Consider the following 72,089-nt stretch of genomic DNA (forward strand, 5'->3'; position numbering starts at 1 on the left):
GTAATCTGTTGAGTCGTAACAGTTTCAATAGTGTAGCTCTAAAATCAAGTGTCATAATCCCAAAAGAGTAGACCTTAAACGTGATGAAGATGAACTGATGGAATTCATATTGTTGCAACGCTCTTTGTTATCATGCAGTGGAACGTCCTCCAATATTTTACATATTGACGTGCAAGTTTGATATCTCACTTGTGACGTCACTAATGACACCATATTTATGGATGTCGTGGCGTTTTTAATTTTTGTAGCCTAACGATTAAAATGTTTATTATTTCATCAGATCAAATTAATATGCAGCAACATATTATAAGCTATGCGTCAAGAAACATGCATTTGCTCTTTCGTTGATATATATTGCCCTCCCAACCATACTCACTTCCCTTTAAAGTGGCATAATATCTCCCCTACAGAATTCGTGAATATTTCTCGATACAAATCAGATAACTTACTGAATTATGTATACTTGTAGAACAGTATTCTACGTCCGACTTACTAATAAAAGTGTGTTCTAGCTGTTGACAAGTTAAGTTGTTAAGAATATCTTACCACTCGCCCACTATATTTTAAATGTTGTTTGAACTTTAAAAATAGCATGAAAAATAATTCATCAGTTTTGACTGCAATAATTGTCAATTTTTAATTTTATTCTACTGTATGAAATTCTTTTTACTTTGAAATTCCTTTAATGTGTTAATCAGAGAATTTGACAACTGTTTAGTTCTTAAATGAGTAAAAATGATTTACCATATGAATGTATTTCAGCATGGTGGCTTCTATTCTACGTTTGTTTGTTTTTCTTCTGTGAGTGTGTGTGTGTGTTGTTTTTTTTGTTGTTGTTGTTACAAGAACGTTGACGTATGGCTAAAGCTGAAATGGGCAACTAGTCGGTAAAGAGTACTATCCAGATACATGGTCAGAATTTCAACATTGTTGAATATAAACTTTCATTCTTTATCAATCGGTTTTATGTTAAATTATCTAAACAGCTAATTTATATACTTTATCAACAACTCCAACAATATCAGGAAAATACAGATTTACATGAATTTCTGTTCAAAAACATTTTGTAAAGGCGATTAGATTAACAAAGGAGCATTATTAAATAAATCACTTTTGATTTCTTTAATTCACATCTTAAGATTCTTTCAAAAACAATTAAAAGATGTCAAAGGATAAGTGCAGATTGGTTGCACATCATACAGATCAAAGATCGTCTACTGGATAGTATTCCCGACGAAGGCCATGTGATTATGGATAAATACTTTTGCTTATTTAAGGACAAAGGTAGCGCATTCCTGTTTACAATTTATCCATCGTTTGGTCAAAAATCTTACATAGCTGTATATGGTCTATTTTGATTTTCAGTTTAATTCGTTTCAATACTTAAGACAACTAACTTTTTCTTGAAGGAAATATATGTGTTTTTTAAAAATACATGAACCATAATATACCAAATAAACAGTTGTTTTAACTGCACGTGTTATTGTTTTTTTTTTTAAATATGTCGTCTTAAAGGCACCTATCTTGGAAAATAATTTCGCAAAGCATATTCTTTACTTTTTATACTTATGAGAACTGTTTGTGGTCTTGTTACACCTCAAAATGGTTGCAACGCAAATTCGGCCGGGTTTTGGTACCGACAAAATGCGTTGCAAGGGTACATATGATGTGTTAATGGTTCATGGAATGGAACGTATTTTGGTATTTTTTCTACATCAGGGGCTGTGCTCATTTTACAGTACCGCACAAAAGAGAGAGACAAAAGGAGGGAATGTCTCCTATTAAAATGGTGGGGAAGTAGGTTCGGAGTTCCCCTCCCAAAATATAGTTTTCGTATAAAAACAACCAAAATACAGATTCCTGAGCGTGTGAAAGGGGTCTCAAACGACGCTTCCTATGCAATAACATTGTATGTCTTTGAAACACAACGTATTTTGGGGTCCATTCCGTACAACGCATGGTAATAGTGGGTTCTGTGTGTTTAGATGGGTAAGAAATATATCATTTACTCAGAAATGAAGCTTCCTCCGCAATAACGTATACCTTTTCTCGTGAATCTTCTAAATTTTAATCTCAAACATTCTATACTTATTTACGGGCGTTTGTGATATCATACCTGTCTCAGGGTCATGCGAACGAGGCATCAAATAATTGTGGTGCACAGTTGTGCCTAGTTCCCTCTAATATCTCTCGATGTATGTCAAAGTAAGAGTTGCATTGACCTCTCTCTCGTGTGTTCAAATTGTCCTGCTTGACTGAATCTATGGCCGTTATATTCTCAAGGTCAAAAGTTCAAGGTCGGATGAGCGGCTAAGTTCAATCATGACTCTCTGAAATAATATTTCCATTCGTCACAAGATATTTTTTTGTAAATCATGAGATAATCATTAATACCGCTTTGTGTTAGATGTGTATATATCCAACGCATTTTGGTTCTACATTTTGTAAACTACCAAATTTCGTTGAATGTAACTTGGTAGTGACTACCAAGATGCGTTGCTACCATTTTGAGGTGCAACAGTGGTCTTTTGTGTAATTTGTCATGACTATTTTTTGAATCAGTATTGATGCCGGAATGTATAGAACATTCGTTTCCTATAATTGCTTTACAGAAAATTGCAACGAGTGCTGTATAACATATATTTCTGTCAAATATCAGTACAATCCTATTTAGTACTTTAATATGACTTAAAATAGACAAAAGAATGGACAAAAGGATGGACAACTCCAAAACATTGTTTTTTTTTTTCGCGTACAATGGATATAGCTAAGAATCGTATATATGTATAGGTTTTCAGTCCTTTGGAAACCTTGACTAAGGTGCCTTATACTCAAGATATAGGGATCTTCCTCAAGTAGTACTTACCCAATATATGAAGTTTGACTTCATGACTTACATTCTGGACGTCAGTTTCAGTCTCCAGGTAACAGTGGCTTCGCCTTTCACTTACTGAACCTGAGATCGATAGTGTTCTTCTTCATGTGGTACTTAGTCATCCTGTAGCTGTTATTATGACGGGAACAAAAAATATCAGAAGTTAAAGGTGATTAATCAGATTTTGATTAGTAACGGGTTTGTTTTAAACTTAACTTCTGATCATTATCACTTAATTGTGTTAACTAATCGTTTATTACAAGCTAGATTTTCAGTGGAGGTATTTCTAAAATTTGATTTTCTTATCCTGATTGCCCAACCAAGAAGGAGTTATTTTAGCATAAGTATAAATTTGATAAACTCCTTCTGTGTTAAATGGTGTCGTCGTGAGAACGCTGATCCCAATGCATTAACGTCTTGGAAACGAAATATTTTTAACATTGTTGATTCTCGAATAAAATTTTATCAAACTAATGTACACCTATTTCCACCAAAACCCAAGTTTACTTTAAGACATTTGAAAAAGGAAATCCAAGAATTTCATTCTAAGTATGTCTTAGTTCCAGCAGACAAGGCGGCCAATAATATTATCATCATTTGACGGCTGCATTATATTAATGTTTTACAAAACGAACTAAATAGCACTAAAACTTATACATTGAGTCCTTCTGTTGAAAACAAATTGGTTACTGATCACATCACTGAAGTTTCTAATTTAAAAGTTCGTATAGACGATCAACAAATTAAACTACCGACCATGTACTGGATTCCTAAATTGCATAAACAACCATATAAAGCTCGCTTTATCGCTAATTCAAGCTCTTGTACAACTACAAATATTTCAAAACCATTAACATCATGTCTAACTGCTGTGAAAGCCCACGTGGAAAGATACTGCGATAAAGTATACGAAAACTCTGGTAAACGCTTATTTTGGTCGATTAAAAATTCTGGCGAAATCCTGGATAAGTTGAAAATTAATAATTACAAGGTATCTGCAGTCAGTACATACGACTTTTCTACTTTGTATACCACTTTACCACATAACTTAATAAAGGACAAATTAACTGCCCTAATTCAAAAGACTTTTGCCAGAGAGAATGCTACATTTATCGCTTGCAATTTTGATAAAGCTTTTTTTACTAGCAATATTATTAAACATTATACTATGTGGACCTGTGACGAAGTTTGTAAAGCCCTTTCCTTTTTATTGAACAACATTTACACCAGGTTTGGGAATGCAGTTTTTAGACAAGTTGTTGGTATTCCCATGGGAACAAATTGTGCACCCCTTGTCGCAGATTTGTTTTTATATTGTTATGAAAGAGACTTTATGTTGAGCCTTTCTCCAGATACGCAAGCAGATATTATAACTGCATTTAATAATACATCACGCTATCTGGATGATATTCTTAATATGGATAATCCGTTTTTTGGTCATTTGGTGGGTACTATTTATCCTAGGGAGCTTCAGTTAATTAAAACTAACAATTCGGATACTGATGCTTCATTTTTAGATTTACATCTCTCTATTTATGACAATATTATACATACCGAAATTTATGACAAGAGGGATGATTTTAATTTTAGTATTGTAAATTTTCCCCATTTGGATGGGGATGTACCTCAGGCTACATCTTATGGGGTATATATTTCTCAATTAATTCGGTTTGCCAGAGCGTGTAGTCATGTCAAGCATTTCAATGAACATAATCAATATATTACAAGTAAACTTCTTCAGCAACGCTACCGTTATTACAAATTGCGTAAATATTTTACTAAATTTTATTATCGTAATTCTGATTTAGTTTTAAAATTCAATAGTAATTTAAAGACACTTCTGCGAGAAGGTATTTCTAAACCCGTTTTTTATGGGGATGTGGTTTACAAACTTCGTAAGATCTTGGGTCATGGTAATTTCCCAAATGTATTTGAAAAGATTATCAAACGTTTTATTAAAAGAGGTTACGACCCAACTGTTTTGAGACATACCGCATGTTTAGTGTTCAACCCGTTTACAGTTGGACACTACGCTTCCCTCTTTGATTGCGTCTGACGGAAGAGGTGGAGGACTCTATGATGAGCAGTTTTTAAATCCTACCAGGACTGAGCTGTTTTGATATTTGTCTTCTGGCCTGTTTCGTCGGGCCCTTAAGGGTGTTTCCCTTGTTGCTCTGTCTTCCGAAAAGGCATTGAGTACATACGTTTTTGGTTCTTAAGGTTTGTTTTTTATAGATTTATACACGAGCATTTTTGTGTTTTACATGCCATGCCTTTTTGTTTCCATTACGTGTGTTAGAGATTCACCTGGAGGGGATTACTTTTATTTACACTGTCCCGTGTCTTTGGAACATGGTGGGGGTAAGAGTGAGGTTGGGTGCGCACCATAAACCGGTTTAAGCTCCCCAGTGGTGTTTTTGCCACTGACCGTTCCAAGGCGGTGCCCCACTGTGTTCCTTTGTTTGTTCGTTTTGTCCTTGTGTGTTGACTTTGTGTGCGCGCGTGTATGTATGCTTATTGTTCGTCTTGTCCTTATGTGTTGGCTTTAAGTGTGTGTGTGTGTGTGTTGTTCGATTTGTCCTGATGTGTAAGCTTTGAGTGTGTGAGTGGTGCACGCGTTTGCGTGCTGGGGGGGGGGGGGGGGGTTCGTTTTGAGGAGGCTGCGCTTTTGGTGCGTGGCACTCCCTGTTTGATATTTTTCTTTGTTTTTTTGCCTAAGAAATTATATAAATATATGACCAATTGTATTGTATTTGTTAAATGTTTGTATAAGTAGTTATATATTTAGCTGAAATTCGTTAGAAACGCAAGTCTGAATAACTATTATTACCTCCCTTAGCCTCTCTTGGTTGCACAGCCAATATTTATTTGAAATAAATAAATTCAAAGCTACATACAGTCTTAAAGCCTGCACTTTGGTTCAAATTGCTGAAATATCCCGATATCTATAAAATGCAAAGAAAGCTAAAATGGATTTTCAATTCTCCGGTTGTAGTTCCGCGATCAACACTGGTAACTCGAGTGGACGTGGACCGGAAACTAGAACCAGAATTAAACAGCTTGAACTAAAATATATATTAAGCAGCTTAAAAATAACACTGATGTTGTCACTAAATAACAATTCGCCAGGTCACCCTCCTATCGGAAGAATTTTTCCCGGCCACAATAAATTGCAAACATTTATAACCCAAAAAGTTCTGAATGAATGCTGTATTGATTTGGTTTTTCCGCTATTATAACTCGCACCCCCACCTAATGCGGAATGGAATTAACTCGAATAAGCATACATAAGTATCCACAATATTGCTATATTCGGAAAAGGTTTAACTTTAATAAATCTAGTCCGCCGCTCTTGTTGGACCGGAAGTGTCTGGAGGTCAATCGTTGATTGCATTAGACCTTTTAAGCGTAAAGTGAAAACAGTGTTCCTTACAACTATATTAGTTTACGACCAGACAAAATACGACAATTAGACAGAGATCAGTTGTTGTTTTAACTGTATGTTTTGATAAACAATAGATATAGACCAATGTGAATAAAACTGGGAAAATTGTCAACAATTGATTTGATATTGCAATTTCTACAAGGATATGTCCGTTCAAAATAGCCTTGAACAATTATGTCTGAGTCTGTGCCGATCAGCCGGCGGTTTTGCGGGACCGAAAAAATGATCTTGGAAGTATATTCTATGGAACGCCGGGACTGTCTGATGCGATCAGCTAACATACATTATTAACTAAAAGCTGTGTAATTTGGTCCATTTGCTATACTGTCTAGTCTACTGATCATATTATCTTGTCAAATAGACATGCCGTTATGTTTACATACAGTATTAACTTGTTTAAAGCTGTGTTATTTTGTCCGTTTGCTATACTGTCTTGTCTACTGGCCATATCATCTTGTCAAACGGACATGTCATTATGTTTACATACAGTATTACCTTGTTTAAAGCTGTGTTATTTTGTCCGTTTGCTATTCTGTCTTGTCTTCTAGTTGGCATGCATAGAGGCGCCTATATGGCCGCCTGAATGTCACCCCGGTAACAAAAGAAAATAGCTTTGTTCGCCTACCGTACTGAATAAAATATAAGAAAAGATACGTTTTTAGTTCAATAGAATACTAAAGCCCACGTCACACAAAACTAGTTCTCAAAACGTCCCAATCCGTCCTAAAAAAATCGTAAAATGGGCTGCGATCTGACTTGAACATTTGTACTTTGACCTGATAATATCCGTAATGCGATCGTAGTTAGTTCATAATGTTCTCGATACGTCCATCGCGTCTTTATCCCGTCTGAAGTACATTCATAGTAAGTTCAATTTGGAAAAAAAATTGCCCGTTCACCTCATGTGGACACCGATTGTAAGAAGTCCAAGCCCGTCTGTAGTCAAATAAAAGCAATTCGTAACAAGTCCTACTTCGTTCCCAGTACGTCGAAATATGTTCTAACTAGTTTGTTGAATAAAAGGACAGTTGTAAGTGTACGTACATCTTGAAATTACTACTTTAACGTTTGGTGTAATATAATCTGTACCGAACATATTTTTTTAGGTAAAAAATCTATTATAAATCATTTATGCCCAGACTGGGATTCGAGCCATAAGATGCCATTCACTTAATTTTTGAACATGTAAAACTACAACTGTCACATGAGTGACGAATAATATCCCCACAATACGGCATTGTTACAGTAGTATGGCAAAGTTTAAGTTGGAAGGAACAATAACTACGCAAAACATTGGTGGCTTGTAACCAAATAGAGAAAAGTGGAAACTTCACAGGTCGCTCAACACGACAAAAACGAAAATATTGTAGGCTCGGTTTGATTGAGCCTGTTCATGGACGGTAGTGGAAATGCATGCTATCGTCCACGCCCTCTAGCCCCGGGTTGAGCAGAACTCAACATTTACACATGCTAAAAGTACAAAAAGCAATTTAGAGACATCCGCAGATGTAATCAAACTGCGGTGAAGTCGAACTTGACCTGCATTTTATGATGTTACACCTGTGTACCAAAATTATTTCAATCTGTCTAACCTTTATTGAGTTATTGTCCGGAAATCATGAAAACCAACGGACCGACAGACCGACCGACCGACCGCCAAGCTCACTAATATATTCCCCAATCCCAAACTTCGTTTATTGGAGTATAGCTATACTACCCGGGGCTAGAGGGCGTGGACGGTAGCATGCATTTCCACTACCGTCCATGAACAGGCTCAATCAAACCGAACCTGCAACATTTTTGTTTTATCCGTGTTGAGCGACCTGTGAAGTTTCCATTTTTCTCTATTTTATACAACATGGATTTACCTTGCTATACTTACGATTTATTCTCCTTTTTTCGGCTCAAGTCCAAGATACTCTCACCAACAGTAACAGATATAGTTCCCGACCCCATAGATGAAGATGTTAGCTCTCTTTCTGGACCGATGAAAAGTCAGATGTCTGACAGTCAACAACAACCAAGCCTGAGCACCACAACACCTTCCACCACCACCTAAAGGCCCTCCTCACATAAACCAAGTGACTTCTTCAGCTCAGCTATCAGTAGCAAGATGGACCAATTTATGGAAATGCAGAATCGTCTCATACAACAGATGGTCAGACCGAACACAGACCGAATGAAGGTGGCCTTTATTGATTACGTAAGGGAGTCTGTCTATGAAATCCATCCAACATTGTGGGAAGAGATGCACAGAGACAACATGAAGACTGTGCTGATGTATAAAGATAGAGATAGTGAGGTGAAAAAGAGCCAACAGCGTACACCTACATCTGAATCTTTTAGGTCCTCAGCTGGTTGGCAGCAATCTCCTTACATGTGGCCATCCAATGTGCAGAACCAAGGGAGTGTTTGGGCACCACAGAGCCTGCCTGGACACAGCAACAGCTCCCTTAGCACCAGCAATTCTCCCAGCAACAGCAACAGCCGCCACAAAACTTCTTTCAGCCACAGCAGCAGATATGTCAGAGGCGACCACAGGGCAAGCAACAAGACTCGCCTCTACGCAATGCCAATCATTTCACGTCTATGGCCTCCAAACCTGTCTCAAACCAGTCGCCAAACACCAGCTTCCCCTCTGGGTTTAGCTCTTTACTGTATGAGCCCTCACTAGACCAACAGCAAGGTCAGCTGCAGGATGTTGAACAGATGGATCCCCAGCAGCCGTAAAAAGACTGACGGAAGAGTGACTAATAATATACTTTGTTTTGATAATTCTTGGTTGATACTGCACAAGACATTTGAAATATTTTAGTCTCTCTAGTAGTTTTATTACTTGTGTTGCTATTGTTAAAATGATGATAACGCATATGGTGACATTCTTTACGATTGTCTGATAATTCGTTTGATAACTATAATGCTACTTTGATATTTGTTTTCACTTTTATGAGCTGAAGTACAGCATGAAAGTAAATATCTTATGATATGAGATGCATGCTGTTATGTGATGTCTCAGTAGAAAGTATACTGAATGCTTCATGGATTTACTTAAAATAAAGTGCTATATTGGAGTATGACATACAAAAAACATTGTAAAATAAATATAGTTAGTTTAAGCATATCTATTTTTCCTATATTGTGAAATACGTTTTTGCACCTTATATTAATCACGCCCGATGACTGCTTTCTGGGTTCAAACCATTACTTGCGTTGATTTATGGAATGTGAGAAGTCACTAAAATCTCTCCCTTAGTGATATTCAAACTAGCAACCTTCAACAGAAACATTTGTCATTTCGTCGCCATACTTCTCTCGTTTTTTCGCAACATTTTAGTATTTGTCATGTTATACGATCTGTTGATTATCCATTTATTTATCTTACACATTTCCATTTTCCCATGTAAATGGCCGTATGGGTGGCTACATTATTTGTGGCTTTTCCTGTTTGACTTTCCCATTTTTGAGGGGTTGTTTTTGTAATAATACGATCTCGCTTTGTTTAATTTAAATATCACTACAGCGTTGTTTGTGCCATGTGGCGGCCATTAAACGTCTTCCGGTTCCTTCAATCAGAGCTGTTATATTTTGATCTCTTCAAAGCGTTCAGCACAACATTTATGTTGTGTTAGTGTAATGTTTAATCTTTTAACTTGAACATTTCGGCTTGGAGAGTTCCAATACTCCCTATTTAAATGCTTTAGGTATTGTTTAATCACCCTTTGGATATGGTGCTTGCTTTTTAGTTTGTGTTTTGACAGTTTCTGTGATATGCAGGCTCAATAACCTTAGATCCGCCCTCTAAAGTTTGTTTTGTTCTGCTTATTGTTTTCTCGTTTAGGGCAAAAAAACAAAGACAAATATCAAACAGGGAATGCCACGTACCAATAACGCAGCCTCCCCAAAACGAAACCCACAGCACGTAGACGTGCACACCACAAACACACACACACATACACATACACGCGCACACATACAAAGCCAACACATGAGGACAAAACGAACAAACTAAGGAACACAGTGGGGCACCGCCTTGGAACGGTCAGTGGCAAAAACACCACTGGGGAGCTTAAACCGGTTTATGGTGCGCACCCAACCTCACTCTTACCCCCACCATGTTCCAAAGACACGGGGCAGTGTAAATAAAAGTAATCCCCTCCAGGCGAATCTCTAACACACGTAATGGAAACAAAAAGGTATGGCATGTAAAACACAAAAATGCTCGTGTATAAATATATAAAAAGCAAACCTTTAGAACCAAAAAAGTATGTACTCAATGCCTTTTCAGAAGACAGAGCAACAAGAGAAACGCCCTTAAGGGCCCGACGAAACAGGCCAGAAGACAGATATCAAAACAGTTCAGTCCTGGTAGGATTTAAAAACTGCTTATCATAGAGTCCTCCCCCTCTTCCGTCAGACACAATCAAAGAGGGAAGCGTAGTGTCCAACTGTAAGCGGGTTGAACACTAAACATGCGGTTTGTCTCAAAACAGTTGGGTCGTAACCTCTTTTAATAAAACGTTTTATAATTTTACCAAAATACATTTGGATAATTACCATGACCCATGATCTTACGAAGTTTGTAAACCACATCCCCATAAAAAACGGGTATAGAAATACCTTATCGCAGAAGTGTCTTTAAATTACTATTGAATTTTAAAACTAAATCAGAATTACGAAAGCCATTATTGCGAAATCATTTTTGTTGAATTTAAAAAACAAAAACAAATATCAAACAGGGAATGCCACGTACCAAAATCGCAGTGTTGAATTTAAAGCCGCGCTATAATTTATCCTTAACGTACATAAATAGTTATCCAAATTCACTTTTTGACCGAAATGTATTTATATTTTACATCACAGTTTTTCGACAGTTAATTAAAGGTTGCCTTGAAAGATAAACAACTTTTATTTTTATTTAGCTGAGACTATCAAGCGTGAAGCGGGATAACGGTTAAAACTCTGCAGCGGCGTTTCGCCACTGACCATTCCAAGGGGGAGTAACACAGTGCTAAATCATGTGTTTCTTTGGTTTTGATTGTCTAATTGTTTCTTCTTCTTCTTCTTGTCGTTCGCGACTACACTGTCAGACCAGTTGCCTCGATGAAACTTGTGGTTTGCCGCAGATCCTCAATGCCTCCATACAGTTTCTGGTGGATTGAGGTATCTATCGGAAAAGTCGCAGTTCGCTCCTGGTCATGCCTTTTACATCTCTGAAGTATATGCTCCGCAGTCTGATCTTCTTCACCACATGGACAAGCTGGCGATGATGTCAGTCTGTATTTCTTGTACATGTGAGCATTGAGCTTGTTGTGCCCTGAGCGGAGCCTGACCATCATCACTTGTTCAGACTGATCAAGGAGATGAAAAGCATCTTCCTCCATCCTTGGTCTCGTAAGTGCCTTGATGATGGTGACTTTCTCCTTGTAACTCACAGGTTCTGTTGGTTGTTCTGACTGAGCTCCTAGCTTAGCCAGTTTGTCTGCCCCTTCATTGCCTGCAAGTCCACAATGGGATGGAATCCACTGAAGTGCTACTTTGCAGGTTATACTCAGGCTCTGCATTCTCCTGGCTAGCTGCGGAGCTTTATTGTTGATCAGAGCTTTCATCACAGACAGCGCCATTCCAAGGGGAGCAAGAAAGGACTATAAGCCCTACTAGAGTGATGAGTTGGAGAATCTACAGGCAAAGTTATCAGAAGCCAGGGAGGAAGCAGAAAACAATCCCTCACAAGAAAGTAACCTCTCTCTACAGCAAGCAAAGGTCAAATTCCTCAGGCACAAACGGGAAGCACAGAGGAAGAGCTGGAGAAACAAAACAGCCTCGCTTAACCTAGAGTCCCCTGCAGTTCTGCCTGAGGCCGCAAGGTGCTCAGTTACCGTGTGGCGCCAACTCGGAGGCACTGCAAAAGGGCTTGTCTGCAGAGAGGCTATGTACTGGCAGGGAAGACTTACGCGCTCGGCTCCTTTTTCACCAGGAGGCTAGCCAGCGGTTGAGGCTGAAAGCGGAAGGTGACAAGCACACAACACACAACACACCACATTTGACGCATCAGCAGACCAATTGCCACACGTCTAATTGTTTTACTTTGTCTATGTATGTTTTGTGAATAACAACCATTTGCACATCCGTACATACGTCTTCGGAGATTCATTCTTGACATTCTTAGACGTTGCTATTCCTATTAGATGTTTATCATTGGTTTTAGCGCTTTTAAAGCATTTTTGTATATTTGCACATTTTAGTAAAATAAAGTTAGAAACTGCACTGAGTCCCTTTTTTCTTATTTTGATCTGATAACCTATTGTTAACGATAATATCTTCTAATGATACTTAACAAATAACAATCTAGTCTTTCAAGTGAATGTAGTTCTACGATATATCTTGTAAAGAGCAATTCAAACGAAATAAATTTCAATTAATATTCATGCTACCCTGCAATGTAGAAGTAACTACGCGTTGTTCTTCTTAAGGATTTACTTAACTATAATACTGATTTATAAAGTAATTAGTTGAACTCTTGATGATTTAGTTGGTAATATATAACATTCGTTGAGGAGACAATAAACAGTAAATCTTAGATGCACTACAAAACGTTCCTAAAATGCCGTTGATGTAAGGGTAGGAGTCCATTTATCACTGACATAGATTGTTTACACCGTAAAAACAAAGAGTTCATTGATCCCATTCTTTAAATACCATTTATCAAGACCCACGACCAAACGGGAATCCACATTGTTTGACTAAGAGCGATTAATTTCAACTAGGATTAAAGTATACAAAATGTAAATACAAACATTCTTGCTCTATCAAATACGAGTGATCGCTTGGAGGTTGATTCACATCAATTTTTTGTTTTGTTGTTTGATTTTGAGAGTATGTCATTTTCAGTATTCCAGTGGTGCTGTTATAACATTCATTCATTTTGTGTCTATACTATTACTGATTTTGTTACATAATCAATTCTTATCATATTGATAGATTTATTTAACGGCATCTTAAGGATTTCCATTGTGATCATATGATATGGCATTCAATGGATTTTTTAAGAAATGAAACGATCGAAAAATATCATTAAATGAATTAAACTTACCACGAAATAGAATGTTTTATCATTTTTTTGTCATTATCAAAAATATCTTATGTCTGAAATACGTTAACTTCTGTGATCTCAGTAAATCATTTAAAGATATCAAAATATGTATGTCCTAAATTCTATTTATTGTTAACCCATAGAAGATATTCAAGTTTTTCAGGAATATGGTTTTTATTTTCATCTGACGCTAAGAAAATATTATTTGTTGATTATTTATGATGATCTAGAATTTTTTGTTTATTGTGTTCACAAATGTTTTGTTTGATTTCAGTTAGAACGAGCGGCAACGAAACACTACCCTATAAACGAAACATATTACATTTACACCATCAGCGAAGATAGTAAATATAAAAGTAGATTTGTTCGAGTTGGATTCAATTCACAGGTCACGATAATTTTAACATTTCTTGTGGTTATACTTTTTAGCGTTTAAATCGAAATTGGAACGGTCTATATAATAATTTTCAGAATTATTATTAAATAGTTATAAAATATGATTTATTCCGGATAGTCGGGAATATAAAAATAGAAATTCCGGAGAATCTTATAGATTGAGATATCAGGATTCCGGGAAAATCAGAAATACTAGTATTACAGTAAAAACATGTGTTGTTTGTTATTGTCGTAATAATAACAGATATGAATAGATCTATTTACTCCTCAAGTATCGGGAATAATGTTATACAACTGTCTACACCTGACATTCGGAAGCATGTTTAGAATAAACAAGAGATATAAGGTCTGTTACGTGATTTAATATACTATGAATAAAACAAAAACAGACAAAGTGCTGGCAAATGTTTAAGAATGCACTTAGTCACAGTAAATCCATGCTCAGGTTGGCATTTAGTAAAGTACATTTCCACTACCGTCCATGAACAGACTCAATCAAACCGAGCCTGCAACATTTTCGTTTTTGCCGTGTTGAGCGACCTGTGGAGTTTCCACTTTTTCTGTTTTACTATTTATCCGTACTCAAAATATCACTAAAATCCGTGTAGATAACAGCAGCAATGTTTTTTTAATTTCTTGTATGAAAAACCGACTCAGCACATGTTGTCAAAACAGCCATGAAATTGGGATTGTAGAGGAATGTATCAACATTTATGTATCGTCCGAGCGAAAGCTGACAAGTAGCAAAATGAAACAGATGAAATATAAGGCATGGGTAGCATAAGTGGGTCTACGGATAAATTTTGCTTTTTATATAAATTGTGAAGTTTTATGTTTATACGTTTTACTAGGACTGAACTGTTTTGATTTCTGTCTCCTGTGCTGTTTCGTCGTACGCTTAAGGGTGTTTCTCTTGATGCTCTGTCTTCTGCAAACGCATGGAGTACATACGTTTTTGGTTCTTAAGGTTTGCTTTTTATATAATTATACAGCAGCATTTTTGTGTTTTACATGCAATGTCTTTTTGTTTCCATTGTGTGTTAGAGATTCACCGTTTTTTATGCCACTGACCGTTCCGAGGCGGTGCCCAACTGTGTTCATTTATATGTTCAATTTGTCCTCGTGTTTTGCTTTGTATGCGAGTGTGCGTGTGTGTTGGTAGTGTTCACATCTGCGTGCTGTGAATTTCGTTTTTTTGAGGCTGCGTTTTTGGAACATGACATTCCCTGTTTGATATTTATCCTTGCTTTTTAAGTATTGATGTGTATATGTTTTCACAATATAACAAGAAAGATAATTACGAATTAGCAAGATTCGTAAATTATAAACGGAGTTGACTCCCATTCGGATAACTGTAACGCGGTGTGTCTCGCGTAAAGTTTCTGTGGAGAATATTAGTTCAAAGTTAGTTTATTATTATTATTATTTAGCTAAAGTCCACTTACTAGTATTTGAGGGAGTAAGCAAAATCCAGATTCTGTTTCTTCTTTTATTCAGTTTTCAATAACAATATATGGATGTCCACATAACAACAATAATTTCTAAAAATACAACCAAATTAATTAAAACTTTGTAGTTATCTAGTCGGATATCGCGACTTGAAACACAGAAGTATATGTCCTTCTTATTTCGTAGGTAAAATTGTTCTGATCTACTGTTATCATTGACTTTGATGAAGTTCATGACAACAATAAAATTAACCAATGATATTGCAGGAAACCTACATGTTCCTTAGCAACAAATCTCGCATACTGCGATATCTAGTGAGATTTCACGTGATTTCACGTGACCAGTGACCTCTGTCCTTGCGTGTCAATAGATTATTATCTTACTAAACAGATATTAAGATTATGTAATAAAATGCAATAAGATTATCAACAGACATATAAAAGCAATTTGTTTGACACTGCAAGATTTTATCAATGTTTAGTAAGAAATAAAACATTTTTATAATGACAAAATTTGTAATTTTTTCTTGGTCTTTTCAGATATCCGAATTGCCAAATTCACAAGATTCGAGTTTTTACATATTTAACTGTTTTTAAACATTTTAAAACAAAATACTTGAAAGTTTTAAACACTAATGTTACCGCATGACATAACGCACATTATAGGAAATTCTGAAGATTTTTCTAATATTGAATGCGATAATTATTTATCACAGTAGGTACTAAAATCTATAAAGGATTTTACATATTTTTTCAGTGTCTACATCTAACAAGTTACTTTTTTGTATTAGGAATCATGAAACTTGTTTCCAAAATATTCATACAAGTTTTCATTTTGACTAGATTCATTGAGTTCTTTCTGTCCTAATTAGGCAAATAATGCATGATTCGTAAGAAACATAGAGAACTAAAAATAAAATAAGAGACAATTGCGCTGTTTCGTGAGTCGGGACGGTATAAGTCGGATTCAGTTAGGTTTTCAGTTTTCATTAAGAATATGACTACCATCTCAATTATTTACAAATTGCACTTTATTACATTATCAGCTCCTGTTTGGTAGGCTAGGATGGCCATAAATCCGTTCAAGTAAGTGTTTGGCAGGATATGTCTTTGATACAATAAGGTTCTTCGGAGGAAATGCTTATATGTTTTCTACCTATTCAAAGAGAACGAAGAAACATAATTCCGCCACTTTGTTAATAGATGTACACTAAAGAAACACGTACAAAAATCCGACAGGAAAAGCCACATTCAATGAATGCAGTTGCCCTTAGTGCATTCAACATGGAAATAGAGGTACGCGAAACAGTATACACGTTCACAGCGGCTGAGTAGATGTACACATTAACATTAACAACGAAAGCAATAATAACAACAAAGAAATAACAAACAGACAAAAAAAACATAAACGAAGAAGTATCACAGTACGACTCAGCCTTGGAATGGTCAGCGGCAAAAAAAAAAAAAAGTATGAAAAAACTTTCAATGTATGTCCATTACTTTCTAAAAGAAAATGATTAAATTTTACTTCCGTCGTTACCCATTACCGATATAACCTCATGCCAATCATTTTGTTTGGTGGGTACCGGGTACAGATTCCTATGATGGCAACATTTTCTTAAACTATATGAACCACGATGACATTTACGTATCCTATATATTACCTACATAAATTGATTGTTTCTGTGAAATTCAATTCTATTCAAAATGAACATTGCGGCATTGATAAATACACATATGATGCATGTGAACGTTTGTACCACAGACAGTGCATGTAAATATATACTGTGTTGCAAAAGCACATGTTTACTGTATTTTTGTAGTATAAAACTCTGAAATATAAAATTTACTTTTATGTGCATGTACTCGATTCGTAAATTAACCATGTCAATTCAAATCAATGAAACTACCTAAAGAACATATGGGTCGAAATAAAGAAGTAATATTTGACCAAAAGATAAACTATTTGGTTCGATATTTTAAAAACGTTCCCTTGCTATAAAATATGTGCATAACGTTTCCAATAACCTATTAGCGTACTTGCAATTACTCGCAAATTGCAATTGCAGCGTTTGACAGTTAAATTCATTTATTAGCTACGAAGTAACAATTGGTGCAATTTTTCATTTCCACCTCTGCGTCCTTTGGGCAGTAAAAGACATTTACGTGGCCAATTTGCAATATATAGTTTCTAAAATGTTACAATATTTGGCAACCTACATGACACAGTTATTTGTTTATATTTGAATTTTGGAAATCTGCAGTGTCTGTCGCAACATAATAAATATATGATTTTGTACATCTAGAACCATGTATAAAACATAGACAAGTTAGAATATGCACAGCACGAAGGTTTACTAAGTCCCAAGATAATAAATGGCTAGTATAAAAAAGATGCAAATGGTGATCTTTAATATTTTTCAGGCCACAGGCCGGTATTTATTTCATCTTTACGTCCTGTAAAGACCTGGGGTGAAGGTCATTTAACAGCTGATTAAACTGTACATTTTGATTGGTTAATGAAAACTTCTACAGGTTTTCGAATGGAATAGATAAGGAGCGTGCATGTCCTCTGAGCTGTATTGTTAGACAGTACAATCCGTTGCAAGACTCTGTGGAAATAGCTTGCGTCATGAACATGAATCCCCTCGGTAGTGAAACAATTCTGACACTCTGATACGAAGTTATCTGCCGTAAACGATTTTCTCCAGTCAACTCGTCCCCATTGTGGTCATTTCGTATCCCTTGGCGATTTCTAATTGGTCATTTCGTCCCCCACCTTTCGGCCCCTCCTTTTTAGTCTTAAGATTATATTAGTATAATTATGATGTAAAATATGTGTTCTGTAAAATACGCTCTACATAAATAACACGGAAAGTTTAATTTAAAAACTACATTTTGTTTTGCTTTATAAATACCCGATCGACTGTAAAAGTGCAGAGTATATGTTTCGCAGCTTAAAGTGTGCATTGACTAATGCGGTCACGCATCTTTTTTGAAGATACTTCTTGTTTAAAATATAGAGAAATGTAACAAACTGTTAAATTCCTGTTTGTTTCTCTTTGACATCTGTCACAGCAACAATGACTACAGCTGTAGTATTTTTTGTATCAGTTCAATCTATATCTATATATTTCTTTTATTTAATAATATACCAATATTAAGAAACGTGTTAACTCAGTTGAACATTATATGGTTATTTATCTCGCCTCCTACAAGTTTCTTGCATTGCTATTGGTTAATAGACGTCACGTGCAGACAGGATATATTCCATATTCTCGAAAATCCATATCAGGCTCGAGCTACGATCTCGCCTGCTATGGATTTCCTTGACAGCGTATATCCCGTATCCTGTCATCAACAAGCAGTGTAACTAATAATATTTGAGAATGTAGCTCATTAAAAACTTTCTAAAATGTTTCACCTCTAAACGTTGAAATATTTGAGTGGAATATTGTCAGACATTTTATCCTTTTAGCGTGTAATTTTCCGGGACATAAAAACGAATTGTATGTCTTTAAAGAAAATTATGTTTATATCCATTTCAGATTGTAGAATTGCAGAAAAAGACTGCTTTAATATTTATAAAACTAGCATACAATTTCTTCTTTTCCCAAGAGTCGAGCAGATATGGTGCACATCTGAATGAGGATAATGTCTACAGCCACTTCTCTACATTATCATTTCAGACAATAATTATTCTTCTTTTATATAAATATATGTTGGTATTTTGCCTTAATAACCGTTCGTTTTCAAAGATATATCTAAAGTATAAACTATGAGTAATTTCCAAGTTCATACTTAATCATTTTTTCAGGTCTTGAAGTGTTGGAACAGGAAAATTATTTATATGTATAAATATGTTCAAGTTATAATGGATGTTATTCCGGTCCAACACACTCATAGCTAAATGAAAATGCTCATTTGAAAACCTGAATATATATTTTAAGTAAATATCTAGTTTGAAACAATGGGATGGAACCATTTAGAAAAGAAAATTCAGTAATTTCCGTTAATATTTTTATCAGGATTGATTTGAACAGAAATGATAGAGAAAAAAATGAACTCACTACATGCACAATGCAAGTGAAACAGCCAACATTTTATTACTCAGAGTTTGAATTATATGTTTGCTCAAATATGGATAAACTACATTGCCCTGAACAATGAAAGTATTTTAAAAAAATCATATGTTGCTACATTTAAGGTTAATTTAAAACAAAATGCAAAATCTCAAATTAATCTGACATGTAGTTATTTTCGAGACCATCATCCCTGTTTCAATCATCATGTTTAAAATTAATTTAAAAAATATGTTAATGTGAGTTTGTACATACAGACTATAGTATTACAATGACTTAACAAAAACAAAAATGCACCGTGCTAAATACGAATAAAGAGTTGTCATAAACCAGTTTTTTTGTTATTGCGGCTCCATTTTGGTTTAAATACAGGAAAGGAGGATACTTATACAGTAGGAAAGAAAGCCAAGTTCATATAACGCAGGCCCTTTGTACAATAAGGTCTTCTGACAGTCTTGTATGAATTTTGCCGTTTTCTGAAGTATATTAAAAGCCAGCAAAGAACAATATAGTTGGTATCATTTTCATAACTCATGCTTCACTCATCTGAAATTACATATACTGATCAGCTAACTTGGAAAACCCATTCTACTCGATCATCGAAGGACGAACGATCCGACTTCGCGTTGGACGCTTCGCATTTCTCTTTGAATGTAACTGACTGAACATATTAAAGACTCTATGATTGGTAGTTCTTAAAGTCACTAGGACTGATATGGTTCGATACTTCTTTTCTGGCAAGTTTCGTCGATGGAAACTTCTGCAAAAACATTGAGGGCATGCGTATATGATTCATTAGGTTTGCTTTTCCGAGGCGGATCACCACAGTGTTCAATCATTTGTGTGTTTGTTTGAATTATTTAAATGTTTTACTTTATGCAAATAAAAAGCATTTGCACATTCATACAAAAACTTTCTTTCGGTGATACTTGAAACGTGACTATTCCTATTGAAATTAATCCTCGTTTTAGCGCTTTTATAGTATTTCAAGTACATCTTCTCCAACTCTGAAACTGCTATGCTTAAAACGTTTTGTTTACAAATTACTATTTATCCGCCAAAACAAACTTTCAAGACTATATATAATGAAATTGTAATAATGACAACATTAAACTATTGCTAGAGATATTGTAATTACAGCAAAAGCTAAGAAAACATTTTTAAACAAAATTAATAAATGATTCAAAATACACTTATTTTTTAAAACACAACATTTTATTACGTAGAAGTGAGAAACTGCACCGAGTCCCTCTTTAAGATCTATAAATAAATTTCACTTAAACGTTATGCTACCAGGCAATATAAATGTAATTATGCGTTGTTTTTCTGAAGGAATACTGATTTATGAAATAATTATTTGAACTCTGCGTAATCTTGTTGGTACAATATTACATTCTTTGAGGAGACAATAAACAGTAAACCTTAGATGCACTTCAAAACGTCTCTAAAATGTCATAGATTAAAGAATAAGAGTCCACTAATCACTTGATAGCCTACAACGTAAATTATACAGTTTTTCGATCACATTGTTTAAATACCATTTTTGTCATGACCGACGACCAACCAGATATCCGACATTATTGTGTAAGAGTACTAAATTTCAATTAGATCTAAAGTTATACAAAATGTATATACATTCTTGTTACAAAATGCCTTATGTATACAATACGATTAGCCGAGTATTGTTGATTAACTCCATAATTTGTTTTGATTTCTGTTGGTAATATATCGTTTTCAATTGTATTCTAGTCAGTTCAATAACGGTTATCTAAGTGGGCGTCATTCTATTATTTATTCAATATTTTGCGATATCTACAATATCATTAATTTAATTATATTCTAAATTCATTTTGATATATCAATAAATTCGGTAATATCTTTGAACGCAGTTAAGTTTATAATAATTTTAGATTTCATTCAATGAATTTTCTGATGTTATCAAATGATTTAAAGATATCATTAAAATAATTAAACATTTCACACAATAGAGTGTTGAGTAAAGCTTAATATGATTAAATTTGATATATTTTGATATCATCATGTTCAATTAATAGATAGCATATGACTGAAATACGTTATTTTTCTTAATTATTAATGATTTATTTAAAATCATTTAAAGATACCTCAATATGAGTGTGATTCTATAATACACAGACCGGTGTAATTTAGTTCTTTTTCATCTTACCCTGTGTGTTTGCATGATACTGAGGGTTAAATACCGATGAAAATTGTATTTACTTTCGTCAAATGTTATCCTTAACAAAGCAATACCGGGGTCTCCCTATAAATAAACAAAATAAAGGTATTTACAGTAATAATTTTACCACGGTACAGGACAAACAATATTCAACAGTTGTAAAAACAGTAAACAGCAATGAAACTCCGTTTGTTTTCTGTTAGCGAATAAATCATCTACATACTTTCATCGGTGTTCCTTGTGAATTTATTACAGATAATTACATTCATTAACTCGAAAGGACGCCACTTTTAAACCAATTTAGTCTCTCTGTGATTTTTAATGGTTTATGGTCTGTCTCTCCAAGTATACTATTCAAATATGCATTAAAGCGATATTACGTTGTCTTGTACCATTTTTGTGTAATTACTCACACAGAGGTAGGAATAATATATCATACTGTTGCACTACGAGACACCTTATCAGGTCTGAGTGAATCCATCTTTTGTCAAATATCTCCAGCATATTAAAAGTATCCTACAATAACAGACAGATTTATATTTTACCGATATATTTCGACTAAAATACAATAAACGTACCTGAAAAAATACGTATTTCTAATATCTTGACTAAGTTATCAAGTACAACAAGTATTAGAGCTAACACCAGCATGCTGTTAGAAGTAATGCAAATGTAAGTACAGATGTGTTTGATATATGATGTGTTTTTGTAAATTAATTACACATTATATATTAAGTGGTACTTATGCAAGTAGCTTCGAAGTTTAGTCAATAAGCAATGGTATTTCCAACTCGCGGATCCGAAACTCGATCTAAACTCAATTTGTATGCCCTTTTGAACGTTTGTCAAGGTGGCGCATATACATTAATATGAAGAGCTTGTAATAAAAATAATATTTGATACGGAATACTGCCAATGTATTAATCACAAACTTTTCTTAGTTTGCCTTTAACTGTTATAGATTTTGATCACATAATAGGCGGTTTTCTATTATTGTTTAGTGTAAATATGTCATTGCTGTATTTTACATTTTCAACATAAAAGATACAATAGTTTAGTTTATATACAAAGAACATTGCTAAAGCTTGTTTTTCAAACAAAGTGATGTATCCCATCCCCTTTTGGAGACAGTTTAAATAAAAAATTCTGGAATTAAAAATTAAGAAAATGGAATTGTAAATTATTCATGGAGAACGATCTTCACTATTCGGAAAGAAAACTATTATATACTGGAAATTCATATAAAAAAGTAATAATAATAGCTCTACTACAGTCGAGCTAAATTCCTGTGAATAATACAAAATGTGTATATTTTTAATAGAGTTTTGTTCTTCTAACACTACTATTAATACCGAAACTTTAGCCTTTGTTATCATCATTTTAGTCATTGACAAATAGTATTTTAAAACACATCTTCAGTTGTTCAGAAGAGGATTTTTGTATAATGGCGCTTACAAGAAACTGTTCTTAAAGAGATTGCATAAAAGAACACTTCATAATTTCTAACCGAAATAAGTTTCACTTCAAAGTCATCTTATCGTAGTCTCTTTTCTATTGCTGGCAAGTGTAAAGTATCATTGACTTATGATATGTAGTAAATTTTGTTGACAAAAATGGCCAAGAATAGAATGGGCATAATTTCATCAAAATGAAAGCAAAAGTTATTGATAACGTCATTCAATGAGTAGTATCGTAGAAAAGAAAAGAATGTGTGTATTTTCATTCAGTGGTGTTAAGCAATAGCTGAGATATGAGCTTGCTGAGAATCTATGTACGTGTTTGTGGTTTCGGAGTCGGTAGTATAGCAGTGGACTAAATATGGACACACAAACAAAGCCAAATGATATTCCTTCAATTTTCGAAGAGGATAATTAAGTTCTCTTTATGTTGATGATGTGTATAAAGTTTTCATTTGAATGGGATGGAAACTGTAGACCCGAGTCGAGTATACAAAGAACAGATATACTAGTACAGACACACGGCGATCTGACCAGAGGGACAGAGTGAGACAAAGTCCCTAAAACAGAGAGAGAGAGAGAAATCCTTTCAGATGCAGGCCTGTCCGGCTAACTTAGCCTAGCTCTTTACGCATAGACAGTCCTATTCTTTAACGTGTCCGGTGTATAGCACCCGAAGCCGTCTTTCCTGGGTAGAACCAGTACTGGCCTCTTAGTGGGAGACACTAAAGAGCATCTCAGAAACAAAAATAGGCCTGGACCGGGATTTGAACCCCAGACCTCTGGACTGAGAGTCAAGCGTGTAACCACTGGGCACCGGGCCACCTATACAAACGTAGCCCGCTCCTTAGCTCTGTAGAGAGAGCGCAGATCTGCGAGTCAATGAGCCATGAGTTGGATCCTCGGGCGAGGCAATATTTTCCACGAAGATTTGATAAAAGACACTCTGTCTGAAATTATTTCGTCCTCCACCTCTGATTCATGTTGAGATGTTTGAGCTACTTTCGGAGAACAAGGGTTAATACAAGTACAGAATCCAGGAAAAACTGGTAAGTTAACTGCCATACTGTTGGGAATTTTACTATAAACCAAAGGCAACTTTCTATTATTTTCAAAACATCCAGCTTTTAAAAAGCATTTAAATGCTTTTCACTCCCTATTGTTGTTTACAGATGACTGATTTAGTCTTTATAAGATCATCCGTGATAAAACTACGTTATTTAATACAGGTATGGAACGCCATTTCTGAGAGCTGTCTTACGTTAGATGAATACGAAGTATCTTTCTTATTTAGCGTACTATCTTCTCAAGATCCTGTTATGTCTTGTTAATTACTGTGTTATCATGTTGACTTGCAATGTTATCATGTGTAAAGTGTGTACTATTTTGTCAGATGGATGTATCATTTTGTTAAACGACCATCTTATTATCTTAAAGCAACATGCTATCATGTCCAGCGAACATACTGTCTTGTAAGAGTGACGCAAAATAAACGACCATCCTATTTTCTCAAAGTAACTTAACTTAACTATCTTGTCAGAGAGACATACTATTTTGTCAAAGGACCATCCTATTTTCTCAAATTAACATGCTTTCATGTCGAGTGTATATAGTATCTTGTCAGAGTGACGTATAATTTTGTTAAATGATCATCGTATTTTCTCAAGTCCGCCCGCTTAGCTCAATAGGGAGAGCGCCGATCTACGGATCGCAGGGACGTGAATTCGATCCCCAGGCGGGGCGTATGTTCTCCATGACGATTTGATAACAGACATTGTGTCTGAAATCATTCGTCCTCCACCTCTGATTCATGTAGGGAAGTTGGCAATTACTTACGGAGAACAGGTAAATACTGGTACAGAATCCAGGAGCACTGGTTAGGTTAACTGCCCGCCGTTACAGAACTGAAATACTGTTGAAAAACGGCGTTATACTCAAAACCAACTAATATTTTCTCAAAGTAACATACTGTCTTGTCAGAGTGACGTATTATTATGTCAAACAGTGACTTACTATTTTATTAAACGACCATTCTATTTTTTCCTAAAAAATACATGCTATCATTACCATCCTATTCATTAGCTATGAAGAAAATATTTTAAATTATCGTGAATTTATACAGTCACCTACTAAGAAATAGAAATTTTGATCTGGTATATATAAATGAAAATTGTGCAATTCATGCCAAACGTCTTAATACTGTCGCCCGTATTAACAATTATGCAAAGAGAACGTACATGACACGGTTACTAATCACATTGATCATGTGACTGATAAACAGATCTATGATAAAAGGCATTCGCTATAATAAACGTTCATACGGGAATCAGGCATATAGTTAGACAGTCGAAATCATGGTAAAATATTTCTGTCATTTATTATGTGCTAGTATAATATATTTATCATGATTGCAAAAGTTTCATTGGGTATCTAGGTTAACAGAGTAAAGCAAACTCAAATTCTTTAAACAATTAAGATATGTGTTCACGAAAAAGAGATTATTTCTATTATCTTTTATATATATATATATGCGTAAATTCATGTCCATGGAATAAATTTTAGGTAGAGGGAATATAGTTTTGAACAGAGGCACGTTTTTAAATACGATACTTTGAAAATTACTGTTAGTATTAACTTCCACTGATGTTTTTCAAACATCTGTTTATTCGTTGTTAAATAAAACCCATTTCTTATGGTGTCAAATTAATAGCAGTAAAAACATAAATCAGTGGTGTACCAATATAATATTATATTAGTAATTCTTTAAAAAAGGCTTTTATCTGATATTATATGGAATTGTTTGACACTTTAAAAATACATGTACAGTTCTGACTTAAGTATTGGTTAAAGCAACACTTCACAGTTTAATTAAATCATAATTAAGAAGCAATTTTTCGTATATGATACAAACACTGCCTAGAAGTATGTTGAAGCATTTAATTTTATTGAAAACGTGTAAATATTGACTAATTTGAGAATGATCTCTTTGCAGTTTTAACGAATCCAAACCAGAAGTGAAAATACCACAGTTTACACTTATTTTGCAATAAATCAACAGATCTCGCCAACATTTTAGGCGTACGACAGTAGATAATATATAACTTGACTATTTTGCAGCGCGAATTAAATGTTTTGCTTTAATACATTTATAAAATTAAGTGCGTGTGTCTGAAAACCTCGACTGCGTTTTTACGAGTGAAACAATGAAATGGTAATTTATCTGAGCATTGTATAAATCTGTCTATCTACCTATCTATCAATCAATCTAGAGCAACACACGTTATATATTCACAGAACATAAGGTGCAACTGTTGATTGATTGGTGTATATTCAAGTTTATACACAAATATACAAGTTATATGCACATACACAAATTGCTTTTTAAAATAAAGATAAAGTAATAACCATTAGGTAATTTGATCAAATACATCAATCATACTATTGCAACATTGTTTAAAAAGCAATCATATCATTGTAAAAAAACAAAAGTATCAAAGAATGCTGTTTTAAAATATAGTTTCGGCAGAAATTAAGTAATGCACTGAATCATTTTTGTTACTTGTTTAGATGATTAGAAAAAAATCCAAGTGGTATTATATAAATAGATTGCTCATTGAAGTCCGAAGGCTTAATTTAAATATTGTCATTGGTAACATACTGACTACGAATATACATGTATTATACAAACCTTACAAGTGAAGGAATACATTTATCAGTAAACAGATAGATAAACAATCTAATATTTAAGACGTCGGCATTTGGAAGTTATTACTCGAGAAATGTCTACAACATATTTGCCGCTTACAAATATGCATTGTACTTTAGAATAGAATATTTAAAACAATTATCTAGTCAGCTAGTTCAGTTAACAAACTATGTGTTCATAGCTCTGTCTAATAAGTGAGCTTTTGCTTTTATCAAACTTCTGAAGGTCATTTCTATGGGTTGTTTAACCTTTAACACAGATGCCGGTTTCTTCTTTGTGGTTTAATACAAAGACGCTATCGGGCATTTTGAGCTAATCAACTGAAATTGTTCTAGTTAGTAACAATGAAAATGTCGGTTTTTAACTAAAAAAATTTCAGAATATGGTTATTACTGTTTATTTCTTTGCAAAATACATGCATGTTCAATGTTACTTATACTGCAGTTATATCTGTATAGTTATTTTTTTTATATATAAATAAGCCTAATACAAATAATTTTTATGGTTTCGTTCTAAATCGTATCTGGGGCTACGAAATTGGTATCTACAGCGAACCTTCATAAAGAGGAGACTAGACTGGAACCCTTAATTTAGACGACGCAAACTTACTCTTTTCTATAAATTGCAAAATCACCTCCATTTGCCTTACCTCTGTGACTTCGTTCCAGACAATGTCGGTAACTTTTATAGTTACAATCTCAGAAATTCTTAAAATACTAGAAGCTTACCCTGCAACACGCAAGTGTTTTCAAAAATCCTTCCTTCCCTCTTCTAGTCGTGAATAGAATTCACTTCCACAAGACGTACGAGGTGCACATTCCTTAGCTATATTGAAAACCAGGATTAAAGGTTTTACTGTAAACATTCCTGAATATTACTATACTTGAGATCGGGTACTTCAAACATGCACTCACGACTTAAAACTCAAAGATCTCTTCCAGAAACATATTGGCCGAAGTCCACTTTGCGAATGCTGAACAATTGACAGCAACCGCTTTTCCTTTGCTTGTTCCATACCTCATGTTTTTATTTCGATGTAAATGAGATGTGGAACCAAAATTTGTAGTCGTGTTTGGCGCCATATAACCTATACTGTGTTGGTGCGCCGTAAAACCCAAATAAATAAATAAATTTTCTTTGCTTGCCAACGGTACAATGCCGAATGGTAGGAAATTCTTGATTTTAAACGAGTCATTAAATTACACTAAAACAAACACATAATCGATTGCAAACCTACAATCGCCTCTTCTAATTCTAACAGAATTTTTATCAATTATTCATTAATCAATCTGAAAGTACAGCATTTATATTAATTAAACCATTTCTAGTACAACACATAGTATCGTTCGCTTTTCTCTGAAATTTACCGTTGTATACGCTTATATTTATTCATGTCTGATTTTTCTAATAGATATTTTAATCTATTTCCACTAGGTATAGAAAAGAACAGCAGCTACAATATTTAAAATAAAAATAATTGGTATTGTTCTGTCCTTTCCTAATCTTACTGTTGTATATGATTATCTTTGTGTTCATGTTTGGATCTTGCTCACCAAACGCCGGCTTACTGAGGTTAACATCTGCTAAAATTCACAACTGCTTTCATCAGGTATGAATACCAATAAGATGGAATATTTTACATAAAAATATAATTTGCTAAGCAACATAGCTTAAACGAAATATACACCTGTCCTGTGTAGCTTTACCGGTAAAGAAAATAATGGATACTATAAAGTCTGAAATATTTTCCAGAGTACAAATAAAAAGGCATCTCGTGCAAAGTCCATTTATTTTTAGACTGTTATAAAATGGAAACATGACATCGTTTCAAAATAAATTCATGCATTCATTATACATGCATGTATATTTGTAGATGTTACTGCACTGGTTCGATCTATGAATATAATAAAAAAGACTGAAAAATTATGAAGAAATCAATTAAAACGTTCTATATAAATAACTAATAAGTATGACTTTATTTATCGAATATTTAACGCAGCAACAACTGTCCAGCGCAGCAACAACAGTAACTGTAATTTTGCTAGTTCCTCAAAGATTTCTGAAAGTACAGTTAATGAACTAAAATATTTTTAGAACGTTAGGTTTTTAAAACTATGTCAACACCGTCAACTAAATCAAAGTTTGCTATTTATAATAATACTTGTATTCCGTTTACGACATCACTCGTATTTAAAAAGATCACAGAAAACTTGATACGGAGAGCGAAAAGGGATCAAGTATTAGCTTTTTTCTAAATGAAATGTAGACACCCCTAAAATTCTTTAAAAGTCTCTAAATCTAAATCAAATACAGTTTTTATTGAAAATGGAGACGATCCCATATACTTTCAGCCTTTTCTTATTACTTGTGTCCGTTCTTCCTTCACCAATCAACATCTCAACTTCACTTTTTTTTCACAAAAATCTTTCCTTCTATATACATACAAAGTATTATAATTAGTTTATACTAATTTGTTTTGTATCATTATTTATTCTACTTGAATTGCGCTGACCTATTTTTCCTGACATATCTAGAAGAGCCTTCCGTTTCTTGTAAACGTCACTGATTATATTCGTGTTTCCGTGTAAATGTTACGCTATTCACTCGTTAGATAAAACGAAACGTGTATGTTTATTTTTTACTTTTTAAAAAGTGAGGCCGTAAATAAAATTATATTAACTATCTGACGTATCATTCAAAATTTTGATATGTTATTACCGACATTAGACTAGCAGACTATTCGCAATTTGTTCAAAAATGTATTTCAATAGTTTTAAAGGTACTGGTAAAAATAAAACTGTTGCGTTTACGTTCTCTGAGTGTCGAGTTTTCAGATAAATTGCCATGTCAAGTTTCGTGTTGTTAGATGAACGTGAAAGAAACACGATAACTCTATGACCAGGAAGGTGTTTGACAAAGCATGTTAATATGTCGATGAAGCAAAGACTTGACAAAAAGGGCGCCAACACCGCTATTTTTCATACCCACCACCAAGAAAGCTCGGCAACTAAATCCTTAGAGTCGGTGCCCTCTGCGTTTCAGGCTTGTCCGTAAAACTGTCGTGTTGTCATAGCTTTGAATCACCAACATGATAGATTTAATTATGCCGAGGTATCAAGCATTGTTTCAGGGCTGAACAGACGAATGCATGGTACTACTATTTTAGTGCTCTTTCAAAATATTTTCACAACAATGTTCGTAAGTAATCAAACTTGCTGAAGATTTGGTTTGTTAAAAAATAGAAAACGTCTCGCTTTCATTTTGAAATAATGTCATTGAAATATTTCTTTGGTGACCTTTTACCATTACTGCTGAATCATTCAAATTTGTCAAAAATACAAACCAACATCCACAGAGGGATTTGTTTTTTGGTTTAAAAAGACGAAGGTTATCAAATTATTTCCACTTGCTTGAACATGTCCGCCAACCAGAGCTGCAAATTGAAAAATCATTGGACGAAATCTTGTCATAATATGCTGTTTCGATGACATAAAATGTTCTTTTATGACTCTCTATCAAGATAGCTTAAAGTACTCGTCAAAACATTGTTTCTCTTTGAGAAGGTCACTTCTCCCTAAAATATATTTAAAACTTTAAAAAAAAAGTTTCCTTGTCAGATTCTCGTGAGCTAAATCTAAAACAATTTCACATAATTGTTCTTTTGCTTTGGGACCATCTTCCATGATTTTTTAGAACACTTTGTTTGTCAAAAAAGTGTTCTGCCACCGAAGCACATGGCCACTATTCTCATTATGTATATAAGAATTAGAAACTTTAAAAACAATAATATTGTATAAGCTATCTTCATCAAAAACATGACTAAAAGATTTTAGGATGAGTTTCCCTAAGTATTATGTAAAATTGTCTCTTAAATAATATACCAAATGTAGACAAACGATGGCCTATTTGTTTACACTTATCCGCAACAACTGACCGTTTGACCTGGCACTGGTTTGTACAGTTTCAACTTTGCTTCCTTTTGCAGCAACTGTAGTAATGAAGTAATTAAAATGCATTTGTTTTTCAATTTATTGCCAAATTTTGATCAATATCATGTAATAACTAATTTGTACAACCTCGCTAGCTATAAATTATATGCTTTACGTCTAGTTGCATGTACTAAACAAAAAGGGCATACTTAACTTCTATAATTATCATATAACCAATTGATTTATTATAATGGATGTCTATAGATATGTTTTAAAGTGACATTATAATATCAAAATGTAGATATTTAACGTTGTTAAAGCGTTAGAGGATACATACCTTTATAGCAATCTTCGTAATCTTACGAAGAATGTACCTGGCCACACGATTTCAGTAGGTAAGATTGGTTACTAACTTGGGTTACGGTTCTTTATTTACCCAAAAGTGCGATATGTAACACTGCTGAAGCTTAGAGGTCAGGTTTTCTTAGCCGTTATCTCGTCAAATACGACGTTTAGGTTTAGGAAATGGACACACATTTTCTTGTTGTATGCTCTTTTAATCACAACCGTTGATGAAACAATGCTGTTATGCTTAATTGATTGTGTTCAGCCTAGTTCATTTAAATCTGTTATATTCTTACAATGGATACTTTTACTTAGAGTTATATTTTGTATGTTTCAAGTTAGATAAATTGATTCATTGTTAATAGGTATGAAAGGCGTTGTTCTGCAATAGCAATTGATCTTTGAAAAGAACTTCCTTCTTTAATATTTCGTGATATTGTCACTCCGAATCAAAATATTGTTTAAATGTATGTGTTGATTGGCAAAAAATATTTGTATTTTTTTAAAATTAAAATAGAGATTATTCAGATTGAAATTGATTCTATATAACTTGTAAAAATAAAACAAATGATTTTAAATATTTAGATTACTTGGAGGTGCTGTGGGTTCCTGATCGGAGTTCTGTTTACAGTATTCAGATCATCCTGCTCTGGTGAGTCATGTATAATATAATGCGAATGAAAATTTTCAAATAGTCAATTTTGCCTTAACAATACATCCTTGCCATTTGGGCAAAGGTTTAAATAAAACATGGACCAATTTAAAACCTAATAATTTAAACGACTCCTATTAGTCACGTGTCTGACTTTTCGGAGTGGCATTTTGATATGGTCAATATTTTCATATGACGTCCCAGTAACGAAACACCCTATACATTTTTGGAAACTGCATTGAAATGGCCATAACCTGATCGGCGGTTTATTGAATCCAAAAATGACATTTCGTTAATAATAACAGTATCTGTTACTAGCGACCCATTTCTGAAATACCTGCTAAAGAATAAGGGTGTATCTATCACTTAAGTCCGCATTAAATTACATATTACAAAAAGTATATAGTAAATAGGCCGTAAGCAGCACGTACGTCTATTTATTAGAAAGCGTTGTAAAACGTCGCATGTACAATTTCTCAAATAACTTTGGGTCGATAAATGTATGTCAGCTGGAACTGTCAGTATTTAAAACTTGCAGTATGGCCATGGTCAAGTTTCGGAAAGAATTCTATGAAACAAAATAAAAAGTGTTTTTAGTTTTCTCAAAATTACGGTTTTACACTTATGACCTTTTATCTGTTGGACGTCGATATATCCAGGTATCTAATCTGATCGCAGGTACGCAACATCTAAACATTGTAATAGCGCTGAGAAAAAGTAAAAGTATTTAACATATATCATTTAGTTTAAAAGGCTTAAGCATTTTGTAATGTTCATAATTTAGAACAATCATTTTCTCTATATTACTGTTTGTTTCTTTTTAATAATTTCAATCACAAATATCGTACCTATCAATACACGTTAAAATATAACCTTGCAAATTATCACAGTCAGCAATGTTAGTATTACTAAACAACTGAAAGAGTATATAACTGGAGAAGGCACATGTGTGCAAAGTTTCATTCTGCTCCAAGAAATAGCACAATTTATCTAATTGAATTCTAACGAATATATACTCAATAGGCCAAAGTTAAAAAACGAAAATAGATCACATTCAAAGTGTTTATCCAATAGAATTAATGATTTTGTTTTCTTGGGTTCAGTCAAGGTATCAGAAGTAACATGTACAAATGGGGAGGAGTGAATGTACTGACCATTCAACATGTGATACATCCGCGAGCATACTGAAGAGTAAATGTGACACTGGCTACGGAGAAGACTTGACTGATGGAAGTACATGTGTAATGAGTACGTTAGCATTTAGTATATTTGACTTTATACATGTAGATAGTAATGAGCCAACCCTTACGTGCAAAGTTCTACAAAACAGTTTATGTGCACTTTAATTTGACAATACACTATACAACAAGCTGTGTTCATGCAGGTTTTAATGAGCGCATGTTACTTTACCGTTAATGCACGGTTAGATAGTTATGAGGGAAATAGTTTAATCTAATACAGAAAATTTTCTAAAAACTGATTGTTTAATGAAAATATTTTTAAAACAATTTCTAGAGACAACTATTCTAAAACGTTACAATCCATTCTTGTTAATATTTTAAGTGACTTGTAAATATTATACACTATTTTAGCTTGAAAACTGAACAAATAAAGATTTTTTAACGAACGCAAGAATTGCATTTTGAAATATATAATGTATGTTACCATATACGGTTCAAATTTACGAAGTGGTTTTAACGAATATTTTTGCCGTTTGTATATTTGTTGACCTGTTTTATTTACTTACGAAATTTATTAATAAGTCTAAATACTTCCTAAACAGTATTTCGAATCAGCTTTGAAATTTGAGCATTAGATTTTGACTAAAAAATCAATGTTATTAAAGTAAAATGGTACTAGGAGAATATGTTCTCGAAACTTTAATATAAATTAAAGGAAATCTAACATTTTGAGGCTTCCTAGCTTACAAATGAATATCAAGGAAACTGGTATATTAGAATTTTTATACACTGTTTAAAAGCTAACTTGAATAAAATAATGCAATTCTAAACCTGCGATATTATTGTAAGAATAGAATGTACATAATAAATAAAATGATATGTAATCGTTTAAAGAGAATACTTTAATTAGACCGTTAGACTTTTGAAAATCTAAACTGCATTTGTAGAATATTAAATAGAAACTTAAAATCATTGCAGGTAATACAGGATATCTTTTTTCGAAACACATTGCAATGTAATTTTAGATGTTGCTCTGTGTCATAACAAGTAGTTTGTTAACTTTGGTCTTAAAAGTCAAAGCTTTATGTTTTTTAAATATAATATCAATTAATTAGTATATAGTTACCGTTGTGCGTTCTTACATATGTATATAATTTTATATTATTTTCTTTACACATATATATGCTAAAATATACTGCAAGACACTAGTTTTATTTCTAAGGGTATCTAACATTGTATGAATCGTTATTTCTCTTACAGATAATTCTCTCATTCCTATTTTAAAGACATCCTTGTTAAAATACTAAGACTCGAAAACACTCTGGACTCCTTTTTACACATTTGTTTTACTTATGAATACTCTTACGGTTACTTCGTTTTTGTGCGATCTAATTTTCATGACAAGGATACCGAATACAGTTGCAAAACTTACATATTAATTCGTTTAACTCTGAGATTTCATATACTATACTGTTCAGATACATTGTATGAATATCGAGGCCACAGAAGGCCGTGTATGATGCATTTTACTCTGAATAATGATAAGTACTTTATGCTTGATAATACAACTTTTTTCAGCTGTTAGTGGGATCAGCTGTACGGCTAATGGAAAAGAGTGTGACAAAATAACTCATGTCGTATGTGACCAAACAGCTGGTAAATGTAAATGCAGTTCTGGTTACACAATGAACGTTAACACGTGTGCAGCAGATAACGCAGGTATTTGTATTTACAAAATATTTTGTCAACAAGTATTCTTTTCAAAACATAGAAGATAACTGAAATTATAAGGTATTCTGTCAACATGTTGCTTTTTTCCAAACCATAGAATATAACCTAAATGTTTTGTCATTTATTACATACCTATAAATATTCTTTTTTGTATTTCATAAACTAATACGAACTGACAGAAATCAAAATCCGTATTGCGCTTGTTGGAAATCCGATTCTATATATTTCATGTTTATTAATAGGCAAATATATATTTCTTTGTTTCTAAAAGGTTTTTGGCAAAATTGAAAGAGATATATAATGAAATGGTCTTTAGTAGTGCATTTTTCAATCGACGCCTACACGAGCCGAATACAACATCCCTAGTCAAGCTACTATTGTAACAAACATATTTAATTATGTACAGCATAGTTCATAATTTATTACTTTTGATCATATATTTGTATTCTCTTGAATAATAGCATTCTTCTTGTTCCTTTTTTTGTTTTGTTTTGTAGGGTCATTTATATAAGACATTGTTTTATTAATTCTTAGAAGCTGATATCATTAAACCGAGAAGTCATATTACTTCAATTATCACGACAAGAAGAAAATCGGAATTCACAGCTAGAGTATCACGAATATACATAAAAATGATTATCAAAAATACTCTATTAAACGTTTGGAAATGTGAAAAACAAACTGTTTTCTACACTTCTTTTCTCATTACCACTTAATTTTAAGGTGTTTCAGCGAGAATGGCATTTGGCACGTTGGCATTACCTGCCTTCGTTACAGTCTTGCATATATTCCCAAAGCTGCTGTAATGTGAGATTACACGAGTACAGATTTGTAACGTAGATGTTTGTTATACATTCATTTATGATTGGACTCAGAATGAAAACTTACATTGTAGAATAAGATTGTGATATTTCAGTGAAAGCAAGACTCGATCTCTGGTTCAGTTATAAAACATTTATATAACTCTTCTTGTAAATTGCAATATCTGATGATACTAAAATAAAAATTAGTATCAATTGTACATATATTTCACACAGAATAGACACTCGTTTTACAATTGAAAGTCTATTGGTTTCAAAGCTGGAGACTTCAGTTGGATAATAAAATTAGTTTGAAAATTTCCATCAAAAAAAATGTGACATTCAGATTCACTGTCACACCACGGTGTGACAGTAGACACGGATAATAATCCGGAAGTTAACTGCTTTTGATTTTATCATACTTTATAATATAATTAAACAACTTTATGCAAAGTATTGAAACGGTCAAACATATACTCGTACATCCTTTAGATACAAATTAACCCAAAAGTTACGAGCAAGACCTACTGTTGTACCCAATAATGTTATAATCTGTAAGTCTTTTCCCTGATTCGTTGAAAGGAAATACAAGTGCTATTCATCCTAAAACAAAGCAGTGACAACGTAGTAACATTCGGTCATGTATTGTTAGTTTAAGAGTATACAATTTGATGTTCTAAAATGTGTTTTTTCATTTCATTTTAGGTTGTTTGGAACAGAAGAATACACAGATAAATCAAACAATTTCTGCTTGCTTAACGAACATGTGTTAATATTTGCTATTTTTATTGCTATCAAAGGACACTCACTTCAGAATAATTTATATATCTTATGCAAACTAAAGATAATAAACGTGTTCATGAACGCTCATCACAATGTATACTAGTTATTCTGAAACCTATAGAAATATGTAGAATTCCCCGAATAATGTGAACAAAGTATATTGTTTCTAAAGCAAAAGACAGCCATCATATATTTTCATTACAGCGAGTACTGACCCCCTTTACTTTTTATCGGTAAGCTACAGATTTAAATATTCCGGAAATAAACTGCATCTTGGAAAACAAATATAATAAATACATATTTTCAACTATTGCCGTGATGTGTAAAACTATATAATGAAAATTCTGTTTAAGTACTTCGATAATGTGAATGATATTTTGATTTGCAAAAAAAAAAAATCCGTTATTCATCGGAATAAGTATACAACAAATCTCCTTTGTTCACGACATCAGATAATGTTCCAAAACCATAGCTAAACTCGAGACTCTTGGCTTTTTACCTTGTTAAAACATTGGAGAGTAAATCCTATTTCACATCTGTTTGAATTGATTAGAATCGATAAAACCCTGACCTTTTATATGCAACAAAAACTACACTTGTGGGCGTTCCAGCCAGCTGGACTCCTTATATTGTGTAAAGAGCCTTCGTGACAATCTTTCCGAATTTCTTTATGATTGGATATATATTACTTAGAAGATGTCTGAAATATAAAAGGGTCTAGTTGGACAAGTCCATAAGTGTATCGTTTTGTTTTGGAACCTCGCACGGCGATTTTTCATGCCGAATGATTCTCATTATCTTGTATCACTACAAGACACTGGGACGTGTTATTTTCTAATTCCATAAGAAAATGAAAAGACGTCACTCCCTCGTAATTTTTAATATTTCATGTCATTAAGTATTATGTACATTACCTTTAGCAAATATTGTAATTTGTTGCAATATTACTAGAGCTTGAGAACTGAAAAAAAAAGAAATATGATCAACAGTTTATGACGTAAGTCTTAAAACATATTTAATATATCTGAAAGTTATAAAGACATACAACAGAAGTCACCGATAACATGTACACTTTCATGTTAATTTCTTGAGTGTATTTACTCACAACTAATGTTCATGAACATGTCCTGCTTCAAAACTGCACAAAACAGGCTATCGAAAAAGCGTGTTCTTTCTTTGGTATATGCCTCATGTGTATACCTTTTCGCTCATTAGAATAAAAAATGCAAGCACTATATTTGAAAATATAGCCATGTTGCTATTACAAAAAATAGTAAATATGACAGTTGTAAAGTTATACCAACCACATTCCTAAGAAGAACATTTTCTAGAAATGAGCATACATTAGCGAAATCCGTTCGCGAGTGGAAATGAAATTCGATAACTCGACACATTTTGTAAATAAACACAATCTTTTCTGATGAATGTTTTAACAGACTTATCACAGTAACAGTCTGAGTAAATAGGTATGCCAAACATTATCAAGAACATATTTTTACATCTGACTGAAAGCTAATTGTAATACACTAAAATATGTAAATCTATTCGGTATACTTCAGTTGCGAATGCTGGAACATTTATATAGATAATAATTTAATAATCCTAACAATCTTATTTATAATCATAGTTATTTTTACAAAGACAGTTTCCTAAAATCCCTATATTTCTTAGTTTTTACGCGTTTTATTCTAGAATAGCATAAAATAGTTCATTTCGTGCTATAACATCTTCTGAAACTCTCGGGAATCCTACCAGACTCGGGCACCAATCAATCCACTGGGAGTTATCAGTCGGACATAATCCATATCTGCGTCACTGTAACTGATACAGCTTTGCCAATCTATTTGTACAGTGTGTACTTCTAATTATTCGCGTAAAACGGGATGGATTTTAAGTTGCATTGTTTTATGGTATGCTGTTAATGAAAAGTAACGAAGCGGACGTTATTTCGTGTTCGTCACGCCACAAGATGTCTGAAGTCATTTCAGTTGCGCGCGTCTGTTTCCGGAGCTGAGATTGATATCAGCACTATATGTATTCAATATCCAACCCCATTGTCTGTGACATTATAGATGTCTGGTTCTAATTAAATGTCTGTCCGTAACAAAGGCCAATGTCCATGTTAGGTTTGATGCTAAAGAGAGTAAGAATATATAGCAATACTGAGAACTTTGGCATAAAAGTTGATAAATTATACCAGTTATTTATTCTGTAAGCACTGGAACTTCCAACAGAACATACTTTCAACTTAAGCGTTATTGTCTAGTCTAAGACTATTTTAATGTTTCATCTAATTTCAACTTAAACATCAAGATGTTCAATAATGTGTACAGAAATTGTTTACCATCATACTTTCCAGCGATAGAAGTGCATTCACTTTTTCAAATGGCGCGTTTATAAAGATCTGTCAAGCAAATTTATATTGGAAGAAGATGGTCCACGGTTGTAAACAACGGCCTTCGGCAACAAAGCAAGCAAAAGTATATAAAAAAAAATTTTGTTTCTTATACTCTGGAGCTTATAATTTATGTTCGGATGAGAATCACTAATGATTACGTCTGTTTTTAGGCGTATCTGAGTTGGACATAATATCAGACTGAAATGAAATGAAAGTAATAATTACGTCAAGAGTTGGACTAATATATCATAAGCACAAAAATGCATAGACAGAGTGAAACGTATAGACAACGAGGACAAAGTGAAAAAATAATGAAACTCGGTGGTGCAACGTATTTGAACGATCAGTAACAAAGTACCACTGAAGTTTATACTTGTTGTTTTTTTTAATCATATCATGTTCCAAAGTTACAGGGCAGAGTAAGTTATAGTTAAGGCAGGATATGTTAAAGAAAATATGCTGATTTGAATGATTATACAACAATGCCATCTACATGCCTTAACATAAGGCTGAGTAACAAGGAAAACCCCATTTATGGCCCAACGAAGCAGACTAGAAGACAAATATTCAAGCGGCCACTCTCACTGTACTTTGTAAACTGCCTCTTGTTAAGTCGCCCATTCATAGAGGACAGCGTAGCGTCAAAATGATGAATGGCTGAACACAAAAAAAAGCCGATTTGCCTAAAAAAAAGTCGGGTTATAATCGTTTGTATATTATTTCCTGTTTCTTGGTGGTCTGCTGGTTTACGTTGTGAATGAATTTGTGTGTGTCTCTCTCTCTCTCTCTCTCTCTCTCTCTCTCTCTCTCTCTCTCTCTCTCTCTCTCTCGAAAATATGCAAGAAGACTTGGTCTTGGTCTTCTTACTTACCTTAATTGAATATGAAGTGCCAAAGCTATAGTACCTATTCATGAAAGTAGGCTAAAACAAAACAAAACACAACGTAGAAATACTGATTTTTCTAAGTAATAAAGGCCCATAATTTCGACAAAATGCAATACAGAGTTAAATTCAAATTTTCTAAGGCAATAAAGGGCCATAATTCATACACAATGCAGACTTGGCCTACGTACTTACCTAGTAATGATAAACAAGTTCTGCAAAGTTTCAAAACTAGTGTTCTTATAGTATTCAAGTGCAGTGGACCTAAACAAAAATTTTAAGCGGGAAATTCAAATTTTCTACCTAGAAAAATGACCCTTATTTGACAAAACGTAACTTAGAGTTATGTTTCTTGGTCTACTTACTGATCTAATGATTATAAATAAGTGTGCAAAGTTTAAAAGCTGTAGCTCTTATAGGTTTGGCAAAAAACGGACCTAAACAAACATTTTAACCAAGAAAACAAAAATTTTCAAGTAAAAAAGGGCCATAATTCTGACAAATCCTTATCAGAGTTATGGCTCCTGGCCTCTATAGTCATCAAATAATGATAAACAAATGTAAAAAGTTTCAAATCTACAGTTGTTATAGTTTTTGAGAAAAAGTGGACCTAAACAAAATTTTGTAACCAACGTCGACGCTGACGACGACGATGAAGTGACGACAATACCTCGTAGATTTTTTTTTCAAAAATCAGACGAGCTAAGTATATTTTTTTCAAACATCAGACTAGCTAAAATGTACTTGTTGTTGGATTTTGAAGCAACCCGTCTTCTATATCTTTCCACAACAGTTTCTATTTGTTGCGGTCATATATTATGATGCATTTTGCTTCGCAAATCTACCCCAACCTTTTAATCTTTTAGATATACCTTGTCGCACAGGTTTCGTTTTTTAAAGGCAAATCTAAATTAGGACAGCAAAATGTAGCAGTACTTTCGCAGGTAATAATAAAATAAACGTTACCCCTATAAAATTGTTCCATAGTAATAAATTTATTACATTTATTTGTGTCTTTAAAATGACTATAGGCTCTTGCAAATCTTAGAAACTGAGAAATATATATTACATTAGCATTGAAGCTATAAATAAATAATCTTTTGTATAGATAGTCTTTTATGATATTATTTTTATTATACCAGATTTATAGTGTGCCCTTTCCATGATAAACACGTTCAAAGGCGCTTTATTTATAGCAAACGCAGCCACAGAGGTCGCAAAATTCATTCTCTACTAGTATAGACACAGAGCAATCTGACCAAAGGGACAGACTGAGATAAAGCCCCCAGAACAGATAGATAGAGAAAGATCCTTTTTAGATACAGGCTTGTCCGGCTAACTTAGACTAGCTCAAATAGCGAATAGACAGTCTGGTTCTTTAACGTGCCCGGTGTATAGCACCGAAACACGCGAAGCCCTCCTTCCTGCAGGCCTCTAAGTCAGGTGGGAGACACACAAGAGCATCTCAGAAATTTACAGTGTCAGGGCCGGGATTCGAACCCCGGTCTCTGGATCGACAGTCAAGCGTGCTACCACTAGACCACCGACCCACATGATATTGAGAGACCTTAATTAGTAAATATGCCGTTGTAATATCCGGATTGTTATTTTTATTAAGTGGAGCTATATCGGAAACAATATCACGTAGATAGCTCACATGACAACACGGTCAGGGTTCGAACCACCAGAGGGGATGGCAAGTGATTCGAGGACAACGGCTTTAACCTTAACCCACGACAGTGGACGCCTCTCTGTGCATTCGGAATAGATAACATAAGCTGTATTTATGTAAGGTGAAGAAGTAGTTATACAAACTTCTCCAACATATTCTTTTTCAGTACGTTTGACAATTAAACAGGTAAATTAAACATCCAGACACACTTCACGATACCACAGTAGTTAAACTGTAGTTACAGTTATAGTAGGTAGTGATCAAACTAGGTCTGAGTATGTGTACTATATCTGATAACATTTTAGATTAAAATTTTAAAAAATAAACATTACATTTAGAATTAATATAAATTATTATCATCAAAAATCAATGCCATACTCTATGTTCTTAATAATCTATATAATTTTTGAACGTAGCTTGCAAAGCGGTAATTTCCAGTAAATATGTCATATGATTACAATTGCTGTAATACATCTTATGGCCCACGGCAAGGGCACTTGCATATCGGCCCATACTTCAATGTCTTCCAAATATTAAGGATATAAATTTTAAATATTACTGATTGAATTATACTTAACATGTCAAGTACTTTTAAAGTAATGCCGTATGTTCCATACTAACATCAATTATTCCGGTCATAATTATTGTAACTAAATGTTTTAAAACCGAAAAAAAGCAAAATGGAAAAAAAAAACGACCGATCTTTGTGGCTTGCTCTTCACGAAAGTGCCAACCAACGTGGCTTTTCATTTTTAATTATTAAATGCCATTTTTTTTTTTTTTTTTTTTTTTTTTTGACTTTTGTGCAATTTTTGTGTATCATTAATTTTTATTTTCATTTGTCAGACAGGTACCTTTTGTGTGTTTCGTCGAGTTACCGATTAAGACACTATGAAAGACTTAACATTTACTTAAAATATCTTCGTCAACGCATTCATTACAATAAAATTCGACGTGCATATTAATCCTTTAACAAATTATCAATACGGTTTATGACATTTTTTCGTTATTTAGAAACAGTTTAAATAAATAAGTAAACGTAAGTAACATTTAAAAAGATGGAATGAGTACGTGCATTCTAAGTGTATTTTCTATACATAACAGTGTAGTAGACTGAGAAAAGATTTCATTCTGCGTTTGTCACACAGAATAGTAAGAAGAAGAGGAGGTGTAATGCGGGTTGCTTTGTGTCACAGTTATGGGTAGATTTTGAAGCTTCCTTTGTTTCTGATATTATTAGAAAGAGTTCAAAGCTGTATCATAATTCTATCATAAAACTGCTTTATTTGCCGTTTTCAGGTCGGGGGAAGGTTAATGGGAAATTAAACGCGTCTTAACAGAGAGGTGTTTATGCTCATGTGTTAACGTATCACGGCCGCATATTCAAACAACGCTCACATACCCGCGCATTTCTCTGATTTATAATAACATTTATGGACAATATATTCATTTGTAGCTTTTTACACGATTTATGATAGAATAGCTTTAGCGCATGTTCGTTTCGTGTCATAACATCTGCAGAATCCCGGGGCAGTGGATGATGCCCGAGCCGGGTAAGGTAATTTTTCTGATAAATAATATAAATACTACATAGATACTTTAGCAGTCTACAGATTGCAGTAACTTATTTTTTTTTCCAAAGGATATTCCATACACCAACCTTTTATAACTGGATATTTATGTTTTTGCCTCACTTCACTCTTTCGTATCATACTTTAAGAAAAAGAATGTAATGTCACCGAAATTCATAAAAGTTAAATCCTTGGTTCACAAATTTCCATGTTTGCCCAAGATACAAAAAAAAAGTGTGGAAAATCTGCACAAACCTCTCATTTTACGAAACCAAAAATGCAAACGAACATTTTTATAAATCTTTGGAAAACTATTTAATCTGAAAATGTGACTGAATAAAATTAAACTATTTGCTAATTCGATTTGGTATGTTAATTTGTCTCGCTGAAAATCAGCTCCTAAATATTGAATTGTTCTTTACAAGGCTGTATATTATTATTTTTTTAAATATGCACACTTCATAGCTGTTAAGTGTTTGGTAACATCTTAAAATAAGTTATAAAAGTTTAGATTTATCACGAGAGGCGTATGGGTGCAAAGAAAGGGAATCTTCAAAATGACATATCTTTAAAATTTGAAACCTCTAATTGCTTTTTAAGCGGTACATAGTGAGAGTTTTATGATGTTGTAATACTTACTTAAGTTTAATGTGGTATCCATTTTCTGCACTTATAAAACTAGCACTATGGCCTGTGTGAAATATTATCTACTTAAGGTACCAGGTACTTCTTCTTAAATGCAGTATTTGCATTAACACCCGCAACAAGATGTGTAATACCATCCAGGTATATTCTTACAAAGTCAAGGAGTTTTAATGGAGACGTTTTCAGAAACTACGTTTTAAAATGCACGTATTCAAATCATTTAATTGCAAAAAACAAAGACAAATATCAAACAGGGAATGCCACGCACCAAAAACGCAGCCTCCCCAAAACGAAACCCACAGCACGCAAACGTGCACACCACAAACACACATACACACGCACGCACACACACCCGCGCGCGCACACACACAAAGTCAACACATGAGGACAAAACGAACAAACAAAGGAACACAGTGGGGCACCGCCTTGGAACGGTCAGTGGCAAAAACACCACTGGGGAGCTTAAACCGGTTTATGGTGCGCACCCAACCCCACTCTTACCCCCACCATGTTCCAAAGACACGGGACAGTGTAAATAAAAGTAATCCCCTCCAGATGAATCTCTAACACACGTAATGGAAACAAAAAGGCATGGCATGTAAAACACAAAAATGCTCGTGTATAAATATATAAAAAGCAAACCTTAAGAACCAAAAACGTATATACTCAATGCCTTTTCAGAAGACAGAGCAACAAGAGAAACACCCTTAAGGGCCCGACGAAACAGGCCAGAAGACAGATATCAAAACAGTTCAGTCCTGGTAGGATTTAAAAACAGCTTATAATAGAGTCCTCCCCTCTTCCGTCAGACACAATCAAAGAGGGAAGCGTAGTGTCCAACTGTAAACGGGTTGACACTAAACATGCGGTATGTCTCAAAACAGTTGGGTCGTAACCTCCTTTAATAAAACGTTTTATAATTTTACCAAATACATTTGGAAAATGTTTGCTAGATACTAATAATCAGTCACGGAATCAATTTAGTACAACATATGTTATATAGGAGACAATGCTTGAGCACTCAGGAGACTTGGATTCAATCTCCGGGCGAGATAAATGTTCTCTTTCCTTATACCATAGACATCACTTCTTTCCATTACTTTACTTGACAATGTTCACACAAATATTTCCTCTACGAGACGAATTCAGAACATTTTGAGACCATCGCGCTTCCGTAGAAACTGTTACAGGTACAAGCACAGTTTTTTCGTGGATATTTAGGTGGTTTCAATAGCCACGTAAATTGAAAATTTTGGTTTTGTTAAAGCTGTTACAAGCGTTTTAACCCCACTAGTTTACACTGGTGTTACTTTATCTTAGGCATGGAGGCTCCAGATAGGAAGGAAATTAGCTCCTACAAGAAGATGCGTTGTTCTATAAATATAACAGCCAAACAGATTTTGCAAGAAGAATTAAAAATGATTACAGTGATTCTTCCCCCATCCAAAGCTTTTTATGTAGGTAATGGTATTTGATAAGAGGTAATCTAGAGTCCAAGATCTACCTCATGAAGGGCGCCATGAAACGTCAACATCCTCTCTTAACATAGCTGCTGTAGCAGGTATTGTAACAGAAGACTTGAAATATAGTTGCATTAGTGGGCATTTCATAGGGAAGTGTTCATGAAATTCCGACTAAACACTTGAGAGCAAGGTTGGCACCCTCTTTTGACCAAAGAGCAAAAAGTACAAAGGATAGAATGGTACAAAAAAAAACCTTCTAAATATCCACACAAAAAATGCAGATGAAAGGAAGTTTAATGAGCTTTGTACAGGGGATGTGTCATGGGTATATTTATTTCGAACCTCAAAGGCGGCAATCAGTCAAGATTGGCTTAGGAAAGGGCAAGAACGACCAGTTATCGCAAAAAGAACTCTATGTTACTAACGGGTGCTTTGCAAAATTTTCTTCAATTCCAAAGTCTCTGCTGTGCAAATATCTAGTGCACCCGGCAGATCTGTTACTGAAACAAGGTTTTAAAATCAGTAAGAAAACATAAACGTCGCCCACAAAACTGGTCCTCGGGCAAATAGTTTTGACTATCGACCTTCGAATCTTGGGCACGTAGTTTTGAATATTGACAAGCAAGCCATGTTTTATTCCATAAGAACTAAATTTCAAAGTTTCTTTCCCCCAGCACACCTGTGTTGAACTATTGACCGGTCAATAGAACAAAGTATGCATCGTCAATTTGTATAAGGATTCGTGTTATAATATTCATTAATAATCGGTTACCAGTCAACGAGTAAATGCCATTTAAGGGTTACATTTTAAAATTGCTTCCAGACATATATAGGTACTCTTAAGGCGTCGGTAAAAAATAGACAATTTTGAAAAAGTGGTGAATTATTTGACACCATGATATAGCTCTTTTTAAGTGATTTTACCTTAAGTTATCATATATCAACTTTCCAATATAAAATGCTCCTGCTGACACGTACTTGAAATATGCCATTCTTTTTTTCTACAAAACAAGTTGAAGTGGTAGAGTATATATAAGCCTTGACAATTCTTATTGTTACACAGGCCAGGGCGAATCGAACTTGAGTCATGGTAAGCAATTTAATTTCATCTAATAATTAGTGTTATTAGAAGCACAAGTTATCAGAGAAGATCGAGTGTTCAGGCAAATAATTCTGCAAGATTTAAAACAAATATGTAAAACATAAAGCATAACGGCTAAAAGAAATTTACACTTTACGATTTACTCCAGAAAGCGTAGAAATACTTTTTTTCTGTTGAGCTATTCTATTGCCGGGAATTTATCCAACTCTTCTTTACGTGTTACTTTTTGAGTCGTAATAAAAAAGTTAACAATTGCCTTTTGTAAAAGTTGCCTAAAATATAAAGGCTTGGAGCTTATTTCAAGAATCATTGTAAAGAATAAGAATATTTTGCCGGGTGTAAATTTCGTAGCCTACATAGGCTTTTAAAAATTATCATCTGCTTTCCCTTCAGATATCATGCATTTGATATCCAGCTCTGGTTTTATAAAGAATTATTTTAGCTTCAATATACTATTTGCAAAAATTATCACAGTATCCGTGTATATCAATTCTTTTGCAGGTGCGGCAATACACGTTGTGGTTACTTATGCTGTTTCTGTACGGCAACGTACGAAATTGTGGAGCAAGTAAGAATGATTTATTTACACTTCGGATTCTACAAGACTACATGTAAAATAAATTTTTCAGCGAAATGTAGAAATGCACAGAGCCTTTCGCTTGAATGCTCAGTTGAAAGCAAAATGCATATGACATAAATGTCTGAAAGAAGATCGGATTATAAACATTACCAAAACTGAGTTTTTATAGATTAAAACAAATATTTTAGTATAACACTTTATTAGACAATAGAAATTAACGTCGGTTGTACTTGAAACGACGTCGACATCAAAATGTTATTGCACTTGTATAATACCAAAATTGTGCAGTGGCTTTATTTCACTCCCACTGTCTGTCATGTGATAGAACATGACAGACAGTTTAATTTAATATCATTACAAATTTATTTAATTTGTTACGTTTTCATCTATATCTTTTCTTGTGCTATAATGTAGGTTTTATATGGCATCTAAATTTAAATCTAGGACCGATTATATTTTCGACTAAATATAAAATTTCAGCTCTCGGAGCGGAATGTACAGCTGCCAATGAAGTCACGGTATGCTCTGTCGATAATGCAAACTGTGACAGCGGTAAATGCGCTTGTGCAGATGGATTTACAGAGGAAAATGACCAATGCTTGAAAGGTGAGTCGTATTATTCTATCTTTGTTGTGAAAAAAATAATGAAATTATCAGTTTCTGGAAAAGAGTTAGTTCAACTGAAAAAAATATCCTGGGTAAAATATTTGGAAAAAATGCAGAAAATGGAGACAAATCTGCTAAAATTTTAATGTAGGCTTAGGTGATTAGATACCTTTTATCTCCTCCAAACCACTTCTAGGCAGGAAAAGCATGCATAACAGTCGTCAATAATTTGAAATAGACCAAACAAAGAAATGCCTTTTTTTTGTACTGAGATTTGTCAAAACAGTTAAAACCCACAAAATTTCAAATAGTGAACAAATGTTGAGAAAGCTACTTCTTGAGGGAGGACAATTTCTGCTAACTCTATAATTTGATTCGGCTAACCATATCACCAATTTGATACTGCGCTTTGGTGATATATACAGATATGCATTCAAACCCCCTGTAAAGTAAATAAAAGGTGAAGTAAAGGCAAGCAGCCGAAACTTATTCGTAGTTAATTACTGCCCCATTGGTATATGTTCAAAGTATATTGAACTATTTTTTACTGGACATGAGTACTGACTCCGGGTCCTCTGACTTAAGACAAGTTGTTGAGTGCATTGGTGAAATTATACCTTAGATTTACCTTAATTTATGTTTTACTTAATATTAACTGGTATTTTTTTTCGCTAATGTTGGTGCCTTTCTCAGCGGGGATTTTATTTACATTGTGTTGTCTAATTTGTTGAAAATAGGGTTAGTGCGAGGTTGGCATGCCCTAAGCGTGTTTAAACCCCCAGTTTCCTTTATATAGGTTACTGACCATTCTAAGGCGGTGCCCCAATTTTCAACTTGTTTTCTGTCTGTCTTGTATTTTGTGTTGCGTATGTTGTCTTGTTTGTTGTTAGCGTTTCTTTCCTCTTTCTCCTCACTCCCCCTATCGCCCCGTCCTTTCTCCTTGCAACTGCGCTCCCTTGTTTTGGCATCCCCTCCCCCTTTACTATGAGTAAGTTTTCGTGCTCACCTTAATTCTGGCTGCCGAAATCCTAAGGCGGTGCCCGATTGTTTTTTTTTTCCTGCTTATCTGTGTGCGTTTGTGAGCTTGTGCGTCTCTGTGTCTTGGTCGGTGCCCTACAGTGTTGTTATATCTTAATTGTCTGTTTATCTATGTTAGTTAGTTGTGTGTGCGTGCGTGCGTGTGCGTGTGCGTGCGTGCGTATGTGTCTTTGGCACATGAATGTCTGCGCTACTGTGGTTTACGTTGTAGTGTAACTGTGATTAAGGAACATAGCATTCCCTTTGTATATTCATACTTGTTCTACTTTCCCTGTCTACCCCCTACTCCACCCCTTTTCTACCTCTTACCCCCCTTCTTCCCCCTCTATCTATATTTTGCATAAAATTAAAATGTTTTTGTTGGATTTTTAAGCAACACGTCTGTAATATGTTTCCGTTACAGCTTCTTTTTGTTGTGGGCCTACTTTGCAAATGCGTGGCTCTGAGGCTGTGTTTGTGGTGTTCTATGCTTCCGAGAAATCTACCATTACCTATTACCTTTTGTAAGTTTGTGATCAAAGGTGATAGACATAGTACTAGAGATCAATCAATTACCCAAATTATAATCCTTCCTTGCATTTACCTTTACACCTGTATGACGAAAAATAAAAGGCAAAATGCAGTAACTGTGTAGTGAAAAACTTAGTGATAAGTCATTTCATTTAAATGTTTTCTTGTTTTTATACATAATATGTGATATGGTACAAATAAAATTATTTCTAAATTTCAGCTTAAATAGTGGATCTGAATTTATTTTATCAGTCTTAAAACATTTTGTGATATCATACAATATGCATGTATTTGACAATTCTTTTGCATTGACATAAGTTCTTTCTGCAATAATCCAATTATAATTGGGGATTAAATATTTATCAATGGCTAGACAGGTAGGACTATCTACAAGAGCGAGTACATGGAAATTAAATAAGAAGTTTCAGAAAATCATCAATAACATACTTGAAAATAATCAGATCAAGACTTAAATATTATATTCGGTCTTAGATTATATATATAAGCAATCAACGTTAAGTTTTTAATTGTTTTTCATAATTCGAAATTTAAGGTACTATCCCTAATTTAAGGTGGTGATGGAGTAGTCTGTAACGATAATGATGGTAGAGGTGGAAACTTATTCCGCAATGAACTAGATTGTACAGCGGATAGATACGAAATAGTTGTAAGGCAGTCTATTCCTGATTAAATTCCGCGACGTTACATAGAGAAGGTGATTTAGATAAAATCACCTTTCAAAAACAGTCTTCATTTATAAACAGATTATTTCCCTTTTGTAAAGTGGGTTTAGGGTAAGGCTCTATATTTAATCAGCTATAATGCAATACACAATACCTCTTACGTACTTGTACGTGATAATAAATTGCAGTATCATTCCCATAAAAGTAATTACAAACGTGTATAACAAGCTACTGTAGGCTACGAAGAAAATAAACACTGTTCTCGATTTATTTTGTCAAAATTACAGTAACGGAATTTGAAGCTAATATCCTTTCACTGTTAAATGCATCATTTTTTAAACGTCATGTTAGTTCCGACTCGGATATGTATGAAGGGAGGAGACTTCAGATGTATTTAATGTCAATTGCTATTCATTTACGTAATGGTGCACGCATGCCTTTATCTAATATTCATGGAATTGTTTCGAAATTTAGAATACACTTTAATTGCAATTAATTGTAAACAAGGTAAAATCAAAATGATTTAGTTAGATCACAACAGTATTGATGTAGAGTTGATATTATATCTATATCAGTTCGCTACTGTGCTAGCCAGGCAGAGAAAGACAGGACAATAAAGTTGTATAAATGTGGTATTAGTTGTATCATAAACAATATAACTTATCAATTTGAATACATGTATTACAAATTTGTGAATTTTTATCAGTTTTGCGTATTTTAAAGACAATTTTAGTATAGACTAAAAGAGGTGATATTTTAAAACACGCGAAAACTTGCAAAATGCACGAGTCTTATTTGCGAACAAAACTACAATATCCGAACAATTTATTCTGTCTATTCTCCATTTTCTTTGACGTCGAATGAATAAGATCCTGCATTGGCAATATTTTGTACAAGTTTCTGAGTAAATCACTGATTTTCCTGTACACAACATACTTTTCAATGAATATTTATCTAAAATCTATTTTGCTGATTTCTTGACTTTTGTCTTTAAAATCAGATTCAGCAATCCAGTAACATGTCAAATCTGTATGTTTGAAATTCACTAATCTTTACCGTGCAAATGTATGAATAAAATAAATGTTTTAACATATAGTTAGGTATCAAGTAGATTTCAAAATATTCTTATCTACAGATTTTTCTCAGGTAAATAAACCGATTAAAGGTAAGCACGGTCAATTTTAACCGAGATTTCATACTCTTATAGCACTAGGACAAGGCTGTGGAAATGCAGATGAGTGTGTATCAAATACCAAGTGTGATACAACATGTAAATGTTTAGACGGATTTGTTGCTAGTGCTGGATTATGCTCTAAACGTAGGTAAATACTGGATTATGCAAGGTAAATACTGGATTATGCAAGGTAATTAGTGGATTATGCAAGTGAAAAAAGTCAATAAAGCAGTAACAATTTTATTGTATGCTAGGATAATTACAAGTTTCATGTTTAAAAATTCAAGTTTTATTTATAACTTCTCAGCAAGCATATAAAATAAACATGAGATCTTCTCCAATGATAAGTATGGAAGCCCTGAAGGAAATTTGACTTCCTTATTCCTACTTTTAACTTCTGACTTCTCACTTCTCACTTGCAAGTTCCCGACTTCTTACCTGCAATTTCTAGCTCTCGCACTTCTGACTTCTAACTTCCTGACTTCTGACTTCCATCTTTCCGACTTCTTACTTCCAACTTCCTCATTTTTAAGCTCTAGCTACATCGCTTCCGACTACTGACTTCCAATTTCTTCACTTCTAACTTATAACTTGCGAACTTCATATTTCTTACTTACAGTCTCCACACTTCTTACTTCTAACTAATTGACTTATGCGCATATTATAAACAATATAAATTAACATCGAAATCAAAATGTTACTGCACTTGTAATACTAAAATTATGCAGTGGTTTTATTTCACTCCCACGACATTGGAAATGTGACAAACAGTTAAATATCATTACAACTTTATTTAATTGTTACGTTTTGATCTATATATCTTTTCTTGTGCCATAATGTAAGTTTTATATGGCATCTTAATCTAGGACTGATTGTATTTTTCGGCTGAATATGGAATTTCAGCTCTCGGAGCGGAATGTACATCTGGCAGTGAAGGAACGGATTGCTTATTAACTAATGCTGACTGTGTCAGCGGTAAATGCGTTTGTGAAGATGGATTTACAGGGGAAAGTGATCAATGCTTGAAAGGTAAGTCGTATTGTTCTATCATTGTTGTATATCATAGACAGTGGAACTTAAAATACAAACTTCAAGTTGGTACCACCTCTTTAGGATACATATGTAGTTACCTGCATCAAAATAATAACGAAATTATCAGTTTCTGGAAATGAGCTTAGAGAAAATGGAGACAAATCTGCTAAAACTTTAATGTAGGCTTAGGTAATAAGGTACCTATTATCGCCTACAAACCACTTCAAGGCTTGTAAAACATGCATAACTACTACTACAGTCGCCAATTATTTGAAACAAGCCAAACCAAGAAATGCCTTGGCGAAAAGTGTGACATTTTTTTGCACTGAGATTTGTCAAAAACAGTTAAAACGGAATTTCACAAAGTGAAAAAAAGTATTGAGAAAGCTACTGCTGGAAGGAGAACAATTTTTGCTACCTATATACATGCGTCTAAGTAGTGGGAAAATGTCTAGAAATATGATTTATTCAACAAACACAATTTCAGAACTGTTTAATGCATGACTGTGTTATGTACAGCAGGTAACATAGAAAGATTACTTTTCCTTGATATAACATGGACAGAATTAGGATTGTGAAACAGCTTCATGAACTATTTCACTCTATTATTTGACTCTATAAACAGAATGTTTCCCTTTTTTAAATTGGGTTTAGGGTAAGGCTTTATATTAATTCAGTTCTTATACAATATACAATACCTACTCCGTACTTGTACGTAATAAAAAAATTGCAATATCATTCCCATGATTGTAGTTACAAACGTGTATAACAAACATTTCAGAAGTAACAATTCCGCAAACGTTAGTGTCCTTGCGGTTCTCAATTTATTTTGTCACGGAATTTAAAACTGGTATCCTTTCACTATTAAATGCATCTTTTTTAAAACTTCATGTTAGTTCCTCATGCATCTATTAGACTAAAATAGATTATATTATAATGATAATTTGTAATACGCGAAATCTTGTAAAATGCATAATTAACAGTGAAGAATCTGCATAAAGGCAGAAATTCTATGTCTTACACTTTCGGCATAAAGGCGTGAAAACTGCAATATCCAAACAATTTATTCTGTCTATTCACCATTTTCTTTCGCGTCGAATGAATAAGATCCGACATGTTCGTGTTCGTTTTAAGAGGTCGAATACAATGTAAAGTAAAACATACAAATCGAAATAAATTTAAAATGCAATATAAAAATACTTTTATACGTGTAATTTGTAACATGTCTTAAATGTAACTTAAGTGTCCGTTACACGCATTTCCGGGATAGTAGTACGTACTTTAATAGATAAAAAGGTAGATTTAAGTAAGTGAACGTATGAAGCCATTTGCGTTTTCATTAGAATGTTATTGATATTAAATGGTCGTACTTATAAAATGTAACATTAAATAAGCAACTTATAATAGTATCCCCTGAACTCTTAATAATGAGTACGAGTTCAGATTTAAATATCGAAAATTTTACAGTTAACTGAATTATTATGATCAGAATGTGACTAAATTTTCTCAGTAATTAGAAGTGACTGCACTGTGCAGGTGATGCGAATTCAGTTCCAAATGTGTCTGTAACGATGCTCCAGAGAAAGGGATAATATCTGCAAAATACGTAATTTGCAAATTTAAATAAACTAGTGAATCAGATGTCATTCATTACAAAACGTGGACCATGTAATATGCAAAAGAATACCTGGAAAAAATGATAGTGTACTAGTATTTTCTGGAAAAGACTTTCAATGATTTGGTAATTGAACGTGAAATACAAGTATAGATGCATAAGTTTTAATAATTTCGGCCCTCTTCGTCGGGACAATATCACGATAGATATTATTTTAGTCCGAAAATCCCGCTTGTAAAAAAAAAATGATTAAAAGGTTCACGCCGGGGAATAAATTCTTTGCATCGGATCAGTAGCTGCGCTTAATTGCAATATGAAGACCCTTTCTCGAGACTAAATTCTCAGCGTCGGACCAAATGTAATGCTTTATCGTCATGTGAAGAGATATCTTTCAGGAATAAAGTATCTTCGCTACGTGATTTGCAAATTTAAAAACTAGTGATGTCATTCAGTACAAAACATGGAACATGTAATATGCAAAAGAATATCTTGAAAAAAAGATACTAGTAGTGTACTAATACTTTCTGCAAAAGACTTTCAATAATTTGGTAATTGCACGTGAAATATAGATACATAAGTTTTAATTTCGGGACGATATTACGATATATATTTTACATGAAAATCTACGATAAAGTCCGAAAATCCCGTTTGTGAAGAAAAGAAAATTGATTAAAAGGTTCACGCCAAGGAAATTAATTCTTTGCATCGGACCAGTAGCTGCGCGTAATTGCAATATGAAGACCATTTCTCAAAAATAAATTCTCTGCGTCGGACCAGATGCAATGCTTTATCGTCATCTGAAGAGATATCTTTCAGGGATAAAGTCTCTCTCCCTAACTATGAGCTCTCTGTCTATGTCTCTGTCTGTTTCTTTCTCTCTCTCTCTCTCTCTCCCTCTGTCTCTCTCTCTCTCTGTCTCTCTCTCTCTCTCTCTCTCTCTCTTCGGAGGGGCTCAACCTCCGGAGCTCTCGATCCGGAGGCGAATGCTCTACCACTGAGCGAACATAGCACACGATTCCAGTTTCAGTGAAGTAATTTTGTGTAATGGTAGAGCGTTCACCTTTGGTGCGAAACTTCAAAAGGTCGCGAATTCGAACCCCGGTTGCGTACGAAGGATGTGTGGCTAGAACAGACGCCTCTTAAACTCCTAACCTCGCATGAATGAGATATAGAGACTGATGTCTAATTTAGTACAATTTGTTCCAGGATTCACCTAAAATTAGTTAGTGAAAAAAATAGTAATTTTGTATCAGATATAAGTTCCGATATCTTATGTTCATGCTGATTATTATACATGTAAAGGGAAGCAACCGTCTGACATGCTGTAATGGATTAGCATCGAAAAATATTTTTTGGTAAAATCAAGCAAATCGTCATATCATAAAATTACATTTGATTAAATTTTCTTAAGGTTTAACAAATGTAGAAGTAACTATTTTCACGAAATTACATCTTCTTTTACAAAGCTAAGCTTGTATCTACAACTATGATACTTCGGCATAACCTGTTTTTAAAAACATTGGGGATTTGCAAAGGTACATTGCAATGAACATGTGACGACACAAACAGTAACAGTACCAAACGTATTCTAGAAGAAGGGGAAAATGTAGAAGAATCTTACCGTCCTCCACACTCACATTTTTGATGTTATCATATTTGTATTACTAAAGATATCATTATTTACTGATTTATAAACAAGGTACTTATTATATTTTCAGTTATTGGAAGTGGCTGCACAGTATCAAATCCTTGTCCAGCAGATTCCAATACAGTTTGCGTAAGTGATCAGTGTGCATGTAAGGAAGGATATGGAGAAAAGAACAACGTTTGTATACGCAGTAAATATCCAAATATCCTCATTATTTTATGCACATACTCTTTCAGCCAGTGATGCCATTCGCTACAAAACATGGAACATGCAATATGCAAATGAATATCTGGAAAAAAAGATGATAGTATACCAGTATTTTCTGCAAAAGACTTTCAATGATTGCGTGTGAAATATAGATGCATCAGTTTTGATATCGTCTAATATGTTATTTCCTTCGGAACAACCTGTTTAAACAGTGACGATTTGCACAGGTACATAGAAGAAGGAAACAATTGTAGAACAATCTTACCGTACTCCACTCTCATTGTTTTGATGTTTTCGTATCTTTATTACTAAGGTATCATTATTTACTGATTTATAAACAAGTCAATTATTATATTTTCAGTTATTGGAAGTGACTGCACAGATTCAGATACTTGTCCGGTAGATTCCAATACAGTTTGCGTAAATGATCAGTGTGCATGTAAGGAAGGATATGGAGAAAAGAACAACGTTTGTATACGCAGTAAATATCCAAATATCCTCATTATTTTATGCACACACTCCTTCTGCCAGGCAATATTTTAACATTTTGTGTCTGTAACGATGCAGTGGAGAAAGGGATAATATCTGCATATCCGGTAAACTACGTGATCTGCAAATTTAAAAACTAGTGATGTCATTCAGTACAAAACATGGAACATGTAATATGCAAAAGAATATCTTGAAAAAAAGATACTAGTAGTGTACTAATATTTTCTGCAAAAGACTTTCAATAATTTGGTAATTGCACGTGAAATATAGATACATAAGTTTTAATTTCGGGACGATATTACGATATATATTTTACATGAAAATCTACGATAAAGTCCGAAAATCCCGTTTGTGAAGAAAAGAAAATTGATTAAAAGGTTCACGCCAAGGAAATTAATTCTTTGCATCGGACCAGTAGCTGCGCGTAATTGCAGTACGAAGACCATTTCTCAAAAATAAATTCTCTGCGTCGGACCAGATGCAATGCTTTATCGTCATCTGAAGAGATATCTTTCAGGAATAAAGTCTCTTCGCTGGGCCAGCTACTCTCCCTAACTATGAGCTCTCTTTCTCTCTCTTCGGAGGGGCTCAAACTCCGGAGCTCTCGATCTGGAGGCGAATGCTCTACCACTGAGCGTACATGGCACGCGATTCCAATTTCAGTGAAGTAATTTTGTGTAATGGCAGAGCATCCACTTTTGGTGCGAAACTTTGAAAGGTCGCGGAATCGAACCCCGGTTGCGTATGAAGGATGTGTGGCTAGAACAGACGCCTCTTAAACTCCTAACCTCGCCTGAATGAGATATAGAGACTGATGTCTAAATGGGTAGAATTTGTTCCAGGATTCACCTAAAATTAGTTAGTGAAAAAATAGTAATTTTGTATCAGATATAGGATCTGATATATTATGTTCGTGCTGATTATTATACATGTAAAGGGAAGCAACCGTCGGACATGTTGTAATGGATTAGCATTGAAAAACATTTTGGTAAAATCAAGCAAATCGTCATATCATAAAATTACATTTGATCAAATTTTCCTAAGGTTTAACAAATGTAGAAGTAATTATTTTAACGTAATTACATCTTTTTTTACAAAGCTAAGCTTGTATCGACAACTATGATACTTCAGCATAACCTGCTTAAACATTGGGGATTTGCAAAGGTAAATTGCAATGAACATGTGACGACACAAACAGTAACAATACTAAAAGTATTCTGTAAGAAGGGAAAAATGTAAAAGAATCTTACCGTCCTCCACACTCACATTTTTGATGTTATCATATATTTATTACTAAAAATATCATTATTTACTGATTTATAAACAAGTCAGTTATTATATTTTCAGTTATTGGAAGTGGCTGCACAGAATTAAATCCTTGTCCAGCAGATTCCAATACAGTTTGCGTAAGTGATCAGTGTGCATGTAAGGAAGGATATGGAGAAAAGAACAACGTTTGTATACGCAGTAAATATCCAAATATCCTCATTATTTTATGCACACACTCTTTCAGCCAGTGATGCCATTCGCTACAAAACATGGAACATGCAATATGCAAATGAATATCTGGATAAAGGAGATGATAATGTACCAGTATTTTCTGCAAAATACTTTCAATGATTGCGTGTGAAATATAGATGCATCAGTTTTGATATCGTCTAATATGTTATTTCCTTCGGAACAACCTGTTTAAACAGTGACGATTTGCACAGGTACATAGAAGAAGGAAACAATTGTAGAACAATCTTACCGTATTCCACTCTCATTGTTTTGATGTTTTCGTATCTTTATTACTAAAGGTATCATTATTTACTGATTTATAAACAAGTCAATTATTATATTTTCAGTTATTGGAAGTGACTGCACAGACTCAGATACGTGTCCGGTAGATTCCAATACAGTTTGCGTAAGTGATCAGTGTGCATGTAAGGAAGGATATGGAGAAAAGAACAACGTTTGTATACGCAGTAAATATCCAAATATCCTCATTATTTTATGCACACACTCTTTCAGCCAGTGATGCCATTCGCTACAAAACATGGAACATGCAATATGCAAATGAATATCTGGAAAAAAAGATGATAGTATACCAGTATTTTCTGCAAAAGACTTTCAATGATTGCGTGTGAAATATAGATGCATCAGTTTTGATAACGTCTAATATGATACTTCCTTCGGAACAACCTGTTTAAACAGTGACGATTTGCACAAGTACTTAGAAATGAGCATGTGACGACACAAACTTTGACAGTAACGAAAGTATCATAGAAGAAGGAAACAGTTGTATTACAATCTTATCGTACTCCACACTCACATTTTTGATGTTATCATATTTTAATTACTAAAGGTATCATTATTTACTGATTTATAAACAAGTCAATTATTATATTTTCAGTTATTGGAAGTGACTGCACAGATTCAGATACTTGTCCGGTAGATTCCAGTACAGTTTGCGTAAATGATCAGTGTGCATGTAAGGAAGGATATGGAGAAAGGAACAACGTTTGTATACCCAGTAAATGTCCAAATATCCTCATTATTTTATGCAATCACTTCTTCAGTCAGGCAATCTTTTCAAATTTTTTATGCAGACGTTAATTTTTTATAACCTTATTTAAACACCATTGATGAACCTTCATATAAGCGTTTAGTTTTTATTGTGATGATATGGAATCAGTTTAACATCCTAAAGCTGACAACACTATACCAAAGAATATTCAAGATAAGATATCTTTACACTTTTCAAATGTATTTTATGTCTTCTATCGGAATAATCGTAACAGTTGCCTTGCTTTTAAATGTATACAAGACCCAATTTAAGTTTTCATCTTTGAAAATATGAACAATTTTTAGATATAATTTATGTAAAAATAAAATTATCAGGTTTATGTGTAGTACCAGTCTTACGCATTCTGTTTAAAAAAGTACATTGTTAATACATGTATAGCTGAAAATATCATCATAAATGTATCGGTGGGAAGTGAGCAGTTAGCAGTTGCAGCAGTTACAGCAGTTAACTGTTACAACTGCTGGCAGTTACACCAGTTAACTGCTACAACTGCTGCCATGGATTTAACAAATCCATCGTGATTTCATGTCTAAATCATACAAATACGGGCTTTGATCTGCACCAGGTTTAGCGAAATTATCACCCCATGTGCGAAACTATGGTCAAAATACAAAAAAAAAAAATTCCAAAACTAAGTCTCTGTTTTGTGCCCAAATGTCGTTATACGTGATTAGAAATAGAATTATGAAATTCCGCTCTGTCTGCTGCCACTTTGAGAAAAATTCCTGATTTGTCACGGCTATATACCAATAAAAAATTGTTCTTTGTTTCATATAAAAATCAGCTACTTCAGAACAATTTTGATACAGTTTCTAGATTTTCACTCCGTCCTAGACATATTTTCCACAAGATATCCATACATTTGCTTCAGGAAAACGAAAGGAAATAGGGGTGTTGAATAGTATGCAGTGAAATGCAAGTCAACTGAAGTCAGGTACCCTCATATTGCCGCATTTCAGAAAGCGACACCCTACTTTCGTTTTCAAGTAAACAACTCGAAAACATGCGAACATTAGCATGAAAAGTGTGTTATTTTATGTAAAATTCATTCCACGAGTGAAATAATGCCCATTTGGCCCCCGGTTTACGCGCAAATGCGCGAAAAATGGAAAAATTAGGATCTATTTATTAGGGACTTCTTTCGACTACACCACAGAAGCACATTTTGACCGAATTACTGCTGTATGACCTATATCCCAACAATACGAATTGGTTACACGCTGCGTGTATAATTCACTCGGGCTACACTCTCACGAAATTCTTCCGCATGTGTATATACTTTGCGTATTGTTTCGATATATCCAATAAATATATCATTTCTAAAATAAAACAAACAAAAAACAGCTATCTATATGGTTCAATGCATACATAGTTACATACCCAAACCATTGCGAATTACAGTAGTAACATGGATTTTGTTAATACTATCGTTAGTGTTCGTTGTTGCGACATGTGTAGTAATAGAAGAAATAATGTCGTTACTGCAGTAATAACAGCAAAACTGCTGTTACTACTCCAATGCAAACTTCACGCTGGTCCGTAGCTATCACTTGAACCCAGCTTTAAATTGTCTGTAGATGTCACATTACTACTAAAAGATTTTTTTTCAGCTTTGTTGTTCCTATTGACATTTCATTCATTCGCAATGTTTAACTGCTGCAACTGCTCACTGCCAGCTTCCTACCGGTCATAAATGTGTACTACCACTAAAACTTCTAATAATTGACTGATACTGCATGACATATAATTATGAATGTAGCTTTATATAAGCGATTTATAAAAATAATTTAAATTTAATGATTTATAAACTTAGTAAAAGTAAATGCAACATCATTCAACATCTGAAATAAATATCTAAAGACGGAATATTTTAGTGTAAGATTGCCAATGGATATCTTTAAAGTTTTCTAAAATGCATACATTTCTATTAAATATTTAGCTGTAAGTGGAACTGAGTGTCCAGACGGAGATGAATGTGAAAATATTGACAATGCCGTCTGTGGTGACGGTACATGTAAATGTAGTCCAAATTTCGTTATGAACGTTGACACATGTGTACCTGAGAACGCTGGTAAATAGTTAATATGTATATTATGTTTTAAACATCAGTATTACCTTAAAATGAATATGTATCTACCTTTTTCCTTAATAACGTTTTTTCTTGATTTCTCTTAAAATATAACACAGTATGTCTTAAAGTATTCATCATGTAAAAAGAACTCCTAGTGCTAATTCCAAACTGTTTTCTGTACATGCGAGCGGGTGATGCTTTTTTCTTAAAAATGAAAATTTTGATGAGAGCGTTACCGAAGAAGAACAAATCTTAGTGGCATGGCTCTAGTATCAGATAAAATCTACATATTTTAAAATTGTCATTTGAATGGATTACATATTTTTTCTACAAAAATAAAGGCTAATCATTCGTTATATATTTTGCTCCTATAAAAGACTGTCTTCGGAGAAACCTCACTAACCATTTGTCTTATTCGATGAAATGAGCACAGTGAGAACAGCCGGAGACAAGATTATTCATTCGTGTACCTATATAATGTATTTCAATACGTTCTTACTGTTACAGCTGCAGCTACAGGAATTGGTGCTATGACACTTGTACTGTCTGTTTTTGCAACAATTCAAGTGATGTTAAGATAAATTAAATATTGTGAGTACCTAACAATTTATAACTTAATGCATTTATTCATATTGCAAATGCTAAAGATATTTCGGGGGGGGGGGGGGGTGAGTTGTGAGTTTTCTCATTTTCATTCATTAAAAAATCTTAAAATGGTTTCACGGCCTACTATGATTATGCTGACATTTGTATAATGGTATTACAGTAACTATATGTTAAGTCAGTAGGTATGGCGCAAGAACACGGATCGAGAGGTGTAAAATAGTTTTAAATCATATAATTCTCTTTTCAGAGTCTCATTTGAAGAAAATGTACGATAAACAGTGTATATTACTTTGTGTGTACTACAAGAAACACTATTGTCTGAATTTCTGTCTACTCAACTGCTTCGGTTGCCATGGAAACAATTTACGTGTTTACGTACTATGACTTTAAGACTTCGAAGTCTTAGATGTTCAATATGTTACTTCACGTCACATTTAAAAGTGTTTAGATTATGAAACAAAATCTACAACTTCTGTTTATCGCTCTCGGAACGTTATTCCTGATAGTAAACATCGCCGAGGTGATATGATGTTAAAAGGGTTATGTTAGCGTAGAATGGCTTAATTCTACTTTCTTCCTAATATTTTTATACTGCAAGCTAAGTTGTCAACTGTCGGAGTTTTTTTTTATTATTTGATTTATTGCAAAATATAAGGTAGTCAAAGAAAACATTAAAGACCCTTTCAATTTGTTGAATTTATATACATATTCTAACGCAAAACTTGATATTTATACGTTTTTTATTTGGATCAAGAAATATGTATTATTTCTACAGCGGAAATGAACTATGAACGCAAAGAAACAAACAAAATTGATGTCAGAAATAACGTCACGAATCAGATATGTAATCTGAGCATCAAAAAGTAAGCATATTGGCGTTTGAGGTTCCAGTTTAACTTATTATATAATAAGAAATGATCTGCCAATACACATATTTTCAAAATGACTACGAAAGAACATGCTGAAGATATGCATAACTTTTAACATCATATCAAAATATCATACCAAAATTACAACAAAGTAGAGCAATGTTGTTGTACAGGTTTATTCCCTTAACTTCTGTTCATATTGAAAAATAACGTAGAAATGACAAGCGGACTTTTTCAGCAAGAAAAATACATGATACAGACAAAATTAAATCGCTGTCCTGCAATGCCTAAAACAATTTTCAAAGTGTATGAATTTTTACCAGATTTTCTGTTAAATCCACAGTTGTAGATCTCTGTTACTTTGTACAGATAAAATCTGCATTTAGAGTTTCATTTCAACTAGATCCACTTGATCTTTTTTATACTATTGTATGCAATATTTCTTACTCACGTTTGGTGTTCGTGTTTAATAAATATGACAACTGTTTGGTTCTTAAATGAGAAAATGAATTTCCCATATGAATAAATTTCGACATAATGGCCGCCATTCTACGTCTATTTTATTTCAAAGTACGTTGACGGATGGCTAAATGCTGAAATAGGTAACTAGCCGGTAAAGAGTACTATCCAGATACTTGGTCAGAATATATACATTTTAATAATTACATCTGCATGAACATATATAGCAATTCAACATTAGATTTATCTTTAAATAATTAAAATATTACTTGGCAGGTTTGAACTAGAATTCGAACAAGTAAATGATATCTAGCAATTACAATACTGGTACAATATTGAATGTATTTCATCGTTAAAATTGATAAACAAAACATATCCCGTTGTAAAGACAATTGTGTAAATGAACGAACTTATAAATTACTCATAAATCTATAGTTTTGTTCCTTAAAAAATGCAAATGATATAGCAAGTGTGCGAGGCCCAATCACATACAGACCAATTGTTATCTGTATACTGGATACTATTCCCGATGAAAACCATGTGATTATGGAAAAATGCTTTTACTCATTTAAGGATGAGGTTAACACATTATTGTTTATAACTATCATCGAAACCATCATCTGCTGGCTGAGTATTAATTTGTGTCAAAATACAAAACAGTTTTTCGTCTTTTTCAAAAATTGTACAAACGTAATGTCACATTACCGTTTTAATAGCTGAATGTCATAATGAAAATATGAAGATTATTAAATATTTATGGAACAAACATTTACCAAATAAACAGTTGTTCTTTAATAACATGTGTTTCTTTTCTTTTCCAATGAGGTTTTCCGTAAGACAACTATGTAGTTGCTACAAAAATATTATAGAATTTAACGATGAATAAGACATTTTTATTATATTCACTGACCTATATCATAAGCTATAACTGATTAGGTTTGCTTTATTTCCTTGATACAAAATATCTCTTCAAAACTGCATAGTTATATATAATTGCGTTTAAAAGAATGCATGAACTTGCAAAATCAATTACTGCGCAATTTTATAGACTCTGAGGTGAACGGAATTACATGTATCACTATCATCTGACAACATGATCTACAAATTTTCAAAACAAAACTAACTGTTTAACACATTTAAAGAAGTTTTGCTGTTACGGTCGCTTACGCATAGCCTGTACGTTTAAAGCCAATATCTTAAAGCTAAAATGTCGTAAGATGGGAGCTCGTCCGGGATATGGACTTTATCTCGTGCCGAAAAGGCACTTTGTATGCCAAAATGGTTTACACATCACCATAAATGGTGACTTCTTTCAAGAGGAGAAGTGTTACGGTCGCTTACACATAACCTGTATGTTTAAATCCAACATCTAACAACTGCGCCCTGAAGTCGACCTTTTGGCCCAGTGATTAGAACATTGGACTAGCAACCGAGTGAACCGGGTGAAATCCCGCCACAGACAATTGCGATTTTTCGTCATAAAATGCTATGCTATTTGATTTGTTATGTAAGAGTGCATACTCACCATAATAGGGTTTACAACAACTTCAGAGAAAGCAATGTAATTTCTTTGGTACAGAGACAAATTATTTGGTGTATAAACCTATAAAAAGTCGCTTTGATTTTAGTTTATTAGAGGTAATGAAATGTGCAAGACCCTTCACGCTGCCTGTCGTGAACCTAAACCTTCAATTACAGAAAACAGTTTCACCACTTAATTGTGAATGAATTCTTTAACTTTTATCAAGGCCCATGTGAAAAGATGCTGTGATATGTATATGAAAGCTCTGCTTGTCAGGTAAAATTCTGGCAAAAGCAAGAATAATTTAAGTTAACTTAAGTTGAAAATTCCAAAGTTTATTCAGCCAATACAAATCAGCTCTTTATAACTGATACCACTTCGAAACATAATCCAAATATACTAACCGTATTTTTTATCATTGTATCAGAATCTTTTGAACAAATGCATGTTTTAAAGTAGCACCGGCGTTTTGATAAACAAGTGCACAACACACATTCTCCAACAGTTCCGATATATCTAATTTTATGTTAATATATAAATTTGGGCAATCGAACATACTTTTATTAGTTTAATTTTGACACCTCTTTTGACATCATGTCATACATTTTCTTTTCCCACTGCTTCCTTAGGAAAAAATATAGATAACCAATCAAACGCGCTCTATTTTTATACAACCACCTTTTCTACTTCCAAAATAAAGCATATGATGCCCTTCTGGTAGAACAGGCGAAAACAAATCAGAAGAGTGCTACTCCAAACGACCGAAACATTGTTTGTTTGTTTAGGTTTAACGCCGTTTTTCAACATTATTTCGGTAATGTAACGGCGGGCAGTTAACGTAACCGGTGTTCCTGGATTCAGTACCAGAACCCTTTTCTCCACAAGTAAGGCTAACTTCGCCATATAAATCAGAGTTGGAGGAAGAATGATTTCAGACACAATGTCTTATCAAGTCGTCATGGAAATCATAAGCCTAGCCCGAGAATCGAACTCACGACCCAGCGATCTGCAGATATATAGCTAAGCGGGTGGGCAATGGCCAAAACAGGTGCATGGTATCTGTTTTTAATGAACCGTATCATATGGAATTTTAATGATCGATATGTTCAGTTAGCTTACATATATCGAACAATATAGGCGGAACTTCAAGGTAGAGCTGCAAGAATAATTTTGAATAAAACGTTGCAAACAAGAACAAATGATATGTTAAAAGAACTTGGGTGGATGTCATTTAATGAAAGATGTAACTTCCACACGGGCTGTCTTATTTACGGAGCTTGCAACAATTTAGCATCTCTGAATTTTTTCCAGCAATGAAACATACAATCTAAGATCTGCTGCTCATAATGACATAGTTATATCTAAATATCGTACAAATTATTGTAAAAAAAACTTTTGTTACAATGGTGCAAATTCAATACCAAATGAAATTCGCTCCACATGTTCTCTAACATCTTTTAAAAAGAAATATAAAAAGTATATCTTGCAGCTGTTTGTTTCCGGTATCCCGACCTACCCTAAATTTTTGGCCCGACCCTAAATGTTTTTATGGCCTTGGAGAATTTTTTTTTCAACTTTTTAACAAAAAGTTGCAAAACTGCACTTTTTATGCTTTAAACATGTCCAGTGATGTTAGAATTCAACTTACTGATGCTCTGAAGGCATTACCCTCTTATTTACATTCATTTTTTGACACAAAAATAATTTCCAAAAAGTCTCCCTTAATAAAAAAAAATCCAAAAAAAAAAAATTTCCGACCTACCTACCCTAATTTTTTTGAGCATGTTACCGGAAACAAAGAAATTTTTTTAGGCCTTATTATAACTAATTGATTGCCTAAATGAAAATTGTATAATGGATACTTAAAGGCAATATCTATTTTTAGGGGTATTTGTCTAAGAATGAATGTGATATTAATAAGGATGAATGTGATATTAATTAGGTTATGTGATAGTGTAAATTGTATTTGTATATTGTTGTTTTTCAGAAGGCCATATTTAAAATTAAGATGTATCATTTGTACTGATTTGTACTTTGTACTGATCTATATCTATAAGAATGAATGTGATATTAATAAGGATATATGTTATATTAATTAGATTATGTGATAGTGTAAATTGTATTTGTATATTGTTGTTTTTCAGAAGGCCATATTTAAAATTAAGATGTATCATTTGTACTGATTTGTACTTTGTACTGATCTATATCTTCATGTGCTACCTTCTATAAATAAAGATGTTATTATTATTATCATTATTATTATTATTATTATTATTATTATAAAAGTAGTTTTTATTGTTTTGATTTTTGCTACCCTTGGAAAAGGCTTTTCGAAAATGTCTTCTCATATTGAATTCTTGAATCGAGTTTATCAGTTTTATTCAACGAGTTTAATAAATTCAAAGTAATCGCATGTAAGCTTTTCCTGCTGAAACACCGAATTTTCTTCTTTCTTTACCTATAATAGACCAAGCAAATTTGTCCAACGTACTTATACTTAAAACGATGTCAACGTCAAAGCTTTATTACACTAGTGTAATACCAAATTTACGTAAGGGCTTTATTTAACTCATGTGATAAATATAAATAACATTACAACTGACCATAACTCTTGTTAACCTCAGGCACTCTGACTAAATTTGCCTGGTGGCATAATTCCTACAGCAGTTAACATTTCTACCAGATTAAATCGAGTTCAGTACACAAGGAAGACAGGACAGTTCAATTATTAAATATGCAAAAAATTAAATGCATCTTGATTCATCTTTTTTTCCGCTATTGAATATCCGTATTTCCAATCAATAGATATATACATGTATAATTTCAAGATTGGTTACAATATCCGGGCTGATGTCAAACAATTCATTAAATTGATGACCAATTTGAGTAAAATCACTTAATTCGGCAGTTCTTGCTTTAAAGCAGCATGCCTCAAGATTTGGCTAAAAAATAATCTTTCTTTCAAATTGAAGTTTGTTCATATTATGAACATTAGAATATGAATTTTTGTTTCTAACATATTTTAAAAGTTCCAAATCAAGAAAAAAAGATGACCAAGTCGGGAATCGAACACCGGACCGCTGCGGCAATAAAGACATTTTCCCGTCGTCGTAACCAATAGCGCTATAGCTGAAGTAATGAATAATGACTTCGAAATATAGATATTTATAATGGAGACAGTTTACCTGGAGTAAAAGCGTGACAAACACTTTTCGATTTTCATCGCAAAAAGTAGTAAAAACAGCAAATTCTCATTTGTTTCCGTAAAATAAAGTTTGTCAGTAATTAAGTTTTAAAGCCTTCTTAAGAAATATAGCATTTATTTCAAGATATCTAAAAAAAATGTGTTTTTTTTTGTGTTGTTGTCGAACGATCTGGAGGCATGCTGCTTTAATATGTCCAGCGAGCCGTATATATTTACACTCAATACACATTAAAGTTATTTCATTTTCGAGGCTGTTAAGATTTCAGGCCGTAGATAAATTGCCCCAATAATGACATTCTCTAAATAATTAGTAAATTACTTACAAATAGAAATCGAATGTACGTATTCAGAATTATGATCTAAAATCTTAACAAATGGTGCTATTTTGTCATGGACATATGACTTCCGATTTTCTGTTCTGTGTTTAGCAAAATAAATATAGTTTTCAATTTCAACAAAATCCGACTGTTAAGTGTTTGTTTCTGAATCACAAACTATATCATGATTTTTAGTTTAAACATATTTTATTGCTCATTCAGTATTTACAAGAATATATAACAATTTTACAAACACAAATAAATAAGCAAATGGGTCGGGCCACATGTTCTTAGAACATAGATAACGGCTCTCCCCGAGATAACGCATAACACTTAATGTTTGCCACTGTCCTTGTAGCTTCCCCAACCTCCATCTACTATCCTAATTGGTTTGTCCATTCTGAATGGATCGTCCATTTTGAGGAACAGTGTCGTCTGATGTCCAAGGCCGACGAACGTCTCTTCGTGCATGATGATCTCGTTTTGGTCTCAACGAACAGGATTCTTTGCGGATTGATCGTCGGATGCGATCCCTTGGGAACCGTTTGATCGTACAGAACTATTTGAAGTCACCTGTTGTGACGTATTACTGTGTGAATTAATGCGCGCAGGTGACTAATGCTTAGTGTCACATTTGTTGATATTAGATGACGGTCATTATGACCCAGCCGATTGACCCCATTCTTGGAACGCATTGCGTACTACCCGTCTATCCTGAACAATGTTTTGCTTGATAAACCAGGCTTATCTTGCTTTTTGTGTAACATCAGGCCAAAGGCTTTTTCCGTGTATTTGCGATTTCCTTACAAAATAGGAAAAAGAACATGGGTGCCTGTTATATATTGACCCCTAAGTTTGACCTTGACCTTAGAGCCAGGGCTCTGGGTCTTTCATGCGACATGTTGGTTCATTATGGGAAACATTTGTACCAAGTTATTTCAAAAGTCCTTCACAGACGGCCTGGACAAGAAGTGTGACAGACAGACGGACTGACGGAAGGATGCATCCCAGTTCTATGCAGTCTATTTCCTTTGGAAGAAGGCTGAGGACATAAAAAAGATGGCCGCCAGCTGGTGGGTGCCTGTTTTGTCTTCATAACAAAGATTCAAAATCCGTTACCAACAATCTAATCTTTGTACATTGAATAAAACTCCAATCTAGGCATTGTTCCAGATGCAAGCTGGCATCTTAATTAAACAAGAGGGTCATGATGACCCTGGATCGCTCACCAGAGTAATATGAGCTACATGTTTCAAATGTGAAACTGATGATTTTTAGAAAATTTTTGGAAGATTTTACGATGTACAATCAAGTAACCCCTGGGGCGGGGCCAATTTTACTCCGGGCATCATGATTTGAACAAAGTTTGTAGAAGTCTACTAGGCAATGTTACATATCAAATATCTAAGATCTAGGCCTTCTGGTTTATTTTTAGCAAATTTATGAAGATTTTCCTATGTACAATCAAGTAACCCCTGGGCCTGGGTCAATTTGACCCTGGGGGGGGGGGTCAAGATTTGAACAAATTTTGTAGAGGTCCACTAGGCAATGCTACATTTGACATATCTAAGCTCTAGGCCTTCTGGTTTATTTTTAGAAAATTTTGAAGATTTTTCTATGTACAATCAAGTAACCCTATGGGGCGGAGTCAATTTGACCCCGGGGGTCATGATTTGAAAAAAAAAAATTGTAGAAGTCTACTAGGCAATGCTACATGTCAAATATCTAAGATCTAGGCCTTCTGGTTTATTTTTAGAAAATTTTGAAGATTTTTCTATGTACAATCAAGTAACCCTATGGGGCGGAGTCAATTTGACCCCGGAGGTCATGATTTGAAAAAAAAATTGTAGAAGTCTACTAGGCAATGCTACATGTCAAATATCTAAGATCTAGGCCTTCTGGTTTATTTTTAGAACATTTTTGAAGATTTTCCTACGTAAAATCAAGTGACCCCTGGGGCGGGGTCATGATTTGAACACATTTAGTAGAGGTCCACTAGGCAATGCTACATCTCAAATATCTAAGCTCTAGGCCTTCTGGTTTATTTTTAGAAAATTTTAAAGATTTTTCTATGTACAATCAAGTAAGCCCATGGGGCGGAGTCAATTTACCCCGAGGGTCATGATTTGAACAAATTTTGTAGAGGTCAACTAGGCAATGCTACATGTGAAATATCTAAGCTCTAGACCTTCTGGTTTATTTTTAGAAATTTTTTGAAGATTTTCCTATGTAAAATCAAATGATCCCTGGGGCGGGGCCAATTTTATACCGGGGGTCATAATTTGAACAAAGTTTGTAGAAGTCTACTAGGCAATGTTACATACCAAATATCTAAGCTCTAGGCCTTCTGGTTTATTTTTAGAAAATTTTAAGATTTTTCTATGTAAAATCAAGTAACCCCTGGGGCTGGGTCAATTTGACCCTGGGGGGGGTCATGATTTAAGCAAATTTTGTAGAGGTCCACTAGGCAATGCTACATGTCAAATATCTAAGCTCTAGGCCTTCTGGTTTATTTTTAGAAAATTTTGAAGATTTTTCTATGTACAATCAAGTAACCCCATGGGGCGGGGTCAATTTGATCCAGGGGGGTCATGATTTGAACAAATTTTGTAGAGGTCCACTAGGCAATGCTACAAGTGAAATATCTAAGATATAGGCCTTCTGGTTTATTTTTAGAAATATTTTGAAGATTTTCCTATGTAAAATCAAGTGACCCCTGGGGCGGGGTCAATTTTGACCCAGGGGGTTCATGGTTTGAACAAATTTTGTAGAGGTCCACTAGGCAATGCTACATGTGAAATATCTAAGCTCTAGGCCTTCTGGTTTTTTTTTTTTTTAATTTGAAGATTTTCCTATAGAAATCTAAGTAAAATCAAGTGACCCCTGGGGCGGGGTCAATTTTGATCCCGGGGTCATGATTTGAACAAATTTAGTAGAGGTCAACTAGGCAATGCTACATGTCAAATATCTAAGCTCTATGGCTTCTGGTTTTTGAGAAGAAGATTGTTTAAGATTTTCCCATGTAAAAATCAAATGACCCCTGGGGCGGGGTCAATTTTGACCTCGGGGTCATGATTTGAACAAACTTGGTAGAGATCCACTAGGCAATGCTTCACACCAAATATCTAAGCTCTAGGGCTTCTGGTTTATGAGAAGAAGATTTTTAAAGTTTTTCCTTTCGGTTGCCATGGCAACCAGAGTTCTGCATGGAATTCAATTCTTTGAATAATTTTTGTAGAGCTTCACCCAAGGAACATTCCTGTAAAGTTTGGATGAAGTTGGCCTAGCGGTTTATGAGGAGATGTCGTTTAAAGTAAAAGTTTACGGACAACGGACGACGGACGCCGGACGCCGGACGGTGAGTGATCAGAATAGCTCACCCTGAGCCTTTGGATCTGGTGAGTTAAAAAAAAAACAACCTTCCGTATGTTAGCAGGCTGGCATATGAGTAAGAAAAGCAAATATATTTGCAAGCCTGATGGCATCTGTTAGAACCTGACTTACTACAATCCTGCTTTATTACATCCAGGTAGAACTATAAACATGCCTGCCAGTTGGTTGGCATCCAAATAGTATCAAAGACCCGCATGCTAACTGGATTACATCTGGGTAGAACTAGACCTTCTGTAAGCCAGTTGGATGGCATACAGGAAGAACTACGTACATTCTGATAGCCAACTGGATGGTATCTTAGTAGGATCACAGACATTCTGCAAGCCAGTTGGATGGCATCTGGTTAGAACCACAAACTGTCCGCAATCCATCTGGATGGCAGGTGGGTAGAGCTATAGACCTTTTACAAGACAACTGGATGGATCTTCACATGATTTAACATCAGCGATCTTATGCATTTAGCCAAAAAGGCCCCTATTTTTACAATACATATGTTCGTCGTATATGCATTTTTCTGGATTTTCTAATAATGTGTCACTGGAAGAGTTCTGCACAAGACAAACAGACCACGTGTGCAAACATTAAACACATACTCAGTGGATTTTTTTTATTGCGGGTGGATATATAAAAGGGCGCAAAAACGTAGAACAACGTAAAGTTAAAATTTAAATTCTTTTAATTTGCAGACATGAATTAAAAGATATATTCTGACACGACCCGATTTGTTTTCCTAGGCTAAAAACTGTGTGTTATTACTCAACAATTCATTTTTCTGACGTCACAATTATTTCGTCAAGGCGTTAGATCTCATAGCGGCGCGCTGGAAAAGAAATCAAAAGAAATCAGGCAAATATTTGATTGACATCGGCACGGACGTACATAATAATCCTTGAAAACGTTTTAGAATCGAAATGGTATATCCCAAAGAGTGATTTGCGCGCGAGTAAAATCACTGTTTGTCGTTTAGATTCATTCGGGCTGAGCCCTCGTGATATAATTCCTTCGCATCTAAACTCCAAACAATGACACTGTTTGGGATATATTAATATTATTTCTTAAACAATGATTACATTTAAACATGAATGATAAGAACATAATGCAATAAAAGTATTTACCTTATTATGACTTCTCATAACTATTTTTTTTAATTTTCCTTCAGGTTTAACCATAGGACATGGATGCCCCCGCATACTGCGCCATCCTCTAAATAAGGTTTAATAAGATTTTAATACAGTCCATATTCACATGAAAGATGTTGAAACAAACTGTATTCAAATAAGTTTGTGCATCTGAACGACTTTAAATCCATTACTTCAAAAAGTGTATGAGGAGTTGAACACACCAAATTTCTTCATCAAGAGTTATTTTGTGAAATTAGGAAAAGGCCATGATTCTGGACAAAATAGCCATAGAAAAAAAGTCATTATCTATGGTCATTTCACACAGAAGTCCTTCATCTACGAAACGTTCATGCATATCCTTTCAATATTGTTTGAGGAGTTGGACACAACAGATTTTATTCTACCTTCTAAGTAGCAAAACTATCAAAGGGCCATAACTGCTGTTAAATAGTCACAGCAAAAGTTCCTTCTTTTATGGTCATTTGCACATAAAACTTGTTCATCTGTGAAAGTTTGAAACAAAT

At 34.0% G+C, this 72,089-nt stretch overlaps 1 protein-coding gene and 1 long non-coding RNA gene across 2 annotated transcripts; both read left to right on the forward strand.

Moving 5' to 3' along the window:
• Positions 1-25,262: 25,262 nt before the first annotated feature.
• Positions 25,263-35,343, forward strand: LOC123535589 (uncharacterized). Its single transcript, XR_008367991.1, has 5 exons — positions 25,263-25,347; positions 31,556-31,622; positions 32,726-32,870; positions 34,382-34,522; positions 35,258-35,343. It is a non-coding gene; the product is annotated as an uncharacterized LOC123535589 (long non-coding RNA).
• Positions 35,344-44,608: 9,265 nt separating this feature from the next.
• LOC128550042 (tenascin-like) lies at positions 44,609-60,654 on the forward strand. The gene is made up of 12 exons (XM_053527906.1): positions 44,609-44,743; positions 46,353-46,419; positions 46,912-47,037; positions 50,476-50,586; positions 51,346-51,471; positions 54,808-54,927; positions 55,306-55,425; positions 56,781-56,900; positions 57,281-57,400; positions 57,829-57,948; positions 59,942-60,073; positions 60,581-60,654. Exons 1-12 carry the CDS (start codon positions 44,609-44,611, stop codon positions 60,652-60,654), a joined length of 1,371 nt encoding a protein of 456 aa, XP_053383881.1.
• Positions 60,655-72,089: the final 11,435 nt, after the last annotated feature.

Source organism: Mercenaria mercenaria, chromosome 17 (genome assembly GCF_021730395.1).
Source record: "Mercenaria mercenaria strain notata chromosome 17, MADL_Memer_1, whole genome shotgun sequence".
Classification (NCBI taxonomy): domain Eukaryota; kingdom Metazoa; phylum Mollusca; class Bivalvia; order Venerida; family Veneridae; genus Mercenaria; species Mercenaria mercenaria.

Bases quoted from the DNA above. Each gene is read 5' to 3' on its own strand.
- LOC128550042 (XM_053527906.1), top strand. From the start codon at position 44,609: ATGGAGGCTCCAGATAGGAAGGAAATTAGCTCCTACAAGAAGATGCGT. The intron at 54,928-55,305 runs GTAAATATCCAA...TTATATTTTCAG, and splicing joins GAACAACGTTTGTATACGCA to TTATTGGAAGTGACTGCACA. The intron at 56,901-57,280 runs GTAAATATCCAA...TTATATTTTCAG, and splicing joins GAACAACGTTTGTATACGCA to TTATTGGAAGTGACTGCACA.